This window comes from Chlamydotis macqueenii, chromosome 5 (genome assembly GCF_036417535.1).
Source record: "Chlamydotis macqueenii isolate bChlMac1 chromosome 5, bChlMac1.mat, whole genome shotgun sequence".
NCBI lineage: Eukaryota > Metazoa > Chordata > Aves > Otidiformes > Otididae > Chlamydotis > Chlamydotis macqueenii.
Window position 1 is genome coordinate 20179081 of NC_141560.1, and position 71729 is coordinate 20250809.

Sequence of the window (71729 nt, forward strand, 5' to 3'; positions counted from 1 at the left end):
AGAGGTAGACTGCTAACTCATTCTTTCTCTTCACCTGAATGCAAGAGGCATAGAGGGATATGCAGTTGACGGGAATACTGACTATCATCACAATGCTGTACACAAATGGGAACAAATACTTATCCAGAGTGTGATCATCATGGCACTTAGTAGTGTTGTTCATTGTCCACCCCAATAGTATCTTTGGGCTAATTCCAGCCTGGATGCAATAAAAATCCCTCTGTAGTCTGATGGGTAGTCATCTGTTAGTTCTTCAGGACTTGGTTGGTAAGATTCCAGCCTTCTGTTACTAAAAAGGAAAAATGTCAGCTATAGCAACATTTTGGGTTGGTTTGTCTGTTTGTTTGTTTGTTTGTTTTTTTTAAATGGGCTTCTTGGCAGCTGTCTTTTTTTTTTAGAAGAAAAACTGTGTTTCTAGGAGATCAAAGGTTTCAAACACTCCTGGAGTTAGGAGTGCATAGGAAGAGGAATCCTCTAAGGATCCTCTAAGGTGGTCAAGGTCAGTCAGATGCAAGCTTCTATAGCAGAAGCAGGATGAGTAGTTAAGACACTTCTAGAGGGTCAGGGTCCTGCAGTCCCAGGCCCCTCTTGTGGGAGAGTTGAAGGAGATCAGAAAGTGCACCACAAATAGCAGAAGTCCACTTCTTTTATTCTGGTGAGAAGAACAGGGTTTTGGCCACACAAATATGGCAGATTTCCTATCCCAAATAACCTTCTCCTCTCTAAGTCAATGGAGAAACATGGATAGAAAGACAGAGACTGTCTAGGTCCTGCTAGATGTTGGGATCTGCTCAGAAGAGGAGAATGTGGTATGTCTCCCTGCACAGTTCCAAGATCTCCCAAGAACTTGCCACCAACTGTGATATTCCAGGAAAGCTTACTGCATGTCCCAGGAACCCTCATGTGAAACCTGGCAGGCTACTGGGTTCCTGCATGCACAGGAAAATCTGACAGGGCATCACTTAGACTCATGTGAGGTGGAGACTCTCTGAGCGCAATTTTTCATTTACACTTCTTTCCTCTAAGAACTGCAGTTGCCATGCATGAGTTTATAAAACTATTAGCAACTAAGCTTATCTCAGCACTATGAGGGCTGTGGGTGTTGACAGCTTCAACATGAAAATACCAATAAAACAGAAGCCTTGACTAAAGCAGTGGGGCTGGAGGAGTTGCATGCGTAATCCTTAGAAGCACTTAGAAGAGCTGACCTTTAAATAAGAAAGGGTGTACAACCATAGCTATCAGCTGGTACTCACTGATTATATGATACCTCTGACACTCGGTAATTCTCTTCTCCAAAGATCTAATTGTTAAGTTAAGGAAATACAAGAACGGGGAATATTTGTTGTGGTCCAGTTCTACTACGAAATATACTAACTGCTTCAGAGACTGCTTGTGATAACTCACCTGCGGTTTGAGCTTAGACTGCCAGCAGAGGAGGTAAAGAGGTTGCAGAATGAGCAGGCTGCAAGATAGCACCGTCTACAACTGTTCCCACATAGGAAAGAGCTCAAACTGAAGACTTAGGTGCAGGGATTTTCCCATGTGGTAGACAAATTCATTCTGCCTTTTATGGGTCTTAGAGGGGGGGTGTGTGTGTAGGTTTACGGGTTTATCAGAGAAACCCAAGTAGGTTGATTCTATCTGTTGAGGGGTTATTACATGGACCTCTTTTCCACTAAAAAAAAAAAAAAAAATCATGCATTTTCAGGGAAAAAAAAAAAAGGAGCAATGACAAAACTAGTCAGAAAGCACATATTTAATTTTACCATCCATGGCTTTATTTGATCAAGTTGACTAAGTTTTCACGGTTAAAGCTAAATTAATTCACAGGCTTGAAAGACAAAGAAAATCCTTGAGAAGGACTTGGCAAATTGGTCCATTGAGCAGCTTTACTTACATGATGACTAATTTTAAAAAAAATAAATGTCTACATTTAAGACAAACATAAGTTGTCTGCTTTTCAGTGTGGTTTAATGAAACCACAAGGTAAATAGGGCATTGTAAGCTTACCAGTATAGATAAGTATCATGAATTAAAGATCTAGCTCTAGAAATTGGTTTTGCTGACCCACTTCTCACCAAAAGCAAAGCAAACATATGCAGACTGACCAGATGAGTAAAAGATAAAATACTTACCTCTTCTTCTAGTCACATTTTAGCATCTCTTTTCCTATGACATGTCTAACAGGGAAATGTGCCCTTTCAGAAGCACGTGTGTGATGTAGCAAGTGTACAAGGCAGTGTTTACTAGCCACGTGACTGAGAAACTGGAATTCCTTCTCCCTCCCCCACAAACTCTTTCTCCATTGTTCGTCGACTTGTTATATTACAGACTTATCATCCTTACAAGCTGCCAACTTGTTTCCATGTTACTCACAACAGCTCCTCTCATAGTTAGCTTTATGATCTCTTTCAGATCTACTCACAGGCTAACATGCCAATTTCTTCATACCACCCACCATTTTTTCTTCAGCTTTCTCTTTTTAGCTCATTGTTTCTAAAAGTTTTGCTCTGTTGATCTCATTGATCATAAGGTAAAACACTTGTCCTTATTTTGCACTTGTTTGAATAAACCGCACACCCTTTGGGGCAAGACCTTGCTTTGCTCTTCTGCCATCTGCCGTAAAGAATTAATATCTTAAGAAAAACATTGGCTAATGGCAGGCCGGGACACTGAAGATGGGACTCAAAGAAGAGAGTCAGACCACATGAAATTTGCCATCTCTGCAATTTTTTTCTGTCCTTCATGTTCACAGGTCACTGTACCCCAAGGTTTTCTTTTATTTTTAAGCAGTATCATTGATAGTTTCTGTGAACAAAGCCCTGGAGGCTGTCTAAAACTCCCCAAGTAATCCATCTCCCAGCTTTGATGACACATTGATGCTACTTATACGAGGACACACTTTTAATGAGAATAATAACAAGAAGTGTGTCTATCTGGCATGTATTAATGACCTATACTGAAGTGTGTCAAAGAGCCAGCAAATTAAGTATACCACAATGTATGCTGCGATTTCTTGCAGAGAAACATAAAAGCAGAAAACACTATTTTGCCTTGATTACAACACATTTCACTACTGTTACTTTGGCCCTTATCGCAGGGGAAGTTGTCCGTATCATACTTCCTTGCTTATGTTTTTCTGATAATTAGGGCTATGTAATGTAAAATTATTTGTCTTACCTGAATGTATGATCTGAAGCACTCTCAGGTTTTCTCTCAGTTACTAAGCGTACCTGCTGCTTTTGCCCAGGAGGGTGGTATTGGCTTACAGCTATCCTAAAATACAATGTTTGATAATTTTCCCCACTGATTGTTAATTTTTTTTTCTAAAAATCTACCAATGAATTTCTGTTTAATGATACAGTCTAATGGTTGGACTTTCATGGTCCAGACCCACTGTGAGTAATTCTGTAGACTTGTGACCTATTTTATAGACTTGTTTTGGTATCTGATGTGTTTCAAATGAAAAAAAAAATTCTCAACAGTTATTTTTTCTTTTAGCCACATTATTCAATGATTATCATTATCCCTGCCTCTTTGTCATTTTGCTACAGAAAACCTGCTGTACAAGAACTCTAAAAAAAAGTCAGTCAGATGTAAAATTTAGAGAAATGGACTAGCAAATGCTACACTTCAAGAAATGTATGCAAACAAGCCTGTAAAGGAACCCTGAGAAAGTTTTTGGAGAAAAGTATTCCTTACATATTGTATTTGCATATGCATTCCTATAGCATCTTTCTCAGATTCAAAGAAAGCTTTATGTGGTCTCTCCAGTTATGATGCTTTCAAAGCAACAAAGTAAGTATACAGTTATACATTCATAAGCACAAATACAAAATGATATTCCAAAATCTTATCCATAAACAACTTTCTAAGGGAAGAATGGAAGGGTCTTTTTTACTTTTCAGATAAATGAATTTCGCTATAGTTCAGGAAATTAGGAAAGATGAAGAAGACTGAAAGAGTTTTGTGTTATTAACAGAAAAGTTTAGTCACTAATTAAAAAAACTCCTTCCATTAGCTAATAAACACCAGTTTAATTTTGGAAAAATCTGCAACTGATACATTTCACCCTTTATTTCAAATTCAAGTTTATAAAAGTGCAAGTTGCTGTAAGCAATATTCATGATAATGTGCTAAGTTTTTGCAAGTTTCAGGGGAAGAAAACAATCTGTATGAAGTAGAGCAGCAGCTGCTGTACTGGTGTTTTTGCATATCAGCCATAAGATGGAAGGACAGATGGTTTTCTTGATTTTTTTTTTTTTTCTCTCAAAGCAATTTCAACAAAGCAGATTGCTTTGTATTCTCAAAATAAGTTTTAGTGGCAAGCTGATTTCCTCAAGTACAAGGACCTTCCATAGCTGGATCTTTTTTTTCCTAATGAGCAGATCTCAAAACTTAATTCTGCAAAACTTCACAGTTAAGGAGAGTTGAAATATAGCTTTCAGTAACATAAACATTTTTGCTTAAAATGAACAGCATTTTTCCTTGTACAACACTAAATTTCACTCACAGGTCTCCGTCAGATTCTGTAGATACTTAAACACATCTAAAAGAGCTCATTCTTTTTAACTTTGAGATACACTTTATGAGCTGTTTTCCAGAGCATAAAAATTCTGTTAACGTGAGCAAATAGAAAAAAAAACGTTTTGTTTTTTAGGATGTAGGCAAGTATTATTTTGCTATATCTTTATATCTTACAGAAAGATGCTGTACAAAATATTTTCATGTACATGATAGCTAGTATTATAAGAAGATACTTTTAGCACAGCTTATTTTTCTGCTAAGTTTTAAACATTGCATATATTCATATAAATAGCGCAGAGTACCTTGCTAGTACCATAAAATAGTGAAGAACAATAATAGAAGAGGTATTAGAACCCCTTGTGAGACTTTTTTTTGCAGTGAAGACAGGACAACTCAGAATCCTGAAAACTCACCCCCAGATACTGTTCTTCTCCATCCTGTCTCTCCTAAGCATCCCCCTCTCCTAAGCAACAGGTATTTTGATCATGGCAATACCATTACAACAATAAATCAAGCTGGTACGTCTTTCCTAATTTAATCTTTTGATGTCATTTGCCCTTTTGTCTCATGTTTCACTTGTGCTGGGACTGAAATGTTCCTTCTCCCAAAGCAATCCTTTCCAACCCCTTCTTTTTGTTGTATGAGGTCAGCATCACACTAAAGCAGAGCCAGGTTGAAATGTGTATCAGAACATAAGTTGTGTATATGACTTCTCGATTTTGAACACTTACCTAGGCAGCCATGTGTCCCCACGTAGCAGTTTCACTGCGATGCCATTGGCAGCGTAACCTCAGAAGCGTCTGCTTCTGAGAAGAACTGCTTCATCAGATAAAGCAACAGGAAGCTGCTCTTGAATACACCAACGAGGCAACAGCTCACACATCTCTCTTTTTTTTTTTTGCCTCTTTTCTTTTTCTTTTTTTTTTTTCCATATCTTGTTAATCTCAACTTATCTATGGGAAAAAAGGGGAAAGTAGTTACGTAGAAGTATGCTCAAAGGACAGTACCAACCTTAGTAAATCTAGGAGTAAGTTTGTAAGAGTTTTACTGAAAATATTGACTAATCACATGAGTGGACTATCCTACAAACCTCTTATCTAGGACACAATACATTCTGCAAAGAAACCACTCCACAGAAATAAAATACTGTGGAGTGTATATGCACTTATTTATCCTTACTTGTATATGTTCAAAACACGGGGGTTTGTTTTGACTGAAGGACTTGGCACTTGCCTTTCTCAACAAATTTATCACAGCACCAAATAAGAACCCACCTAAGAAGAGCCCATGAAAATACATTACAGTGACTTTAGGAGTCTGTGAAAAAGGAATTAATTATTTTCAGAATTTGTATTACTTTTTTTTTTTTTTGCCTACTGATGGGAAGAAGTTTGTGAAAAGCTCTAACAAAGGACAACAGAATTTTATGCACTGCAACAGGTTGCATATTTATACATTTTTATACAAACTGAATCCGAGGTTGGATGGGGCTTTCACAGGAGTGATTCTTTTAATAGACAATTCTATTCAATTAGACAGGTGGAAAATTGTTATATGAGCAGTTTCTCTTTTCCTTCTGTGATTAGAATAATTTACCATGCGCTCTGATTTTTTTTTTCTTAAATTCTGTTTGAAAAGATATAATTCTGTTTCTAAGAAATCAGGTACAATTTCACTTTAAATGTACATCTGTTGGCTAACACAAAAATTGCCCTGTTTGATGATTCAGATGCTAAGGAGAAATGAAACAGATGAGCACATTTTAAAGGTCTAAAATAGGACATAGCGACTTCCGTGAGAGAAATACCAGGCAGCTCTATAATATTTAACCACTGGATGCAGAGATTTGGTTCCTTCTTTTTTTCCAGCCAGAGCATAACTTTTTCATCCACAGTTTTCTACTGATGCACTTGATATATGAAGCCTAAATAATCAAATCATTCTATACCGGTGGTCATTACTGAAACGGTACCATAGCCACCTCCAGTCTGGTAAAAGGAAAGCTTTCTGGCAACTTGGGTGGAAGACAGGTTAGATTAATATCTAAAATAAATTTCAGTCAAACCTTTATTTTCACAAAAATAAAAGCCATTTGACAAAGACCTATCACTTTTATCACTTATATAGTTATATCACTTTTCACTTGCCTTTTCCTACCATGGTGCCTACTAGGAAAACTGTCTTGTGGGTTGGTTCTGCTGTTCTGTTAAGGACTTCTATACTTCACTGAAGAAAAAGCAGTTCTTACAATTAGTAGAAATAGAGAAACATTTCTACAGTTTTTTTTTTACTGTAGCAATTGATACTGGGACTGAAGCATCAAAGGAAGCAAGAGCGTAGAGAATGCATTTAAATCATTCTGGAAATAAAGCTATATGCAAAAAGCAACTCTTGACTAAGTCAGTTTGGAAAAATTTAATTTCTGATGGAAGTAGCAGAGTTTTCCATTTTTTTTTTTTTTAGATCTGGGCATACACAGTATCTCAAATCAGTCATTTCAGAACAACAGATGGGGTTTTTTTAGGGTTATCTGAGACTAAAGTACTATCAAGAAACAACAATTGAAATAGAAAAGCATTAATGTTGGCAAATTATCTTACCTACAAAAGAAGCAATGAATATTTTGTTTAAGTCTTCAATAATTTTATTGGTTATATTTGGGTTTACAAAGGGTCCAGATCACATGTCCTTGGGTCATGAACAAAGTTTTAAAGAAAAGAACAGGTAAAAAGCAAGACTGAGATTCTTAATGTAGAATAAAAGTCCTCAGAGTCCCACTAAAATATCCTCTTCTTTCTACCAAAACAGATTCTAAGAATGTTTTTCTATACCAGCTGAAAACGGGAGGCCATAAGCACATCATAGGATGGAAATACAAGTTTTGAAAGCAGAGACTTTTAGGCTCCTATAGGTGAATTCCACAGCTGAAGCCTTTTACCTCTAATAAATTGATGCATTAATTTAAGAAATTATAAAAATTAACCAGTTAATAATTCATGATGGTTTTGCAAACCTTCCAGGTGTGCAAAGCTCTACAGTCTGCTGGAACAAATATGAATTAGGACTATGAGTGTAATTCTACCTGTCACTGACTCACTGTAGCCTTGAGGAAGTCACTTTGTCCTTCCAGATGTAATAACGACATCGAATTGCTCATTTGGGTGTGAGCAGGTTCATTAGTTAATGCTTGATATTGCTGTAAAGTGCAAAATGTTTTGTGAGTGTTTGGTATTGTTATTAAAAAAGAAATAAACAGGAAACATCAGTCAGGTAATGTCATCACTGAGACATTAGATCCCTCAATGACATGGGCAAGAGAGGCAGTGGCTTGAATAACAGCATTCTTTATGGAAAGAAATGTGCAAAACCTGAGCTTTTCCATAGCTGTAACACATTGCCTGTATGATGTCAGCCACTCCATCTCCCGGTGCCTCATTCCTCCTTAAGCACATGGTGCATCACCTCTGTCAAACACTGAAGCCAGTGAACAGACAGTTCCTCTTTAAAGACTTTTATAAGATAATCAAGCTGATCGCCAACCTCCTGATTACTTTTCCTCTGAGCTGAATGCTTTCATGACCTGAAGTCCGAAGAAACACCCTGGCTATCCTCACAGAAACTTCTAACATGTGGCACAGCACCATGTCAGCTGACTGGCAGTGTGCTCCAAGAAGGCTATGAAATAGAAAGGTTTCTTCAGCCCTGCTAGTAATGGAAGTCAAAACCCACTTTCAGAATCCCTCTCTGGGTCCTGCTGATGCGTGTGCAAATCTAACTGGGGCCAACTGGGATTCTGGGGAAAGACCGGGAGGCTGCTAGCACCCTTCTTCGGGTAGGGCCTCCCCAGGCCTGGCCCCCTGCCCCAGGGCCGCTCCCTGCTACACTATCTGCTCCTGTGCAAGTGATCAAAGGTCTTTCTCACAAGGTGCTGGAGTTTTCTCCTCCAAAGAGCCGATTTTTGCCTACTTCACGAGGAACTTGGTGACAGCCTGAGAGCGGGGCAAAACCAGGAAACCAGCCGCAGCGTGCTGGTGAGGGCTGGAAATGAGAGATTCTCTGGGACACACCATTTCACTCCCAGGAAAACTGACGTGCCTTGCCAAACACCCCCAAAAAGGGTCAGTTCGGTGTAGCTCTCACAACCCGGCTACTCATGCTGCACTAAGCACAACTTCCCTGCGTGTTGGCAAACAAACCCCGGCCACCCGCAATGCCCACACCCCGCCTCGCCTCACAGCCACTCAGCTTTCCCACACCCAAGATGGCTCCACAATGGCTTCGCTCGGTGTTTAGTGCCCAATTCCAGCATGGCGGTACGCTTCCCACCAGCCGGAACTTGCCTCGCCCTTTCTCAAAATGGCAACCACCAACTTCATCCCGGGGGGGGGGTTTGCCCGTAAGTGCTGAAAATCTTCCTCTCCCTTCGCCTTTCCCTTTAGCAAAATGGCGGCGAAGGGCGCTCACGCCCCGCCTCCCCCGGTGATTGCCAGCTTGTGCTGTCACATGATGCGCGGAGCCGGGTAGTGGGGAGTTGCTGCAGGGACGGGGCGGCGCGACCGGGACGCTGTCGGCGGAGCGGAGCGGGTGCAATGGGGTGCGCGGCTCTGCTGTGGGGCTGGCTTCTGCTTGGCTGCAGCTGGGGCCCGGGGCTCCCCGGGGTCCGTGCCGCTCCGCTCACGACGGCCTCCTACGTGCTGGACGATGCCGGCGGGCTGGGCAGGCAGTTCGACGGGATCGGGGCTGTCAGCGGCGGCGGGGTGAGCGGCGCCGGCGGGCTCCCTCCGGTGCTAACGCCGTCCTCGGGGCGGCGGTTGCAATGGGCGCTTGGGCAGGGGCTTCCGTCAGCGGAGGTGTTTGGTGGCTTCGGTGGAGGCCGTCGAGGCTTCGGCGGAGCCTGGGCCAGGGCATGTCTCTGAGGAGGGCTATGAGGGGCTGGGGGGGCTCTGAGGGGAGCCGTGAGGGCTGGGAGAGGGGAGAACGCTGAGAGGAACCGAGAGGGCGAGGGGACGTGGGAGCCGTGGGGGCCCTGAGGGGAGCCGAGCGGGCAGCGGTCCTGGCTGCGAGGGGAGCTGGAGCCGGGCCCTGCCCTGTGCCTGTCCCCCGGCCAGCTGCGCGGTGGCTGGGTCTCATCAGGCTGCTTGGGGTGCTGAGGGCCAGCCGCCTCCTCGGTGCCCTTGGAGGAGAGCTACGCCAGGGTGGGTTTTTTTTTTTGGTTGGTTTTTTTTTGTTTTGTTTTGTTTTTTTTTTCCCTCTATTGTTGTTAGAGAGTTTTGCTAGCTGTTTGTCTCTTGAGTTTTGAAATGTTGGATGAGCAGTGGTGGCTTTGCTGTGGTCCAGCCAGCAGAGCCGTGAGACCCTGTGAGTTCTTGCCCGCTCTTGGACCTGCTGAGTTGCTTTCCTTGCTCTTTTGCCTGTGTTCCCTGTGAGCTCCCTCTGCCTTTGGTGTATGATGAGCCAAGGCAGGGAGATTCAAGTAGAAACAGAGAAATGGTGCTGGGAGGGAGCTGCATTTTGCTTGCGATAAGTCTGTGAGATCTCTTTGTTTCTCTGTTCTCTGGACTGTCTTTGCAGTAAATTGCAGGTGACCAGAGTACAAGGCAGTTGCAATCTACGAAACCAGAAATTCACGACTGAAGGTTAGAAAAGGGTTTTTGTAGGGTCTTAGCTGAGTTTCTGGTGCTGTAATTATTTTTGTAGGTTTATTGACTACGTGAAAGTCCTAGACTGACAAACTGGGATGGACTTGTTTTGTTTTCATATTTCCATGTTTTCTTTCCACTTTAGGCTACATCTAGACTCCTGGTGAACTACCAAGAACCTTACCGTTCCCAGATTTTAGATTATCTGTTCAAGGTAAAGTTGGTTTCACTGCTATAGTAATGTCTAATTTCATGCAGAATTTCTTATTGTGTAATGTTGGAACTCCTGTAGTATATTCAGTACTACTTGAAATTAGACAAAATCCCATCTTGTAAAGCATCTACTTTAATGTTGATTTTTATCAGAATCTTCATTTTTAGCTGTTGTTTTTGACAACTAGGACGTTGTTCAGGAGCCCGTTTCTTCAAATTATTATGAAAATGCCTTTTATGTTTTTACAATGTGTTTTAAAATTGTATTTTCAACATATTTTGATAATCCATATGGACTTAATGAGGATTAAATCGTTTTTTTTTTTGTGGCTAAAATGAGGGGTTTAGCTGTTCATAGCGATTGCAGGAGGGTCTTTGAGACAATTTTGATTTTTTTTGTTTGTTTTTTTTTGTTTGTTTGTTTGTTTTTGTTTTGGAGTACGGATAGATTCACATAATGTGAAAATGACTATGCAGACAGCATCATTTCAATAGCGTATCTATTCCAAACTGGTCTCAAATGTAAGTGCAGTCACCCTAGAAGGTGTGTGAATGTTATTGGTTTGTAAGCTGCTTTAGTTAGCAAGTGTAACCTGTGGAGTTACTCAACTTGATATATGGTAAGATTATTGCACTGGACAGTAATAACTTGTTTTGCTTTTGGCACTGTAAGTTACTCTGCTGGAAGAGGATGTCATGTCACTTTCAAGTAGTGTAATACAGGTGGCTGGAAGGGAATAATTTACTGTGTAGTTTAAGGAATTGTTTTTAAAGGGTAGAGTAACGCGTAATGTGTGACTAGAAGATCAAAACCTATCTTTTTTGGAAACCAAAGCTGTGTGTTACAAATATGAGTTTTCTGAGGGAATCAGTAGGCATGTGGTAAAAGAAAACCTAGCTGAGAAGTCAAGAATTTCAAAGAATTTTTGACATGTTCTTTCATCATAAGCTGTCATGAGATACCTGGGCGAGGTATACCTTGCCTCATTCTCCTTGTTTTTTGATGTCAGTCAGTTTCATGATGGGGATGGGAGAGCAGATGTGTTAGAAGTTTAAAATCAGAGATATCAGGAAGAGAAATGGTAAATTTGGAATATTTACTTCTTATTTAAAAACAAATTAAAAATTCCAAAACTTGTAAGCCAAGCAAACTATTGTCTATGCAGCATATTTTTTTTTTTTTTGATCAAACTGCATTCTCACATCTTAAAACTTTTTTTTTTTCTGTTGCTAAAATTATGCTTGGGGAATTCCATGGAAGAGGCCAGCTCATTAGTGGTTATTAAAATAATGATTAGTTGTAACTTGTGGCTTGAGCAACTCTTAAGCCACTAATGGCTGGAAGAACATACTAGCAGAAGGGTCACCTGTATGACCTTGAATTTTATATTCTGCTCCACCAGTCAGATGCCAGGGAAAGAGGATAGTGGATTTAGGTAGCCATTTGTTTTGCAATGTGGTGGTTTTTTTTTTCCTCTCTTGCCTTTCCAGCTGTAGTTAGCAGATTATTTCTGACTGTGATGGTTTAGCCAAAACCAGGACACTGACCCATAGGTATGTTCTTTCACCTGAGCAGTGCAACCCTTTACACCAAATAATAAATTATTTACAGAAATATTAACTTCAATAATTTGGTTTTTAAAAGAAAACAAATTTGACTTCTAATAACATTAAAAATACCCTTGTGTTCCTCATATAGACCATATTCTACTTTAAGAGCACTTCAATATTTTCTTAACCGTAACAAGTTTAAAATCTGCACGACTGGGGAGAAGTGTCGTTAATAGTGCAAGAGTTAGTGAAACCCACTGAACTGTTTCTCTTGCTTGATTTCCTTTTGAAGCAGATTTTGCATAAGCTCTCATTGCATTTGTAATAGATGTTTTAAAAAAAAAAAAAGTATTGAAGTTTCGGCATCCTCAAAATGATACACTTATTTATTTCATTCCTCTTGTTAACAGCAGGATTCTGCTTTTCTGTCTCATTTTTTTTCTAGCCAAATTTTGGTGCTTCTTTACATATCCTCAAAGTAGAGATTGGAGGTGATGGACAGTCAACAGGTATGGGTTTGTGAGCAGGGTTTAACTTCTTGTTGCAGTGATGCCGTAAGTAACACGTCCAGCGCATGTCACTTTAGCTGAAGCATGGAGATGCATTCTGTAATTGTGCGGAAGTTGCCGAAAAGCATAAGCAATGTCTGCTAACTTGTAGAAGAGAAATTTAGATTAACATTCTAGAGACTGTTCTCACTGTCATATAGTTAATAAGTTGCATTCTAGGGCGAATGAGGTTTTTTTTCCCACCCAAGATTAAGGAAGTTCTAGTAGCTTTCGAAATTGCAGAACATTTATCAAACACTAGTTTTGCAACACAAACTGTAAAATATGTAGGACTAGGTAGTTTATGTCTTAGAAGCGTGAAAATGCGAAGACGGCTGGTCAGAAGCAATTATGTTTCTTTGGTTTAATGAGCTGCTACGTTTTACTGGAGTGGCATTGTCTTACAGTAGGCACTGTTTTATTTTGCCTAGCCACAGTTGCAAATGAAAATGTCTTGGTGTAATTTGCCTAGCTGACTATATTTACATATAGGAGAAACTGTTTAGTAACTGCTTGTGATTGGAAGCTGAGAAGCAGTAACTAGACAACAGTTTGTATCTTTTTTTTTTTTTTTGCTTCTTTCCCCCCCAGAGGTAAGTCCTGCCAACGACAAGAATAGACTTAGAGCAGACTCACTTAACAAATACAAAGCATAGTGTCTGTCTCTGTGGCATTTTATATATATTTTTTTAAACTGCCTGTCTTTGTGTAATTAGATATTATTTTTCATACTTAAGAAAAATTTACATGGTGAAGAGTTATATATTGGCTTTAAGAGCTCCATATTTGGTCGATAAATTGCTGATTAGAGGAGAATGGAGTCGTCTGCATGCGTGCACAGACCTTCTCTTCAAACACTTGCTGCTGGCTAAGGAAAGTGTTATACTTGTGTGATGACTTCCCAGATTTTAGGAGGAGAACAATAAGATGCATATTTCTTATTGTACTAGACTGCAGCTCTTATCCTAACCTCAGAGGTGTGATCAGGAATCTAAGTTTGGAATTTAATTGTTGTTCTAAGCCTCTGACTTCCAAATAGTGAAGTGTTAGTAAGGTAAAAAAAAAAAAAATTGTATTTTCTGTAATGAAATGTCCAGTTTCAGCAGGCTTCATTAAAAAAAAAGTCACATCAGAAGAGCTTTCTGGAACAATTAGGCCTATAGTTTAGGGTAGGTGATTGTTATAGTTGTGCGCACAAGTTATTAATTTACTTCTGCGTGTAATGACTTCCCATGCAATGTTCATTCTTTCGCCTCTTTCTAGTTTTCGCCCCCTTCAAGTTTTCACCCCTTTCTAGGGGTGGTGGATGCCCCATCCCTGGAAACATTCCAGGCCAGGTTGGACGGGGCTCTGAGCAACCTGATCTTGCTCAGAGGTTGAAGATGTCCCTGGTCCTTGCAGGGGAGTTGGACTAGATGACCTTTAAAGGTCCCTTCCAACCCAAACTGTTCTATGATTCTGGTTTGTTTACCTTTGCCTGAGGGAATTCAGTGCATCGCCTTCAATTCCAAAAACTTCCTACGGTAACAGAACACTGTGGAAGTTATCTAGATCTTTCACTATAAAAATAATTAAAAAATAAATGTTTCTGTCACTAAAAAACTTCCTGGCAGTTCCCTTATTTTCTCTCCCTAGACTTGTTGTACACAGAAGAAACAAATGATAACCTTCTTCTGTTTGCTTTTTGGTTTAGATATAGCCTACTTCTATGAATGTGGTTTCCCCCACTCCTTCATTTAATGCTGTAGCTTTCCTAGTGGTTGCTGGGACCAAGATTGTTATATATTGAATATAGGTTCAGTATTATCATAGCTAGGGATAGAAAATGCCCAATAGCTAATCACATTCTGATGTTAAAAGCAGGCATAGTCCCTTAAAAATAAAAAAAAATACTGAATATATGTTAAGCTAATATGCTAAGAAAAATGGGTGGCAAGTTTTGCATGTTCCCTCCCACTTCTCATTTTGCTTTGAAATACATAACAAAGAATGTGTGAACCACATTGGGGATATGTGCTTGGGTACTATGGAACTGAGCAATACAGAAAACTCTATAATGTGTAACAGCTTATGACACAGAAGATAATTGTGAGCTATCTGTCTCTTTCCTTCCTAGATGGTACTGAACCCTCCCATATGCACTATGAAAATGATGAGAACTACTTCCGGGGCTATGAATGGTGGCTGATGAAAGAAGCTAAGAAGAGGAACCCCAAAATTAAACTGATCGGTAAATTGCTTCAAGCTTTAGAATTTAAATGCTTTCCCCCTCCTCTTAACTAAACAAGCTATGCAGTCTCTCACTCCGCCCACCCTCCAAGGGAATGGGGGAAAGATAATAAAACAAAAAGGCTCGAGTTTTGAGATAAGGACAGGGAGAGGTCATTGAAGTTACCAGTATGGGCAAAACAGACTCGACTTTGGGAAAACTATTTATTTGTTACAAATGAAACCAAAAGCAGGATAATGAAAGAGAGAAAAATAACAACTTCCCCTCTACCCCTCCCTCTTGTTGGGTTTAACTTAATTTCAACCATTTTTATCTTCTTCCCCTTGCTCCCCAAGCGGCACAGAGGGGAATAGGGAATGCGGGTTATGGTCGGTTCATCACATGTTGCTTTCTATCACTCCTTCCTCTGAGTTGGGCCCAAATGGCCACCCAGTGGGAGGCCAGAGGGTGAGGGCTGCAAGGCCCACAAGGCTCGTGCCTCCCTCTCTCTGTCCCCACTTCTGCTTCTTCACTTCTTCCTTTCCCCCCCCCCCCCCCCCTTAAATATGTTATCACTGAACATTCTGTCACCAGTGGGCTTGGTGGGTCCACCCTAGACCTGTCAGAGTCCACTGGACAAAAAGGAAACTTCTAGCAGCTTCTTGCAGAAGCTGCCACTGTAGCCCCCCACTAAACAAAAACAACACACCCTTAATTAGCATATTAATTTTAGTAGACAGGTGTTTTGATGTTGCAGTAGACAAAGTAATGTTTGATAAGCTTGCCGTGATGCAGCACTTAAACTTACTGTGTTTTACTTTATTACAGTGGCACAACATTCTTATGTTGTGCTACTGTAACAAGTAGCATAACAGGAATGTATGTAACAGGTAGCATAGGAGAAGAAATGACTCTAATCATTTGCTTGTATGAAGTAACAATGCGTAAGACTGTATCACAGCAATGAATGTAAATGATTTATCATGAGAGCTGAATTTCTTAATAATAGAGTAAAAAAATTGGGAGGGATAAAGTAAAATTACAGGAAGTATAGATCTGTAAATCTTACATGCACTCAATTCAATTATATGTTCTTGTTACAAATCCATCACGCCCTCCCCACTGTAGTTATGGTCTTCCAATTTGTCTTATGTATGTAGTTGAGTTGTAAGGGGACTTTCACGTCTCCCTGTTTTGATTGTGAGTTGTGTGTGTGCTGTGACAGTACAAATGTGGAACCCTACATTTTAATTTAAACACTTTACAAAATGTATTTCACATGAAACAAGGGAAGAAATCTATCAGTTGAAAAGTATCTAATCCCTTCTCTGCCAGGGACCAGGCTTTGCTGTATCCAGCCACAAGGCATGACTTGGTGCAGGATTTGCTGGTCAGGTTCTATTAGACAGGCACTGTGACAATAAGTAAGCTTACCATCTATGACTAATCGTGATTATTAATAGCCTCCCTCTTCTCTCAGATGAAGCTCTCAACACAGGAAGGGGAGTTTGCCTTTGAATTAGCCTATGGTGTCTTATACAAAGTCAGCTGAAAACTCAACAAGATCTGGTTATGTTAATTTGTTGTCCTTATTTAGTACAAGATCCAGTAAACAGCTGAGACTCAGAAATACTTTTTCATAATCCTAATCTTTCTTCCTCTGTTCTGATCAGATCATCACTTCTGAAATGTATATTCAAGAGAGTAACAATTTTTGGTGTTCAGTATTGATCCTTTATCTGAACTTTGTGATTTTTTGTTCTAAAACCTTTAGAATTAGAGCTAATACCACACAACTGAAAGATTGTATGTAGTCAGTTGTTCTCCAGTAATGAAGGCTTTCTAGCTTAAAAAAAACCAAAACAGCTGTTTATATGCTTAATCACAATTTATATTAGAGAGTACTCTCCAGTTAAGTAAGTTATGTTCCATTGTCTTCACGGGAACTATGTGAATTTGAAGTGAATATCTACTCCTTTGTTTTGGGTTGAACAAATTACAGCTTGCTGAGTAATTGAGTAATTGGCTTATTGAGTAATGTAGACCAGCCACTTATCTTATTCATGTATTTTTCTTCTCTCTTTCCAGGATTACCTTGGACATTTCCAGCATGGATAGGGAAGGGTGAAAACTGGCCATATGACTATCCAGATGTCACTGCTTACTATATTGTTTCTTGGATATTAGGAGCTAAACAATATCATGATTTGGACATTGACTATGTTGGGGTTAGTAAAGCAAAATCTCTTGTGTATTTTATCTATCTTCATTCCTAAGATCTTGGTCTTGTGTCTTGTGTCTTTCTTTTGATTACTGGAGGAGGGGGATGGGAACAGAAATTGTTTTGTAATTGCAGTTTTGGCTTTTTCTGTTGGAAAGGGAAAGGCAGAAGTTATCTTAGTATACAGTCTTTCTGCAATAATGGCCATTAAAGCAGAACCAGTGTACAATGGCTAATCTCCTGCCTTCCCAGTTCTAGAACAAAGTTACCAGAGAATTTAATAATTCTGAAATCTGTTTGAGTCTTGGGCTTGTCATTTTCTGCCTTATTTGTTCTGCTTGGATTTCAGGAGTTACTAGCTAACAAAAAGCATTAGTTATGACAGAGTTTGTGAAAGTCAGGTAACACAACTTCTTGGTATAAAATATGATTGCTGTTTTGTGCAAGGACGAAACAACTTCTTCCATTTTTACTTGCACTATTTATATTAGATAAAGGTGCATGTGTTACAGTCCATTATAACTACTGTGTTTTGTTACAGTGCGATATATTGAAGTAGTGAATGAATGCCTGAGAAAAATGTCATAATTTTGAGATGAGACAAGCAGACAATCTGGAAAAACACTTTTCAAGTTCATTATTTGACTGAGATTCAACTTTTTTTTTTTTCTTCTTCTGATTAAGGAAATGTGTGGCTAGGATTCCTCTAAAATCAGTCCTATACTTACTGAAACACTTAACAGTCCAAAAGAAGTGTTTTGATATGAGAGAGTTGTTTAACTGCAGAAAAGCTGAAAATCACTTCAGCAGTCCAGAGCAATGCTTCTGAAACTATGGTTTCCATCCCTCAAAGGAAGTCTGACCTTTCTGCTGTAATGTGGGAAGATATATCTCCTCTGGAATGCATCTCTGTTGATGTTGCTGACTAATTTTTCAGCTGTGTTGGTCTTACACTTTGGGTAACATAGTGATGCTACAGCAGTGCACTTTGGGGGGATAAGGAGAACAACTGCTGTAAATTTTCACGTTGCTATGCTCTTAGAGTAGAAGGTAAGTTCTGCACTTCATGTATTTGAGTAAGGTTTGGCTTCTGTGTTGTTGCTTCACAGTGACTGGTCTTCTGAATTCTGTACTTCTAAGAAAAGAGAATTTCTGCTTCTACAGGCAATGTGGTGACATTGCATGTTGTCTGATTTCTTTGTGGGTATAATCTGAAATACAGGAAAGCAGTGAGGTCTGTGAAGGCTCAGAAACCATCAGAACAATTTTAATGTTGTTCTGATTCTACAGTGTTAGCCTTTACTGCTATTTTGATTTATAGCATGTGTTTGATATATCATTATTTGTTTTATGATGAAATGAGCCTTTCAGTAAGTAACTCTTTGTCTCATTTCTGAAGTCACATATTAGCACTTATGGAAGGATACAGAAATGTCAACATCAAATGGATATATCCCACCTGGACATAACTGCTTGGGTAATTGTGGTTGGGTAATCTATGCCTCCTGTGGGATACTTTCACCTGTGCTGGTGAATGTGGTTAGAAAAAAAGAAAGCAAGAAGGTTTCTGACTATGCATTTTACTGTCCAGGGTATTTGGTAGAAAGGAAGATGGGCATTCCTGCTTTTGAATTTTGAGCTATGCTTAGCTTAAACACTCTTTCCATAAAAGTTGGAAAATCCAGAGCAACAGAAATGAGATCATTTTACACCTGTTTACTTAAGCTATGCTGGATCTCTCTTGTGTTCAAGTATGGATACAGTCCTGTGCAAATTAGAAAGAACTGTAAGTGTGATTGAGTAACCTCCTGAAACTGTAGGCAAGTATGTAACTTATTCTGACTCTCTTATGTGGATGTATGGCAACAGGGCCCATTCATTAGGTCCACACCTTGAAGCCACAATGTGTTTCTCGATGATTTCTAACAAACTGTAGACCGATTGGTAGTAATGTCATGTGTAACACTGCTGCCATTGTAGAGCTCAAGCAGCTCTAGTGTTCTTTTCCAAGAAGGCAATAAGTAGACCTTAGAGACAGATAAAAAGGCAATATTTTGAACTTTCATGCAGAATGTTCCTCTGAAAAGCTGATAAGAAAACCAACCAGAGCACTTTCCTCTAGCAAACTGAAGCCATAGAGTTCCTTAATGGGCTGTGTGATCTTACATATACATAAATAAAATTTTTCATTATGTGTTGACATATCCTGATATTTCTAAGTGGCTTTTTACTTTTCCTTTATAGATATGGAATGAAAGGGCATTTAGTAGCAAATATATTAAGGTATGTATTTTTTTCATATTTCTCTAATGTGGAATGTTAATTATCCTTGTTATCATATGTAAATAATTAGCTTTTCTGAATTTGCCTAGAAAAGGGACCTTAATCCCACAGCTACTTCACTTCCTGAACTCTCTTTATTGTAGCTGCAGGCATGGAATGCTAACAGGGTCAGATCTCTTGTGTGTCTGAAAATGTTATTTTGAACTGCAAGCGTGTCAGTGTATGCTAAATGTTTAATACCTCTACATTTTAACGAAAGCTCCAGTTGATGTTACTGAAATCATACAAAGTCATCATCTTTGTACTGACTTGGATGTAGTTATAAGTCCATGCAAATACACTGAAGTGTGACACAACAAGGTATCTTGCCACCTATGTCAAGGTGTCTTGTTTCTTTGGACGTGTTAAATAACAAAACTCTGGTGGATGTGTTGATACTGCAACTTTTGCTAGGGAAACTACTTAAATCCCTGTCTGAATTTGTTCAGTGAGCGTACTTAGAATCCTCTTAGAATATCGCATCTCAATGTGCGTTCAACACAAACCATAGCCTAACTTTTTATTAAGTTAGGAAATGAGTTCATAGGATGCCCTCTCTATTACAAAAACCCCTCAGGAACTGGAAGTTTTCTGTTCTATTTAGCCTCAGCCAATGTGGTTTCCAGGCTTTTCTTTTTCAAAGTGAAAAGTGGTTCACTAATCAGTTAAAGGCTAATGGAGAAATAAACTAAGGGTACCAGTAGTCTCCTAAAGGATAATCCTAATCATAGGTAGGTTATGCAGATAGGGGAGGAGGGAGAAAAGCACGTGTGTGTGGACTTAAAGTAGAAATCTCTAGTTGTTTAGTATGTATGTTATAGAAGCAAAATCAAACAACTGAAAACGCTTGTTTACAGACTGGAAAAAAACAATGCAAGTAAGATGGAAGATAAATAGTGAGTTGGTGTGGTTTTTTTTTGTTTTTTGTTTTTTTTTTTTTCTTGGAGCTGCAGGATTTATTTCTTCACTGACTAAATGTTATGTTGCTTGGAATGCCTATTTTCCTATATTACTGATTGGCTCTTTTTTAAAAACTGACTTTCTGGCTTTCTGTATATCTTGTAAGAAATGCAGTGTTCTGTTTGTTTGTTGTGTGTGGTTTTTTTGTTTTTTTTGTTTTTTTTTTTTTTTTTTTTTTTTTGTCATGTTGCCTGGGGGCCTCTTTATCTGTTTGTCTTGGCTTCCTAGTGTGCAGAGAAAGAATATGGAGAACAAATTGTTGAGTGTAGGTGGGGCATTCTACTTGTTATCTTCTTAAATGCTGTTGAATTGGAACTAAGCTTTTGGTTTCTAAAGCTAAATGTTTAGTTTAAAATTCGATCTTAAAATCGCAGAAATAGTTGCTGAAAAGTGTCAGCCTTCCCTCCACTGTATGTTAATTGATATAAGGCTTTTTATTTAACACCTATTTTACCATTCATTCTCTTACACTCTGCAGTGTCATGTGGCATCTATTCTCTAACCAGCACAATAGTTCTATTAGCAGTCTGCCATTTCGAAAAAGGTCTCTTTACTGAAGTGTGCTGTTGCACACCAAACATTTTCTGTAATGTCTGACAAATACATGACATAGATAAGCTCTTAGTTATCTTGCTAAGTTTTTACTTGTAAGAAGTCATTTTAGTTACTTCATCCACTAAGACACTAGTTATGCTTCCTATTAAATAGAAAAAAAATGAATAAAGAAATTAAGATTCTATTGCTTATAAATTCTTATTCAAGAAGATTGTATTCTTCCAATTACATTTTAAAATACTATCATCTTAAACCCTAAAATTTAAGGAGTATCTGTATATAAACATTAATACTGGGCAAGGGGGAACCATTCTGCATATGTTATTATGGAGTGTCTGCAGTTCTGTGTCCTTGGTACTTACTGTTCAACATGGAAGTTCTGCAGCCTTTCTAGTCATTTTGGCTTCTGAACTGTCTCTATGGTTAGGGAGTTTTTCCAAATGTCTAGCTAGCTAGAAAGCTTTAAATTGCAAGGACCTTACTGTGAGTATTTCTACCGTTATGAGTTTTTCTTCTGGTAATTTTTATGCTTCAAAGTCTTCAAGTAGCTGAACAGAACTTCTTTGCTACTTTTCTTCTTCTTAGTAAGTTTTGTGTCCTTTGAATCTAGGCTTTCATTGTCACCAACACTTGGACTTTGCTTTGAGTCCTCATTTGACTACATGTCAAAATAGAAGCGCTCCCTATACTCCTTCAAATTGCAGGAGGTCTATTACAGGAAATCGTTTAAGGATTCATGCCTACTCATCTTGAAATAGTTGGAAGAATCTTTCTTATGCATCATGCATACAGCACATAGTACACAATTTCTTTATATCCAAGATTGAAAAAAAGAATTTTAGACTGTGGACTGATGTCCTTTTTCAGATGCAGCTGTATGTGGAAGCTGCTGAAAAGACTTTATAATTTTTTTTTTTTAATTGAGTGTTCAGATAAAACATGCTTGTATCATACCAACCCTGTGTAAGCCTTGTTCATTCTTAACTGTTAGATTTGTGTGTATTTTGTCTAAGAAGTTCCACAGACAGATGTGAAACATTTGTTGTCTTTGACAGTGAAATAGTAAGGAGAGGCTGGAAAGAAAGAATAAGACTTGGTGTGTTTGAATTAAAAGTTGACTGTCCTCAGTTTTGTTATAAATATGCAATTCCAGTTTTATGCACTATGTTCTTGAAAATTAGTGAGACATATGAGAGCCAAGTAGTGGGTAAGGTTAAATATCAGGCACTTACACCATCAATTTTTTTTTTTTCTTGTTCAGTAAAATAGCCTGTGAAAATAATGCTTAGGTGCTCTTTACTGTAGAAAGACATATGTTTGGTAAAGATTTATATTCTTGTAGAGAACTGCATGGTTACAAGGTCTTTTCTGTTTTAAAACTTCAATCACTGTTTTCCCAATATGCTTTTTTGGGATCAGGTTAACTTCTACGTCTGATCACTTGTGGAGGTATGTCCACTTCCACATTCCAGCCAGTCGTAGTTTTTAGATCAACTTAATGTGACTGACTTTATCATAAATCCATTACTCCTATGTAATGAATTACATGCATGCAATGGATTGGAGTCAGTGTTTTGAGAGTGTTAGAGTGGAGTACATGTATGCACATGGGGTATCAAAAGTAATCCAAGTAATGACAAGCCTATTTTTGTGTAATGGCTATCTGAATGTCCTAGATAAACCTTCAGTGTTAAAAATACTTCCATTAACTTTGTCTTAATTGTCATTATGGCTTTCCTTTGGGAAGTGAGAACTTTTCTTATCCATCTTGTTTTGAAGACAAATGCTTCCACCGACGACTCCTAGAGTTCTTAAATTGTATTCAGTCTTAAAGTTCATGTTGCCTGGTTGATGAAGGCTGTACTTTAAGTGGTGTTATCTGTTATTAAGGTACTTCGACAATCTTTGGACAGACTGGGTCTAAGGAACGTTGGCATCATCGCTGCAGATGGAAATTGGAATATTTCAAAGGAGATGATAGTTGATCCCTATCTTAATGATGCTATTGAGGTAGTTGGGTAAGTGTGGGAGAAGGGAGCGTTTTTACACATTGCTTATTGCTTCATTTCTGTAAGTCTTCATCTCCATTTTGATAAGTCATATATTCTTATTTCATACTTCCTAGCCATTCCCAGTTTTATCATAATGTACAGTGGTGAGTGATTACTCTTTCATGTCTTCCTCTCTTCTTCCAGTTCAGTACATGTGTAAGGTAATCTTGCCACTCTTGCATAATTTCTTTCAGGTGTTCTTTTAGGAGCTATGTTTTATGCTTCTTATCGTAGGACTAGCAAATGTCAGGAGACTTCTAGCTAATCTGCACGTGCATCTTCAAAGTCAGAAGAACCTTAGGACTGAATTCTTGGTCTACAATTAATTTTAATTTCAGGTGAACTTGAACTTTCACACTAGACCTTATCACCCTGAGACTTTCCATGCTTGCAGCATTCCCTATTACACATCCTTTGCTTGAGATTTTTGTGGTCATGTCCTAAAGCTAGGAGTTTGTTTGTTGCTTATATCTGAGAACAAATAATATTAGAAGTGCACACACAGACAGTAAATTAGAAGTAAAAACAAGCATTGGAAGCTTGTTTTCTAACAATCTCAATTGTAGCAGCTGGGAATGCCCACTGTTGTAGTTGTAGCAAATGGCAACTTTATTGTTTGCCTGTACTCTTGCTCCATGATACGCTTTCTTACTACCTCGCTTCCATAAGCTTGTTTGATACTTTTTCTGCTAATATTACTTTCTTGGTAATCTCTGATTTCTCAAAACTGTAAATAGATTTTTAAAAATAATGTCAAGTTCCCAGTGGAAATGACCTATGTGTGTATAAATTGTTCACTTGTGTTGCACTTGTTGACTTGCTTACCTCTGTTACTAACCTCACTGTGATAAGAACATGCTTGTGGTCACTAGTGTACCATTTATTCTCATCTGTGTGTAAGGGAGTATGATATGCTTATAATTGTTTAACCTAATTTATCGTTCAAAGATCAGTTAAGCAGGGATTTTATAAAGAAACTGATTTAATTTGTGTCGAGCTTGTAGACCTGGAGACCTGGAAGTGGCTGCCTGAGAAATACCAATAGTAATGCCAGCATTGACTAACTCATTTGGTTTAAAAATTTCTAACTTTCTTATATTAGGCAAGACTTCAACCTCAGCAAGTTATAGTGTGTTAGGAAATGGTTTAGCTACAATTGCCATGCCAATGAAACTTGCAGAATTAATGCACTGAGCATGTATGGCTCTTATTTCTTTAAGAGCTTGACAGAATCAAGGCTAGGTGTACTTGGTTTTGTTTTTAGCCTTTAGGACCACAGACACATTTCAGATGTTCTTTAAGACAGAAGTTCTTTTTGTCAGGTTTTTCTTGAATTTATGGATTTTTCCCTTGCTCCCCCACCCCTGCTGATAACAAAAAAAAGAAGAGTTAGGAGAATGTTTCCTGTGCAGTGATGTTGTTATCTATAAAGAAATAAAGGTTAGTACAGAAGGAGAACACCATGTTTCTCAGCCAATGCTGACTTAAAGGCACCAACTGTCAAACAGGGTTCCTGCTGACCTAGAAAAAGATAATAGTATTTCGATGTTTGTCCTTCAAGTGCTCAAGTTGAGAGAGTTGCTTAAAGTACACTCTATCTGTATGTCTCTTAGATAACCATGTCTAGTTGTTTGCAAAATCTGCTAGTCAATCTGTTTTCCTAAATAGTCTTACATTGTTTTGTCAGAAATCTTTTCATGTACACTGTTCTGTAATCTCTTTTCAAGTATAACTCTCTCTGTGACTTCTTCTTATTTTGGAATAGAAACCTGGGATTAAATATATATTGTTTTATTTAGAAATTGTCAAGATAATTGAAATTGTTACTTTGGCATCCATCCACAAAAAGTAACTGACCTGTTCCTTTCTTTGTGTTTCCTTTACTTTTCTTTTTTCCTTTTTTTTTTTTTTTTTTCTTTTTCGCATCAGGTAATTTTTACCTGGATAGCATTTTATCCCTACCTAAAATACCATTTGCAATCTGAAGCATATGTAAGGTAGATTTAAGGTAAAGTTTTTATGTATGGTTTTTTCCCCTCTATTTGCTGTCTACTGGCTTGTGATTTGAAAGATGGAGGACTTCCTATTTTCTCATTAGAACGAAGGCTACCAAGCTGTTATCGTTCAGTGTGTTTCAGTTTCATTGGTTGAAAGAGTGGTCTTCCTGAACATATTGCTTGCCATCATTTCATATCAATGAGTTGCAGCACTTGCCATTGAAAAAAGGAATTTTGTTAGAAGAAAAACCTTTGTCTGCTACTAAATCAAATTGCTTACCCAGTATTCATAAAGTGACTTTTTTTTTTAAGTCTTATTTCTGGGGATGTTATCTGTAATTAGGTAGAATTATTGACTAACTTGATTTGCACAGGACTGCTGGAGGTCATCTTGTTGAACTTTCCTGCATCAAGCAGATGCAATTAGATCATGGTGCTGAGGCTTGTTCAGCTTTAATATCTTCCCAATCGCTTTGGGCAACTTATTCCGTGTATTTGACCATACTCGTACTCTTCTATTTTATTATTTTATTTTCTTTTAAATTCTTATACCTAACTGAATTTTTCATCATTCCACAGCATGTACTGTTGCAAAGGATTATTCTGTCCCAGATACAGGACTTCATGTTTGTATCTGTTGAACTTGAGATTCCTGTCAGCCTGATTTTCTTTCCAGTCCATTAGTTCCCTCTAAATAACGGCCCTCCTTTTCAGCATGTAACTGTTGTTGTGGGTTAGCTCCCGTAGGCAGCTCAGCCCCACACAGCCACTTGTTCACTCCCCCCACAATGGGATGGGAGGCAGAATCAGAAGGGTAAAAGTGAGAACTCGTGGGTTCAGATAAAGACAGCTTAATAGGGAAAGCAAAAGCTGTGTGTGCAAGCAAAGAAGAATGTGAACTTCCTGAGTTTTATTAAAGACATCAAACAACTATTGGTTCCAATACCAGCCTATGGAGACATTGCTAGCAATCTGCAGCCTGGTTGGACTTTTCTATCCACCTTGCTAGAGTCAAGGTATATGACATCCACTGATTTTACCTTGCCTGCACAAGTAGTCGTCTTGTAGAAAGCAATTGTGTTTGTCAGGCATGATTTGCCTGTGGTAAATCCATGCGGCTGTTCCCAGTCATCCTCCTGGCCTTCTTGTGCTTGGAAATGGCTTCTAGGAAGACTTGCTCTGGAACCTTCCCAGAGACTGTGGCTAAATTGATGGGCCTGTAGTTTCTCAGATGCTCCTCCTTGAAGGTGGACATCAAAACTGTTTTTCTCTAGTCATCAGGAACCTTCCCTAATAACTAAATATTTTAGCCTTTGTGTGTATGTTAAGTCTGCAAAGCAAATACTGCCTTATTCTAATGCAAGATGTAACAGGAAAATACAATGCAGAAGTAGTACTAACATTGTGTTCAGACAAAGTTCTTAAGGCTTGGAGGCAGGAAATCTTCACATTTCATGCTGTTGTCAGACTGCACATAAGCTAGTTCAGGTTCTGATCTGTGGGGAAAAAAAAAATCCTGCAGCACTGTTTCCTGCAGATAGTGTTACTTGTTAGAGAAGGTAATATATGGTAGAAATATACAGAATGATTTGAAGGTAGTTAGGCATTTGATGTTTCCTGAATTTACAAGTACAGCAAATGCTGTTTAGGGGACCTCTGGACTTGAAACTACATTGTTAGACTCGGTCTTATGTAACATTTTAGATTTCATTGACTTTCAAGGCCTTAAGATGTCTCTAGCGAAGTGTACAGTGGCTGCAATGCAGTTGAGTGTACATGTGTGTGGGGTTTTTCTTGTTTCTTGTGTTAGTTGTGTTTAAGAACAGCTGATCTCATTTGTGTTGCTTCACTGTTAAACTGAAATAGTTGATTAGTAGGAGGAGTAGGGGGAATTAACTCCTTTTCTTAATTAAATGTTTACTGTGCTTTCATAAGATTTATAAATTATAATTCAGTTGACCTTGCCCTGTATGTGGTCCTTGTAGCCTACCCTCAGCACTGTAACATCTAAGCTGATTTGCAAATAGAGTATTTTGCATTAGATGTGATAAACTTTATCTTTAATATTCTCTGCAATTTTGTGTATGTCAGAAGAGAACTACATGTTTTTAGTTTTTCCTTTTGTCCTGTACTTTGGTGTTTGGCAAGGCAGAGGAGGAAGATGTCCTTCTTTGTAGGTACTTTGTGCTTCACAATCATTTTGTTGGTGTAACAGTTGTTCTCCAAGTTCTAAAAACAAGAATTGGAACGTGATTTGGTTTTCAAATATGTTCAAATAATGCTGAAGAAGATAGCTTTCTCAATATAAAGTTTTGACAATTTAAAAAACTTTTTTTTTTTTTTTACTTATCCCTTCTCTCTGTTCTTTGCTCTCCTTTTTTTTTCAAAGCTGTTGAGATACACATTGGATAAACATGGTCTGCAGCAGGTGAGGATCATAGCCAGCGATAGACTGTGGGACCCCATTTCCTTTGTCTTGCTGCTTGACTCTGAGCTCCACGAAGTGGTCGATGTGATTGGGTAGGGGGTTCTCTCTTTTTTTCTTTCTTGGTGGTTTGTATGTAGTTTGTCTTAATCTTGGTTACTTATAACCAGCACAGACAAAGCTTTACCTCTCTACATTCTTACGTGCAGTGAAAGGATTGATACTATAATCTTTGTTACTAACCCACATCAAATCACACAAGCTGTTGTTCTGGTGACAGCCTCCACTCTTTAATTGAATAATGAGTCTCCTATCATGTGGAAGATTCCTATTGGCTGTGGTTGCAGTTTTGATGAATGGAAGGTTTTTTGGACAATCCTGTTTATTCTGAGGCTTGTTTGGGTTCCTGTGTTTGTTACGCAAAAAATGCTTTAGCTTTACAGCTTTGTGTACAGCCTTGTATTACTGACTTCCACTAGTCTGTTACAGAAATGGATGTGATCCAGAAACGAATTGGGACTAGAATTCTTTTTTTTTAGTTACAATAATGCATTGATTCTTAGTTCCTATTTTGTTTTGGTGGGAAGGTTATGTTTGGAAAGCATGCAACCAGCTGACCTATTCTAGTTCTGGGTTGCATCGTGTGGTGTACTATTTTGTGAAAGTAGTAGACTAAATTTGAGATTTATTACTGACTTGGCTGCTGAATGGAAATGTGTGTAAGACTTTCTCATTAACTTTTCTTTTTACAGTAGCTCTAAATTTTAATTATTAGGTTCCATAAACTTACCTGACCCAATCACATGCCTCCAATGTGGCAGTTCTTGCTTCAACTTGAGCCTTTTTCATTCATCTTTATGTATCTGACCCATAGAAGTTATAGAGATGAAGGTTTTTCCTGCAAATACAGATAAGCAGTCAGTGCCTCCTTAAATCGATTTCTACCCCCGTTCTGAACAACAAAAAGTATCCTGACAGTTTTTTGCAAGTGGAGTCTTGGATCATATGTTGCTCAGCAAGTGAAAGCAATTACGAAGTGAAGTCAGTCTGACCAGATGCAAATCTGCTGTAATTACCATGATCTGAACATAGTTAGCATGCTTCCTCTCCGTTTTTTGTTGACTACAAGTACACACCCAGAATCGGTTCCTGAAGCTCAGCTGGTTTTGGCAGTGTAAGTTTTGTGTCCCTACTCCGATTCAGTCTTAACAGGGAGATGAAGTACTCTTATGTAATGGATAGTCAGTTGGCTACTGAACATTTAGTGGTGCACATATCATCATGGTATCTTTTAAAAAAAAATGTTGGCTTTCTTTTGTCATTTGAAACCATGAAAAGTATTTCAGATAGCCAGAATTTTACATGAATGTGCATAAAATAAATTTTGGATTTGGTAACGTAATTTGTGATCTGTGAGGTCTCCATCAGACAAGCTGAATGGGGGATTAGTTAAAGCTACTGCTTCTGTTTTATTTTGCACTATTTGCATCCAGACTCCATCTGCAGGTTATTGTAATGTCTAGAAATTAAACAAAGCCCTGAAAACACACTGTAAAACTATTAATAGATGTCCACTCATGTAACAGTGACCCAGATCACCAAAACTCTTTATGATGTGACATTTCCAAACAGCTTTTCAGAGCTATTATAGTTGCATCAATTTTACCAGTGAAATTAAATATAATGAATTGTAAACAAATATTACTCCTACTTGAATACATTTAAATTAAGTTGTAGCTCTCAAACAATGCTTTTCAAGGATGAGCTTGCAAATTCCATGGCTACTCATAGGTTTGCTTTAGATGTGCTACTTGTTTGTACACAGTTGCAACATAGTTAAACGATTTAAATTTTTGCATGTTGTACAGTTAGAGACTGAGCTATTCTGACTCTCCATGTTGAAAACTTCTCTCCTCTCTTCTTACTGTTAATTGAAAGAAAATAGGAAGTGTTTAGAAAGTTTCCATGAGTTAGGAGTATCAGCTTTCACCTAGTATAAATTTAGGTGACAACTCAGTCTGTTTGGTTAGAAGCATCCATGTTCTTAACCAGATCTGTTCTAAACATACATTTAGCTGAATGTAAATGTCATGGAAAACCAAACCTTTTAAAGAAATTTGTTAGACCTGATTGTGCCCAACCATCTGCTGATTCCAGAGAGATTAAAAGAGAGGAGGCAACAATGAAAATACTTTTTTAGTAAATGACTGTGGTTTGAAGAATGCAAACACTGATAGTAATAGATATTGGTAAATTATTTTCTTGCAGTGATAAGAGGTTAAACTTATGTATCACTCATGTAATTCTGTCCTTACTATTCCTTTAATTACCTTTTCTCCACTGAGATCCGTTCTTTTCCCGCCTCTCATGATATACATCACTTTTGCCTCTCTCTTTGCAATGGTCTTCTGTTATAGTATGTCTGACTCAGCTGTTTTGAGCACGGAATCCAAAATCCCACTGCTTTTGCTGAAGCATCACATGATGCATGTACTCTACTCCAGTTCATCTTTTAAGGCAGAAAGAAGGGTAGATGTTTCGGAATCTGCATTTTTTTTCCTGAAACATCAATCAGAATACTCAAATCTCTCCAAATGGTAGTGGTCCTTGAGCGGACCAATTATTTCCTGACAGTAACTGAAGTGTAGTTGCTCCTTTGTAGCAGTTCTCACTTCCATTGAAATAAAGAGATTGTTTTCACTGCTGAAGGAGCAGAGCATGCTGTTCTGGACACAGCTAATCTCCTGTCCTTCTCTGTACACCTTGTGATCGTTGTTGAGGCTGTAGAGTGGCACAAGACTTCTAAAAGAAGGCTGTAGCATGATCTAGTGTTTTCCCTAAATATAGATCACAGAGTTCAACAAATCAGCACATACTGGATATGAAAGTCTTCACTGTAATCGGATAGCAATTGTTTATTTTGTGCATTTGGGTGGGTCTCTTTCAAGTATACACTCTATGGTGCTATTCAAAGGTGTTTTGTTTTTTTTTTTTTTTTAAACAGGGTTTACTTATTTTAAAAAATAAGTTAGTTTTCCTATGGAATAGGAGTTACAGGCTCCTTACTCGTGTCCTGTTTTTTAAGGACTGATTTAGATATTAATGAAAGTAAACCAAAACCCCTTGGTTAACAGCAGTTAACCCCATGCGCCCTTTTTTTTTCTTGTCAGGTACAATTTGTATTTGTCGGGGATGTTGACTCCTAATATTTAAGAAACAGTTCTTCAGGATATGGAATGTAGAAAGACAAATTATTCCTTCTTTGTTCTTTGTCTTGTCTATGCAAGCTACACTTTATGCTATTACAAAAACCTCTGTTTGATATTAAGGTAATACTTGTGTTTCCAAGCCAAAGGGGAAATATACAGTAATCTGTACAGTAGAGAAGGATGTAACTAAAATCTCTATCTGTTACCTTATAACTAGTGAAGCTATCTTTGAAGGACTACAACACTAGTAAATGGTCCACTGTCCAATAGGGGTAAAATAATGAAATAAACTCAATGGGTAGCCTTGAAAAACTGATATTTCTTGTATCCCTGTCACAAATTTATCAACTTGTCAGGTTTCAGGCTAATAGCAAGAGGAACATTTATGCCTTCCTTCCCAGTGCTGATAGTTTAATTTCGGTGTATGTATTTAGGGTGTTCAGTGAGTGTGTTAAGTAAGGGGAAAATCATGACCCTATTTACTGCAAGTGATTTGAAAGGTTTTATTTCAGTTAGACTAATTTAGCACAGTGAATCGATGTTGTGATTGACTATAATTAGTAGTCTTCATTTGTGAGAAAACATCTCTTTTCATACTAAGGAAGATCTTAGAAAAATAGCTTTCATCATTTGTTTCAACTAATTTCAGTTTATACCTCCGTAACTTTTGTAGTCCAACTAGCATGCCTTTTTGAAACCTGAGTTTATTAAAAAAATGTGCAAAATTAGCCAAGTTCATATTTAGGTTCTAAGACATTCATTCAGTCAGTTAAGTTCTTAGAATAATGCCTAGTATAGTATCTTACTGTTGATTTTATAATTATTTATGTTTTTGTTTAAGATAGTACAAGGTAGCATATATTTTTCTCTATTTAGCACGCTACAGTTATGAAAATCTTCAAGCCCAATTTCAGGATAAATCTTTACTTTAGCAAGCTACAGCAATTGCGTTAAATATTTAAAACTAGGTTTACTTGTATGCTGGCATGTATCAGAAGATACTGTATTGCATCAGTAGAAGATTATAAGCTACAGAATATTATACTTCTCTGTCATTCCATTTTTTTTCTAGTCCATTAGTATTATTCTAAAGAAAGTTTGTTTTTCATTTTGAGTTAGAAGGATGTGAATCATTGCTGCTGTATGTACTTCCAGGCTTTGATTTTTCTTTTTGTGCTAAGTGCTCTTTCTTTTAAAAATATTATGTAGGGCTCACTATCCTGGAACAAAAACAGTGCCAGATGCCTTATTAACTAAGAAGAAACTGTGGTCTTCAGAAGATTACAGTACTTTCAACGATGAAGTAGGTGCAGGCTGCTGGGCTCGGATCTTGAACCAAAACTACGTGAATGGAAACATGACCTCGTAAGTGTTGTGCACTGTTGCTCGCTTTCACGACTTCTTATGTAAGAATTGTTTGAAGTACTGTGTAACACATCCATCTGCTCTGGTAGTTTTTATATACTTTCATTTTGGAACAATAAAGAGAAATATTTTGTCTGAAATGCTTGAAATGGAGCACAGTACAACACACTTAAATACTTGTAAAGGGGAGTTTCTTGAGTCGCCTGGTTTCTGTGAATCTTCTATCTCCTTCTCTACAAGCTGAGATTTTCTAACAGAGGAGTATTTCCTACATTAATTCCTTATCATTCTCATTGCCTCTTGACTCTCGTATGCTTTAGTATCTTACTTTGGCGTCTTTCTTTTACCATTGTTTTTCTTTTTTTACAAGCCCTTTGTAATTATATAGGTACTATTTGTTTAGCAACCTGACAGCCAGACCTGTGTATTGTATTTAGAAATTACTGTAGCATACTTCCAAGTCCATATATCCCATATTGAAGTTATCTTGGCTTTTGTATTGAAAACATTCTTCCTATGAAAGGCACCTTATCTTTTTGCTAAACTTGTTTCCTTTGGACTTGAGTTCCCCTACGTTCCTTTTCAAGTTTGAAACTCTGCAGAGCAAGTTTAATGTGAGCAAGTTGAGTTTACAACTCAAGAGTTTTTTATTTTATGAGCACCTTTTTGTAGGATTTCTGGATGCCTACATAGACTGATAAATCTGTGGCAGTGACTTGATATGCAATAGCAGAACAGCGTACCAGCTTTTGTTTTCTACATAACTGCTTTATTAAGCAGTATTTCCATATTTGTGGTGCAGAAGTCTTAAGTTTAAAGTCCTAGCAAAAAATTTTCAGTGAAGACCAAATTGAAAGACCTGAAGTAATTACCCTTGTCAGTATTCTGACAGCTTCTTGAAAGTGCAACAACTCCTGGAGGATGGCTGGTTAGAGTTGTTTTCTGTTCTTTATTTATTTGTATAGCAGAAGGATTTTTTTTTTTTTTTTTTTAGTGGTACTTAACGGCTCCCCCAAACCCCTCCCTCCAAAAATCCTATCACCCACAACAACCAACCAAAAAAAAAAAAACAAACCAGCACCCCAACAAAAAGCTGTAAACCTTGATAATTTAATGTTTTTCCCCCTCAAAACAGGATAAAAATACAAATGCATTTGTTCACATTTCCTTTGATGTGCAACTTTTTATGGTGATACAGCTGGAGAATGTATCATCGGTTTTAAGTTCTCAATGCTGGAAGTTTTTGTTGTTTTGTTTTTCTCTTCTCCTTCTTCTACTGGAAGGTTTTCTTGTTTGTTTTCTTTTGTTTTGTTTTTTCTTGCCTTAAACTTATTTTCATTGTATGCTAGAGAAAAAAAGAGGAATAAATTCTTGTACTAAATTCATGTAATACTGTCCATATGAATGGAGCAGACAAACCTGTTTTTCTTCCAGAACCATTGCATGGAACTTGGTGGCTAGTTATTATGAAGAGTTGCCCTTTGGTCGGTGTGGATTAATGACAGCTCAAGAGCCATGGAGTGGCCACTACAAAGTAGAAGCTCCTATCTGGATTACAGGTAAAAGTTTGCAGTTAAAAGTTTGGTGATCATACACAGAGCATAACTGTAATTTCCGAGGCCTTTAGTGTTCTTATATATTTTTTGGTACCAAATTAAAGTAGTTTTGTAGAAAGTTTTGTGACTACTTTAAAAAAGGAGAAGAAAAAAGAAGTTCCTTTCATAGAAAGCAGAAAGATCTAATAGCAAAGGAAATCTTAATATTTGACCTTTAGATACAGTAGAAATGAATAAACTACTGCCTTTTATAGCTGTTCCTATTAAAATATTTTGATCTGAAGTGCCCATAAAAGTTAGTGTGCTTTCCTAGTTCCTTTCTGTTTTATTTTTTTTATTCTTAATAGACATTTCATACCTCTCAATTTGAAAAAATGGAACAAAGAACCTCTGTATTCTTGAGATTCTTGGATTGTGTTAGTCAGCATTTTCTTGTGCTTGGGGAAAGTGGAGTAAGTTCACCTAATGTCTCTGGGCACACGGATTCACTGGCTACTCTGTAGTCCTCCTGTAATATTTTACTGTCTTTGTCACAGTTCAATAGAGCAGGTAGCATAAGCAATGCCATAAAGTAGGAACAAGGCAAATACCTTCATCTTTATTCTTCTGCTAGGTATCTGTATATGTAAAAGCATTTAAAAAAATGACCATACTGTTATATGAACAGTTCAGAACAACTGAGCAGTTGTTCCTGTTTCCGTGTTGCTCAGGATTTCCATGATCTAGGTCATATTCTTAATTGGTAGTCTCTTATATGCTGAAAACCTTACTTGTGTAAGTTATTCCTCGTGGAGATGTCCATCTATGCTTTCTCTGGCTCAACCTTTTACTTAAAGAAAAAAAAAAAAAGGAGGAAAAGAAGGCAGGAGAAAGGGGCATTTGGGAAAATCTGTGCATATTCATATCACATGTACCTGATTGATCTATATAGTTGGGTAATAGGTTTTTTTTTCCTGTCTAAATAATCGCTATCATTTTAACTGTTTCATCCGCAACAGAGCTGATAATTTTAATTGTGCCATAGTATAATTCTTTAATCTTTCTTCTTGTGTAGGTAGAATTTGTTTTCAAGGTTCCATTACTTTCTTCCCAAAATCAAGTTTTTGTTGTGTAAGCGTGTATGAGAGAGAAATTGAATTCAAACTACAAATGGTATTAATTTTTGTTAAGACTTAGTTATTTTCTTCTGATTTTTGTTCTGTTTTGTCTCAGCACACACAACACAATTTACTCAGCCGGGCTGGACATACTTGCAAGTGGATGGACACTTAGAAGGAGGTGGCAGTTTTGTAGCTCTGACAGATGGCTTAGGAAACCTTACGATCATCATTGAAACTATGGTATGTGCATCAGCAACTCCAATGAACTGGAAAAGATAAAGGAAATGTTTCGTTGTGAAGAACTTCTTTTGATTTATGTAGTTCAGTTTTTGTGTATCTTTTTTTGATGGTTGTAGCTTTGTTAGAAGTCCTTTTTCTATCAACTTGGAATAGCTAGCTGATTCTTCATAGAGGTCAATGTATATGTTATTTTTATATCTGAAAGTAGCTTTAATTTGATGGCGCACAGTGAGAGGAAAAAAATTATGCTTTTTTAAGGCAATATTAAAAATAAGATTATTAAGCTAATTACAGTTATCATTAAGATAACAGTGAAGTAGAGTTGAAAATTGTTCCTATATTGCTTTTAAAATTTCGATTTATGCTGTATGTTTTTGGTGAATGTTTCCATGTGATGCATTCCAGTAATGTACGTTCCTTTTGTTACACTTTTTTTTTCTTCAGTCTCATAATCACTCTCAATGTATCAGGCCTCCACTGCCTCATTTCAGTGTGACACCTCAGAGAGCAACTTTCCACCTCAAAGGGTCATTTGTAAGTAGACCTTGAATACATTTGTTCAGTCCTGTAAAATGAATTGCTATCCATAATCAAATACATGTAAGACAATATCACAGGCTACCAAGAAATTGGAGTTCTTTAGCTCCAATCCTAGAGGCTGTTACACACCTGGCAAAGTTGTAAGCATTCTAGTTCTGCTTTTATGATGAGATGCAGTGTCATAACTGAATTGGTAGGATTACTACCTCCCACTCCAATCATCTGTGTATTGGAGAAGAAATTCCCTAGAACAGAAATGTGATTGAATTTTTCTTTAGGATTTATTCCAAGGCTGGGTGCTCTGACATGCTGACATAGTTTGACGGGCAGGCATGACCATGACCTCTTCTAGTTGTCAGCCCCTGTCCAGGGGATTAACTGCAGTTGATGGTATACTGTAGGTTATGTTGTTCCATCCTGTGAAGAGATACTCTGAGAATCTCCCAGATGTGTGTATGTTTTTTTTTTATAATTTATTTAATCTCACTAACCTGAATTTCCCTCTGAAATGTGAAGAATAATTTCACAGTGTAAACTGGAGTGATTCCTTATCAGAAGCTGAAAGTGTTTACTTATTTGGAGTTTGATTTTTTTGGTGGCATTAGTTTCCTTTCATTTAGGAGGAGATGGGCTGGACAATACTTTTGGTAATTACATTATTTGCTTAGGAAATGTAGTGGAGCATCACTTCTGATATACAGCTGCCCTTGGGGGAAGTCGCAGACGCCTTGTCCAAACCAAACTCCAGGTTACTTGCTTTGTTGTTCATCTAGGTAAATAAAAAAAAAAAAAAAATCCTAAGGATTGGCTATGATTAAGATCTGTAACTAATGTAGTTGATATGCTATAGCATCGCAGAAGTGTGGAGATCTGTAAGTGAAGCACTTTGCTCAAAAATTATCAAAGAACCAGCAACTAAACTAAAGGTATCATTAAAGCAAAATTAGTAGACCATTTTGGCCTGATTGCTCCTAGCTAGTGTCAAAGGGATACTGTGTTGGTAACAGAGAAGCTAAAGATTGCATGTGTGATTGCAATGCTTTCTGTCTTTACAAGCAATACTACTGCATGTTAAGACAATGACTTATTGACGTGTAATCTATACAAAGATAAGCCATATGTAATGGCTAGCTGAATAGAGTGGTGGCCTCTAATGTGATCGATAGCTCTAACAAATTATACACTCTTAGAGGACTGATATTTCTCAAGGTAAATATTCAAGGTTGGATTTTTTTTTTGTGGTGTGGTTTGTTTTTGTGGGGTTTTTTTTTTTTTTAATTATTATTATTGTGTTTCATTGTAGTATATGGTGGAAACCCTTCAAATGTGGCATTCTAGACTTGGTTTTGAATCTGGAAACTCTAGCCTTTTCCAGCAACTCCATCCTCTAAAGGTAAGTCAATTGGTTTTAATTGCAGTCTCTGCAGTCACAAGTGTTTCTTCCCCCTTTGCTGGAACTCCTGGACTTTCATGCCTAAACTGCATAAGTAGGGCATGTTTTATTAGCTCAGTTTGACTACAGTTTTACAAGCTATATACAAGCTTACCTGGAGGTAATGAAGAGTTCGGGTGGAAAGGGGTTTTCAGAATAGCTTGGAGATATTAAATGCTGAGGCAAGAAGACAGGGTTTCTGTCCTAAATCAGAACTTTAGAGGATCTCCTTTAATTCAGGAACTTGGGTATTTTGTTTAGTTGTTTGATTTTTGCAGCTTGAGCTTTCTTTAATTCCAGGTGTTGAAGGGAAGTTTTTCTTTAGATCTAAAAGAGGATGAAGTCTACACTTTAACCACACTAAAGACAGGACAGAAATGTCGTTGCCCAGAGCCTCCACCACCTCAGCCCTTCCCTTCAAATTACAAAGATGATTTCAATATTCGTAAGTCAGAATTTTCTTATCCAAAAACTGAATTAGCATAGAGATATAGTCTTACTGTAGAAAGGCAATGTTATGTGAGTCCTCTAATGTAAGTGACATGAAGTAGTCTGTGTGTTTTATTTGTGTTTATCTATACCTTCTTCTCCAACAACTTACACCTGTATACTTAACTTGCAATGAGATGTATTTAATTCTGTATCTTAACTGGGTGGTCACTAACAGTTTTAAAACTGTTGATGCAAATGATGTAGCTCATAACTATAGTGAATTAGTCTTTGGAAGGAAGATAGACAAGAAGGTAATTCACTTTGTTCATATGTTTGCAAAAACTGGGGTCTGCTAAAAAAAAAACCCAAAACTAAAATCACCTCCCAACTCCCAAAACGGTAGTTTTGGAGACTGTGTGATAGACTAAGTCAAAATTCTGGAGAATATTTTTTGGAGGAAATTTCTGAAAACAAGAGTACACAGAAGAAAAGTAATGTTTTAGTGTTGATATGTATTTTATTTTCTGAACAGGTAATCCACCTTTCAGTGAAGCCCCGAATTTTGCAGATCAGACAGGTGTATTTGAATACTTCATAAATGCTTCTGACCCAGGAGATCATGTGTTCACGCTCCGCCAGGTGGTGGTTCAGCGACCCATCACTTGGGCTTCCGATGCAGACCAGACCATCAGTCTCATAGGAAATTTTAAGTGGTATGTAAGTACTATTGTCTAGTGACATCTGGGGAAATGTCCTCCTTCCCAGTGTGAGTTGTGATCAGTTAATCTGTCTCAAGCGTTATTTCTCTTGGACAGAGGGCTTTTGCCCTCTCTAGACTCTCTGTAAACATGTAGAAAGGATGATTTAAAGGGTCTTCCAAAAGTCATTGAGCCCTGCTGAGGGCTGTTGCTACTCTTAAGAGAGAACTGTGTCTTTGTGTAAATGAATCTTAAAAACATCCAAGGATGGGGAGTCCACCACATCTCTAGCTAACTTGCCCACTACTACACTGACTTGAAAATTTTTTTCCTAATATCCTGCTGGGCATATTTGTTCAAGCCAGTTTTTTTGAATAATGAATCTGGGTTGGTGTACTAGAAAGACTAAGTCAAAATCCTAATTCAAAGTGTGCACTGAGTTTCAAGATGTTTTCAAATCGGATCAAAAAATGTAATCAGTCTAAATTACTTAATTAAGGGTTGTCTTGCTTGATCGTTAGTGATGTGATCAATCTCATATCAATGAAATAGTCGGGGGATTAATTCAGTTACATTTGTTGCAGACTGCCATCTTCTGAGCAGTTCCTAGAATTGTGTGGATTTGATTCAACTACTACTTAAAACAATTTTATTTCTGCGTAAACCTAACTGAGATTTACTGATTTGATAAGAGTCTGGTTATGACCGCAATTCTTTCTAGGAGCTATAATGATGGTGATTTGGAATCAAGCAGTGTATTTTAGCATAATGTTTGTTTTAAAATTAAAAAGCATTGGGAAAGAGCCTGTTAACTGATTGGTCTAGTAATAGTAAGTAATAATAAACATCATGCTTAAAACTTTTTATTCTATTTGGAAGTCTAACTTAAATTCTTTTGATATGTTCTTTAAAATAGCTGTTCTGTCAAGTTTTTCCACTTTGACTGGATCATTGATCCCCAAGTGGTTTTTCAGAACAAGCTTCACACTTCTAATTTCTGACCTGGACAAATGATTGAATCTTGTGGCTGGAGGTTATTCTTCACTTACCTGATGTATTCTTCTGCAGCCTTCTGTTTAAACAAAGTTTCATATTTCCCTATAATCAACTTTATTTCATTAAATAGATCATATTCAGTGATCCCTGTAACAGCTGCACGGGATGTATTCTTAAATTACTGTACTGAGATTTCTACAAACTTCCTATTTCATTTTACTTCCATTTCTTTCTGAATTTTCATCTTGTTTTCAGAACCAAGCTTGTTTCCTTGAATATTCAGCTGATTATTCAAGTTTTACTGAACTGTAACCTTTCATAATGATAGTCTTCAATTTCAGGCCTTCTGATTTGTTTGCTTTATCCTCAATTTAAAGCTCATCTTGTCCTAGGTAGGTGTATTCAACCATTAGAGCATGCTATTGAAATACTGAACCAATCTTGCACTGAATTTCTCTGTGGAATAATATTTGACTTCAGTCATCAAGGGCAAATTATGATGATTAAATGTCAGGATTATTTAGTTGGTTTTAGTTTGGATTTTAATCTTGTGTTTGTGAAAGCTTTTTGTTTCTGCTCCTGAATTTGTTACTGTTTTGCTCTGATGGTTTTATTTAACTTAGCTGTAACCTGAAAATATTTAACTCGTTCTACATTGCTTCCAATCTCTTTACAACGGCTTAAGCAAAATGTGGAGGTTTCTTGTTTAATACATAGGGAGGCAAGAAAAAAAATCTTCTGTGTATAGTGAATATGTGTCCAAGAATCTGGTACTTCTGATAGCATTACATTAGAATGAAATCTCAGGTAATTCTTACTATTATGTGAGATGGGGAGAGGAGTTTTTAAAATAAGTGGTTTTTATGATTTAGTTATCAGCTGAGCTGATGTCATGTCATAGAGAATCTTTTCACATTTTGTAAATAATTATAGATAATTAAAAACTTCTTAAATATGTGACCTTGTGGCTGTATCCATATTACAATTCCTTTCAGATATGGGATGTAGCTTTTAAATTTGTACATTAATAGAGGTAAAGAATGCCTTTTGTTGTTAAGAGGCTTGTAGCACAGCTTCGGGATGAGGAAAGTTGTCTAAATTTTCTATGTGCCGTTTGATTGTTCTGGTATTCTTTTGCTTTATTCTACTTTACAGCTGTCGTCATATGTATAATACAGTGCTTTACTCTTGAGCTGAAGTATCATCTTAGGAAAATAAAATAATTTCAACCTATTTGAACATTTTGTTTAAAAAAAATGAATTAGCTTTTGGACAAGATGTTTGGATTACTTAAGACTTGGCCTGTATTAAAAGTCCTAGAGGAATGAAGATCAGAATTTAGCAGATGTATGCTATGACCTTGAATCTTGGATTTGATTTAGTTATCTAAGAGCAACTCTTCATTTTGTAGATCTGTTTTTCTGTGGAGATGCAAACATTCTGTTTGGTGTGTTTGGGGTTTTTAAAAAATAATTAATTGGAAGTTGCTGACAATACACTTATTGGTATTGACTTCTGAGAAGAATTGCTCTTCCTAAGAAAATCTGTGGATTCACAAGTGGTAAACAACCAGTCTAGACAAGTCCTGTGCATCTCGCGCCTGCAGGTCACAATTAGAATTGATAACTCTTTCCTCAGAAAGGTTGCTGTACTCCACAGGGAATACTCTTCCACCTACTGACTGCTCAAAAATATCTATTCCTTGCTTGTTAAAACACTTAACTTCTCTTATAGGGTAAACATGACAGTCACTTGTGATATCTACATAGAAAAACAACGTGATGGGGGCGTGTTTATTGCAGGAAGAGTTGACAATGGTGGCATATATGTTCGACGTACTACAGGAGTTTTCTTCTGGGTTTTTGCAGATGGCACCTACAAAGTCACTGGTGACCTAGGTAAGCAGCTCTCTGCTGAAGTGGATGCTGACATATGGACATGTCATTTTGATAGCCTTGATAAAAATGACTAACAGTCAGATTTTGCAATTCAGTTGTCATCACTATGAATTTAACCCATTGTGCTCTAATGATGACCACATTTGGTATGTGAAGAGAGCATCTGAAGGCTACTGGCCAGTCCGCTTCTCAGTCTCAGCTTTCTGGATTTTTTTTTTTTTTTTTCTAAGGACAAAACCTATTTTACACTAGCAAATATAAATTAATTTGCTTTTCATAAATACTCTGATACAATATTAATTACAGAAAGGTTTGATCTGTGTTCTTTTACTACACCTAAAAAGAAAATCCTGCTTGAAATGCAGTGACCTGTCTTGTAGAGCAGCATACATCTGGCTTAGGTGATGATGGTAAGTGGCCTCCTGTTTCCATAAATTATGCATTCTACTGTTAGTCTAGCTCAGTGGAGTGAGAACATGTTCTGCTTGTGATGCTAACATTCATATGTGTTCATCTATAGAGCACTTGACAGGCATGTGAAAGAGTGTTTGTCACAATACTTCAATAACTAAAAGTTCTTTTTAATTTGCCTTGAAATAGTGGCAGGTTTTGTTGCTTAAATGCATTTCCTGTAACTTCATGAATATAAATTAAAATTTTCAATAGTTTCTGAGGAGTCAAATGCAACTTCTAGATCTGCAGTGTATCTGATATGAAGGCAGCCTATAATGACGCCTTTCACACTGTACTGGATACTAAAAAAAGAAAGCTTTACGTTAGCTTCTCTTAATGTACCAGTGCTCCCTGGGGAAACTTCACAATGTCTAACTCCATGTCGTAGCTCAGCCCCGGTCGGGACCAGACTACACAGTTTCTCTCTTACTCCCCCCACCCTCCGAGAGAACAGGGGGAGATGATATAAGAAAAACGGCTCGAGGTTTGAGATATGGACAGGGAGAAAATCCTTAAAGTTACCGTTACGGGCAAAACAGACTCGACTTGGGGAAAAGTATTCATTTATTACTAAAACTAGCAGGAGAATGAGACAGGGAAGAAGATAACGTCCTCCCACCCCTCCCTCTTCCCAGGCTTAACATTATCTCTACTACCTTCCCCCCACCCCGAGCGGCACAGGGGGGAAGAGGGAATGGGGGTTGAGGTCAGTTCATCACGCATTGTTTTACACCGCTGGTTTATAGTCGGGGGAAGAACTCCTTGCATTCCTCCCCTGCTCCATTGTGGGGTCCCTCCCATACATCACAGTCCTTCCTGAAACTGCTCCGGCAGTGGGTCATCTCTTCCACGGGGTGTAGTCGCTCTAGAACGGCTGTCCCAGTGGGCCTTCCACGGGCCACAGCTGCCTTCAGGCCTCCACCTCCCCTGGTGTGGTGTCCTTCACGGGCTGCAGGTGGATCTCTGCTCCTCCATGGGCCTCCAGGGGCTGCAGGGGGACAACCTGCTCCACCATGGTCGTCACCACAGGCTGCAGGGGAATCTTGGCCAGGAGCCGCATTACTCCTCCCCCTCCTTCTGAACTGACCTTGGCGTCTGCAGCCATTCCTCTCACAAGAAAAATTCTTCACAACAGGCTGGCAGACGCCTCTCAGGATCTTTTTACATCTCATTTACATCTCATCTCCTCTCCACTTCTTGCTGCCCAGTGGGAGGCCAGAGGGTGAGACCTACAAGGCTCATGCCTCCCTGTCTCTGCCTCTGCTCAGCTCCTTCACATCTTTTATTTTTTTTTTTTATTTTCCCCTTCTTAAATATGTTATCGCAGAGGCGTTATCAGGGAACATTCTGCTATCAATTGGCTTGGCTTTGGCCAGCAACGGGTCCGCACTAGGCCCGGCCGGGTCCGCTGAACAAAGGGAAGCAACTTCTAGCAGTTTCCTACAGAAGCTGACACTGTAGCTCCCCCTCACTAAACAAAACCAGAACACTCCATAACTTAAGTTTCAGCTGTATATAAAAACATACTCATGTTTGGGATTGACTCCAGTTGTTTTTTTTTCTTTTCTAAATAAGACATAACACCATTACCCAATTAGTTTCTCAAGCTGACAAAAATAAGTTTTTCCTAGATAAAATGAGAGGATTTTGATTAGCCACCTCATTATTTCAGAGTGAGACACTTGTTACACACTATGATAATTTTCTTTTCTATACAGATGTTTTCAGCTTTCTAGAAGGGAACTTGAGTGTTAAATTAAGTTGCAGCTGAAACTGTCTGCTGAATAATTGAAGAATCTACTTGTAGCACTTAATTTTTTTAAGTCTTCTATCCAGGTGTCAGTCACACACAATTTTTACTTAGCTTAAATTTTGACTAGAACTAAACAACGTGATGATGTGGCAACTCAAATCCTCTAATTTAATAAGTTCCAGTAGAGGGAATCCTTATCTTGGGCCAAACTCCCAAGAGTATTGGGGATTTTGGTGGAAAAACACCTACAAAACAGGAGAACGCACAATGTAGAGTCCAGGTTTGCATGTTAAGCCTTCATGCTGCAGTTGAAATTAGTAAAATGTAAATCCTGAACACTTTTGAAAAACAGGTGTTTTTCCTTTTGCTTGGTATTTATCAGTCTCAGCAAAAGAGTGAAGTAACACTTTGCTAACTTTGAGCATGTTTTGCAGCTGGAAAAGAAATATTAATGAAAGGAGTTGCTGGTGTCCGGGATAATGCATGGCACACAATTACTCTCAACATTCAGGTAAGGACACAGGCAAAAAGCTAGAAAACCAGTTATGAACATCCAGTCTTAAATGATTTAGACAAACTATTGCATTAGTTTGCCCTATCTAAAACATAAATACAAACTCTGTTATTTTGAACCCTTACTAAAATACCCTACCAAGTTCTGCTGCCTGTAATTTAAAGAGATCTTGAGAAACTGGAGAGGGTGTAGAAAATGAGTGGAAAGCTGGAAATAGGACTAGAGAAGGAAATATTTTCTTTAATGAGAAGATCGTGACCTGATTTCTTGTTCTGAAGACTGTCAGAAAACTGCTGAACTAGCCTGTTTTACAAATGTGGCTCCCACCAATTCCCTTTGCATGCTAAGGCCTTGTTTGTGGAGCTGGTTAAGGACTGGGGAGTTCAGATGAGCTGCCATCCTTCTTTGCTATACTGAAAAAGCACTCGCGCAGTGTTGCTGTAAAAAATGGGTGACAGTTAATGAGAAGAAGTCTGTCCACATTTTTTGCCTACTGCACCCCTTTTGGCCGTAATCGCTTGGTGAGGAAAGTAGTTCCAAGCTCTACTTTAAATATACCTCTGCACTTAGCTTCATGTGACGTTCATGCAAGTAACTAAAAAGATTTAAGTTCCTCTAGTGAATGCCTAATCCCTTTGCTTCATGTAACCTTTGCGATGGCAACGTGGCCTGAAATGTAGGGAAGCTTGAATCCTATCTGGGGAGATCTTCTACTGAAGCAAACTATCTTTTAAAATTATACACAGAGTCTTTCCATTGTCCTAAAATGTCAGTGAGTATTAAAAGCTGTTTTTTCTTTTGTCATTTCACATTGGGAGACAAAGGGATGCTGGTACCTGAGGCACTCACTGAATGAATGTAGTTTAGTTTTGGCTTTTGTACACTCACGCTTAGGACAGTGAGTGTAAAATGGACCAAAACATCTGTTAACCTGAATGAGGTACTGAAGATGAACATAAATAATTTAAAACACAAAATAGTGGTGGTAATTTTAAAATGATAATGCCAAAAACTTCCATCTGTGCTGTTAAAGTGTTTTGTACCAAATATGCATTTGAAGTAATGACAGAAGTGCTGAACCCTCTTTAAAGAATTCTCGTGCTGACTCCTTTTACCTGTGTCTGTAATTGTCTTTCAGATTAAGAAATGCAAGTAAACTGAAGTACTTTTTTTCTAAATATTGTTCAGTGGAACACTGGCAAGATAAATTGTAACTTTTCCTGAAACCGTTTTTAATTTTAATGGCAACATGATACTTTAAAGTTCTGCTGGCCCCTCTTTCTCTCAGCTTAATGACTAAAATACATCTCTCTTTCCTTTTGACTTTTGCCTAACTCTGTAGAATCTGTGCCAGGTTTATCATATCCACTTAAGACAGTTCTGTTTGAGCAAGCTTGACACAAGTGGAAGAGGAAAAACAGTTTACCTTTCAGATTCTACACTGAGTTTACAAAACTGTGAGTTAGGGGAAGGTGAGCCTTTTCTACATGCACTGCAAAGGAATTAGATCTGTTTCACAGAGCTGATAGGCAGCGGAGGATTCTGTGCAATATTTAGAAGTGCCTCTGCATGAGAAATTTATGAAATGTAGTTGAAAGTTGACTTCACATGTTTCTGCCTTGTCTCTCCTTCCATGTGAGTAATCTCTGGATTTTACAAAGCTAACTTTTTCCTTTTTTTTTTTGACAGGGCACTTCTGCCTCAGGACTGTTAAATGGTTATCCACTCTGGGAGAATGTCACAATTTCTAAACCAAGTAACGGCTGGGCTGCTATTGGAACTCGCTCGTTTGAGTTTGCACAGTTTGACAACTTTCATGTTGAAGCTAGCTGAGGTGGCTTTTGCACTTGGAGAACCCAGTTCTCATATTACTTCGAATAAGAGCCAGTTCAAACTTTGAGGACAACTTAATGCTATGCTGAGATTGATCTGTTGGCAAGGAATCTGAATTCTGTTCTTATTATTTGTTAGAGGTTTACTTGAATAGGTATCAATGTGACTGTAACTTTATCCTCTGGTTGCTATGGGATTTTTGCCCTTCGATTTTCGGGGGTGAATTTTAGTTCAAGGTAATGATGAAAACAAAATTATGGATTTAAATATCTTTTAATAACAATGTCTTAACTTCTCAGCTCACTTTTAGGATAACTTTAGGGGTTAAGAGAAGACAGAGGCATCTCAAGCTATGTTTTTAGCACTCAAATGATTGTGTCCATTCTTTTCATTCTGAAAGAAAGAATTAAATGCCAGTAAGCCTTATGAGCCAGTGGCCCCATACTTTTGTAGTCATTCTCAAATTTCATTTAGATTAAGTACCTAGTTTTTCTATAGTAAAAGAAAAAAAAATGTTTTGTCTGTTTTTCTGCTACAGTCTGAGGCTAGACATTACAGTATTCCAAGTGCATTTGATTACTTCTTCCAAGTTTCATTGCCAGCCTTAAAACAGATCATATTTTCAGTGGAATGGAAATGTGCCTTATGGCTGATCAAGCAGTGCAGGATGTGCCTTACTTCTAAACTACCTCCTCTTTCCAATGAAAGAGTTGAAGTGGATGAAAAGATACCATAACTTGCAGTTCGTTAATGATAGCCTTGTGAGGTTTTTTTGTGTCGTGCAAAGAATAAAAACTTTACATCATGGCTGTTAAGGGCCATCTTCGCCCTTAAGAGGTTGAAATCTATTAATAAAGTAAGTGATAGAAGGTGGATGCAGACAGAATTGTTTAGTACGTCAGGTGGTGGTATTGCCACAAAAGTGTCTGTTTTCCTAGGCATTATGGAGTAAAGTTCAGTGGGAATTTTTGATCCTTGGGAAAGGAGGGATTCTGTTTTGCTGTTGCTTCATTGGTTCTTTTCCAAGTTCCTGTGCTACAAAAAAAAAATAATTGAGAATATAATGAGGTACTCAATGGGATTTTCATCACAGACATTCCAAATTCAGTTAGCTTCTGAATTTCTTTGTTGGTCAGTTTGAATGAAGATGTCTATTGCCATAATGAAACGTGTGTCCTGTGTCAGTCTGCTTTTCATATTCACATCCTCTTTAATTGACAAGCAGGTAGTTCTGCAGACTTGATAGGGCACTAATAGCTGTATGAGGCCATCTGTAGCAGGCAATACCTTATCTTTAGAAAGAGCAGTATACTTTGATTTATAAAGATTGTTATTCTGATCCACTTTATTTTGAAGGCTGATTCCAGTAAGTGTTAACTTTAGTCTTTGAAGTTGTCATCTAATGTAGAGTTAATGTAATATGAATCTTTACTGGAAAATTACTATAAAGTTTATCTTCCAAATTAGCTTTTGGAGAAGAGATCTCATAATTCCATCTCTAATAAGTAAAAATACTTTCTCTTTTAGCTGTTATACTGATGCTGCTATTGATTGGTTATGAGTCATGCACATGTGCAAGTTTCATACATGCTGGTAACCTTCAAAAATGATCCAAACCACTAAACTTTAAAACTCTTGTAGAAGGCTTCCAAATATTAAGTAACTGTCTACTTAACTGGGTGAAAAATGAAAGCCATTTTTCTACTTCAGTTTCATTTGGTGATGGAAGTATGAATGCAAATCTGTTCATTACTTGCTTGATTTCAGAAGGGATGTCACTAGTAACTCCAGATGTGAAGGAATCTCATTTTAGGTCCTCATATTCAAGTAATATGAGTAAGGAGAAGTACTTCTCAGAATAAACTTTTTTTAAGCTGTGATGGGTTTTCCTAGTAGGATACTTCTTGGAGACTTCCTGGTAGCTTGTGTGGTTGCAAGCAATGTTTGTGTAAGAGAGAGGTCAACAATCGTGCAGTTATTCCAAAGGAGCTGTCCTGTTTTTTACCTTTTAATGCACTAGTGTAATAAACTGTACTATATTGTGTACTAAACACAATGTATTTTATCACTGGAAGTGTTGATTTTTTTTCTAATCTTAAATTATAATGTTAGAGGATTAAACTGTTTTGAACAGAGTAAGTGATTTAATGGTGATATAATGTTATTCATCTTTATATGTCTGTAATTCTTCACCCTTCAGCAGGCTGTAATATGTTTGGCAATAACAAGCTGTCAGATCTTTCACTGAGGGGTGAATTTGTTGTTGATTATAAATACTAATCATTCCAAATGGGCAAATAAAACACTTAAAAAGCCTTTATTTGTGTAGAATGCTTCTGTAAATGGGTCTTGGTTTTCTCCAGTAAGAAAGCTGACAGTTTTTCTGTTGTCATTCCTGATAAATATGCTTGGCATTAGCTTAATTGGGTTGGAAGAGTTTTTCTGACACTCTGAATAGACAAAAAGTCCTCATTAACAAACTTCTCAAAATCCATATGTATTAGGACATGTGCTATTGATAAAATGATTTTTTTTAATAGCGTTTGATATACATTTTGCTTATTTCTGTTTTTTTTTGTTTTGTTTGTGGTTTTTGGTTGTTTTTTTTTTTTTTTTGCATTTAGTTAAGGGAATTAAATTATATTTGAGGACCAGTCATGCAAAACTGCTGAGTACTGAGGTCTTGTGAGATTTAGCTGAAAGTCTGTTTCTAGGTATGGAAACAGACAGTGCTGTATGGATGTACTTTTAAAGTTTAAATGAGGCTGCTTTACTTTGAATATACTTTTGAATCTAGCTGCAAATGTGCTTTTTTTCCTAAACTTAAGGGTTCGCCTTCAAAAGGGGAGGGGAGAAATTCTGCAGAGCTAGTCATGTTTTTCAGGCCATCATGCCAGTGCATCTACACGCCCACAAGAACTGGGGCTCTGAGCTTTCCTTGACTAATAGCATGCTGACTTTCACCATCATCTTGGCTGGTCAGAGAGTGCAAAATATTTCTCAAAATCGCAAACATCCAAAGATTGCTTCCACACTAAAATTGACAACACTGAAAGGTGTTACTGCTACACGCCAGCCCTTGCAAGTGCATCTACAGGCCTCTAAACATAGGGGCTCTGGACTTTCCCGCATGACAATCACGCTGACGCTTGGTATCACCTCGGACCAGAGGCCCACAGTAAATAATTCCTAAAAGTAAGGTACGTCAGATGATTCCTGCCACACTACAAATGCCACCACTGAAAGCTCTTGCTGCACCTCGCTGGCATTTGCGTTCTGACATTCCAGTTTTTAGACACAGTGATCATAAATATCTGAGTGCTAGTCGTCCAGGGACGCGCAGAGTCACAATGTTTGTGAGTTTGTAGATGTGCTGACAAGAACTAGTGAGGACCAGCAAAAGCTCCCAGTTCTGGCACTTTTCAGTGGAAGAAAGCATCTCACGTTCGCCGGTTCAGAACTTTTTGTTTTCTAGACAGGAAAAAGAGAAATTATGGCAACTCTGAGTACTAGTCATCCAGAGAAGAGCAGAGGGACAGTGTTTGTGTGTTTGTAGACACGGTGTTTGAGTGAATAAGGGGCAGCAAGAGCTTTCAGTGCTGGCTGGCATTTCTTGTGTTGCAGCAATCGTCTGATGTTGGCAGTTTTAGAGCCTTTTTACCTCTGGGCAGAGTAGATGAGCTTCTTGGAAATTACCTTGGAAATTCTGTTTTCCAGTAGCCAGGTATGTGCTACCACCTACACAAACACTGCATCAATTTCAATTCTGTCCCTTCTCTGCCACCTCACCTTTGAGGTTAGACATGATGAGCAGTTCTTCAGATTTTCAAATTGCTGCAAAACACCAGGACTCCTTTGCTGTAAAATTACAGGAGACTGTTACTTTAGGCTACAGATGATGATTCCTTTTGCAGCCATTTCCTAGTTTCATAGAGTGGTAGAATGGTTTGTGTTGGAAGGGATCTTAAAGACAATCTAGTTTCAACTTCCCTGCCATGGGCGGGGACACCTTGCACTAGACTAGATTGCTCAAAAGCCCCATCCAGCCTTGAACGCTTCCAGGAATGGGGCATCCACAGCTTCTCTGGGCAATATGTTCCTGCACCTCACCACCCTTATAGGGAAGAGTTTCTCTGTTATATCCAATCTAAATCTACCCTCTTCCAGTTTCAAGCCATTACCCTTATCCTATCACTACATGCCCTTGGGAGGAAAAAGAAAAACAAAAACAAACCCCAAAAACCGACCAAACAAAAAACGCCACAAAAACCCAAAAACCTCTCTGTCTTTCTTGTACTCCCCCTTTAGGTACTGGAAGACCGCTATAAGGTCTCCCTGGAGCCTCGTCTTCTCCAGGCTGAACAGCCCCAACTCTCAGCCTGTCCTCACAGGAGAGGTGCTCCAGCCCTCTGATCATCTTCATGGCCCTTGTCTGGACTCACTCCGACTGGTCCACGTCCTTCTTATTTTGGGGGCTCCAGAGCTGGACACAGTACTCCAGTACTGTACTCCAGTACCCCCACTCAGGTGGGGTCTCACCAGAGCAGAGTAGAAGAGCAAGATCTCCTCCCTCGACTTACTGGCCGTGCTTCTTTTGATGTAGCCCGGGATGCAGTTGGCTTTCTGGGCTGCAAGTACACAGTGCTGGGTCATGTTGAGCTTACCAAAAGTAAATTTCTAATTCAGGATTTGATTTGCAGTGTTAGTGGTTTGCTCTTATTGAATCAGTGTCATTGCATGGTGGCAGCAGGTTGGTTGTTTTCACCTAATGTTTTAATTGGCTTAGATGAAATTTCTATCTGTAGTCGATTTTCTGGAGGCATGTGCATATTATGAAAATAACAACCCTAATTACTGTTGTCTCTGATGATTTCAGCAGCATGGACAAAGAAGGACAGTGCTTGGAGACATTATTATACCCACTTAGATATTTTGGAGTTTTTTGGGTTTGTTTTTAGGGGTGGCGGGAGAAAGTTGTTAAAAAGTCTCCTAATTTTAAAAGACTTGTAGCAGAATCTTGAGGCAGCTATTTTAAAGTTTTGAGCTTATTATACTTTCTTACTTGATGAGAAGAAATATCATATGCTAATTAATGTCAGGGCTTGCTGAAACAGAGAAATAAAAAGCAAATGATTATCCATTTTCTTAACAAAGATATCTTAGGGAAGGGTTAAATGCTTTCTGTGTGTGGCTGGAATGTTAGCAGTCATCCTGCCCGTGTTGGTGATACATGAAAAGTTAGCAGGAGCAAGTTCCTCTTGCCACTAGATATGTTCTTTCCATTTATGCTTACGCGTCACTGAAACAATAAAGGTGTTGTTTCTAGAACCTGTATTTTTAAAAAAGCCCAAAACGCCTACTAGCAACTGAGCAGAGGAAGATGTGTGGTGCAGCAGCGTTGCCAAGCTTTCACTGTGTGCCAAGATACTTCTGTGTGGTTTCATGGTGGTTAAGACAAACAACTGTAAACAGTATTTTTCCCCCGAAGGAATTATGTTTGGATAAGGTTAAAAACAGATACAGAACCAAAACATCAATTTCATCAGAGGGCTCCAAGTAACGTTGCAATTAGTGTGTTAAGCCTGTCATTTACTTTTGAGCACCCTGGGCTAAACCAAGATGTATCTCTGGGAAGTGGAGACAAAAGTAACGTGAAACTATTTGTTAGTGTTGACGTTTAAGTGCCTTTTCTGTTTGTATGGAGTGTACCTGACTGAGTTAAAACCTCACTCAGAGCAGAAGAACAGTCACTTTGTTTTTACTGTGCTCGTGGATGCATTTCAAAATGCAGAACTGTAATAGAGGATGGCTCAGTACAGTACTAACTCGAGGGTCTGCAGGAGGAAACAGAACCTAGTACGCTAGGCTAATGTTGTGCAGCTGTGGTCTGGGAACCCTTGGTGGTCTAAGACAGAGATGATAACACCAAAATGACTGTTTAAAAAAAAAAAAAGGCAACCTAATCAAACAACAACAAAACTCCAAAACAAGCTCTGTGCACATGTACCCAAATAATACGGGGAAAAGCAAAGAACAGTCCAGGCTTAGCTTGGCTTCCTTTGTTCAGTTCCAGCTGGGAAACACAATCATCTTTCTTGCTGTTTTCCATGAACAATAAATTCAAATGCTTTAGAGAATACAAGACTTCATTATTGCTAAAAAGAAAATGTTGTTTAGCTAATTATAGTCACTGCCATTTTCCAAGCAGCCTAGGTTTAGAAAAGGTTAGAAAACATGACAACAGATTATGTGGCTGAAAAGTGGTGTGCCTGTGATGTACGAATCGGTCCTGCTACTGGTTGCAGGTTTCTTTTCTGCTAGTGAGCAGCAGAGCTGTAAGAAAAAGGAAAATGTTTCTATGCTACTGCCACTCTCCTAAGGTTTTGTGAGGCTTCAGGTACATCAGCCAATCTGAGATTGCAGAAGAGAGGCTCTGTAGCCTCTTAGCTTGATTGTACAGAGTTAACAGAGTCATTTGAGAGGGCACGTGACAATGACAAACAGCAAATCCTATTAAGGATGTCTGTATTCCCTTCTGATGTGATTACTCTTGTAGTGGGAGCAACAAATGGTAGCGTTTGCCAGGAAGAGATCAGACTGGTTTTGTGTTGAGCTTAGTTGCATGCTAATGTCTCGGTGCAGAGATCTATAAAGCTGTGTTGGGATGCACAGTATCTCTGGCATAAGCTGCCTATTTCCTATTCCATCTAAGATTGCTGCTTAGTAGTTAATCTTCAATTTTTTTCTCACTGTTCAGTTGACATTTTATCCTAAAAAAAAATGTTTTGCCAGCATTATAGGAAATCCGCTCTGCAGCAGGGCAAGTCTGTACCAGAAGGAAGAGGCTGAGAAGATTTTGTTGACCATTCAACCCCTCTACTTGCTAAATAATTTTTTTTTTTCCTGTGATACATTTTTGGGGCCTGCCTTAGTTGAGCACTGAGACAAAAGGATGAAAGAGCTTTCACTTCCCTTTTGTAGGTGGCTATTGATTTTAAAACAAACAGCATCATTACTTTTGTTTATGATCTGTGTAAGAGTTAGAGGGAGATAGTTCAGCTTTTCTTCCCAATTCATGATAAAAGCAAGGTTGATACTGCAGAATGTATATAGAATGAGCTGTAGTATTTACTTGTAGAGTGGCTTGAGTTCTCTGCGAAACACCTGTGATTCTACTTTGAGAGGCAGAATGCTTTGATTAGAGGAGTGCTTTCATATAGATACATCGACCATGAATACCCACTTCCCAAGCCAAAGGGAGTTTCTGTTATTGTGTTACTGAATCCATGTTGGAGACTTCTTTCAAATGCCATAATGAGGAAGATGTAAATATTTTTTTTCTTAATGATAGCTCTAGTAGATCGCTGCAACAAAAATCCCACCGTCCCCAAGTGTAAATATATTCTTTATGTCTGTTGGTTTCATTCTCCTTCCCTGTTTGCACTTTAAAGTGGTGAATACTCAGACATTGTTGCCCTTCCCACTCAAGTATTTGGCCAGGTAAAAATGCAATAATCTTCATCTTTTTAGCTCTTAGTATTAGAGCAAATTATTTTTTTTTTCTTGTGTTGAGTCTGAATGTTGTTACTTCACTGGATTTTCCCATGTAGTCTACAGTTAATGAAATGGAATAGGTTTTCACTGGAACCTGATTTTTGTAATAAATAGATTTCATATAAACCAGGTTCTGTAAAGAGGCATCAACAGGACTCTATAGGCAACAAAACTTTCTTCTGGTGTTTTAGCTGCCAAGCCACAAGTCATCTTACCTGTATTTTTCCTTCCGTACCTCTATCACCCCACACACTCTGCGGTGCCATATAGGGTTGCTACCAGGGTAGCATCCTCAATGGTAGTATTAAGGAGCGAAGATGAGTTCCTTTCTTGTGTGTTACATGGTGAATTTGGAATGGTAGATGCCAATCTTCTGTACCTTCTTTGCAGAACCCAGCCTCCTAGAAGTTAGGCAGGTTTTTGATCACTTTTCTTATACAATCAGGCATCGGAGTTTTAACATTCTGAAAGATTTTCTTTCTTTCCTTTTGGACCATGTTTCTATTTATTATTGCTCCTTTTACCAGCAAAATGTTCGCATTTGTCTTCCCCTCCCTGCCAAAAAGCCTGACACAGAAAGGGTGCTGGCTTGCTTTTATTACATCAAAACCTGATTACAGCAATTCTGTATTTAGCGGCTTCCCATATGAGCTTATACTGCATCCTCAAATGCCTTTGAAGACTTCTGGTGGACATAGTTATCCATACTAGGTCATTTCAGGGGCAGTTTCTCTGGAAAAAGTTGCTAACTTCCACTGAAGTTATGTGCTGATTGTAAGTGTGGTGATAATTATTTTCTGCCCTGTGCGGTTTTAGCCTTGCATTGTCAAACTGAATTGTCTTTTTCTGCCTGTGCCTACTGGTTTCAAAAGACTGTGGACCACATCCCACTTCTTTAATCCTGCAAGATGCTCAGTACTGTGTAAATATTACCAGTGCCCTCTACTGCAGATAAGAGAAATGCGTGTTGTGTGCTGTACATTTCTTGTGATCTGGAGAGTCTCTGTTAAGGTTTATCTCTGTTGGTGACAGTGCTCTGAAAGCAGAATACAATGAATTTACCTATGAAACTGTATTGACTTTTAAAAATGTACTGTTCTGTTTTTACGTGATTATGGAGCACTGTGTGCAGTCCTGGATTTTTTCATAACATTTTAATTCACTAACAGAGCTTTCAGTGAGAGGTGAATGAAGATTTGGAATGCATCACCTAAAGGATAGAAAACTGCAGCTGTTCTTCAAAGCGCTTATGCAACCCAGAATGAATATGAGCAGTCTGAAGATTTAAACAAGTGGTGGATGTCATAGTATGGTATTTGTACCTAACTAACATGGTGTCCTGGGTTCACTCTGTGCCTCAGTTTCCTCATCAGAAAATGGATGCAACACAGGGATGTAGTGGCACTTAGCAGTCTTGCTTGATAGATCTGAAGTAGAGCTGCTGCTTTAACTTCCTTTCTACAAAGACTAAAAGTGTTAAGAAGGAAAAGCACTGATTAAAAGCTCAGTGTTACCTCCTATTGAAAGCGTAAGTGGGAAAATTACAGTGCTCTGAGAACAAGCCACTGCAGACATGCTTCTGCTCAGCAACTGACAGCTCAATGTTAGTGATGGTGGGGAACTGGGAGTGGTGACTTTGTTTCCTTTTGAATCTGCCACTAAACATGCTGCCTTTTTTGTTATTCCTGTCAGAGAGCTACAGTGCAAAGGACAATGATGATCTCTACCTGTAATGGTAGCCACACTATGGGTGTGAATCTTTTTACAGAGTTTAGAAGGGACTCCCTTGACTCCGTGTACCAGCAGTACATTGGTGCCCTGTGGTTTCTCTGTCCAACAGTCTCACAGTAGGGAAAAAACCAGGTTAAAGTGATGCAATCAGTGAGCTGAAACAGGCACATCACCAACCGCTGCCACTGCCCGCAAGGAAATCTTCCGGAGAAGGTAAGGCAGCGTGCTGCGCTTCAGAGATGCCTTTCTGGTGGAACCAGTACAATGGAGCTGAGCAGGATAGGCTGGAAACAGCCTTTTTTTTTTGTATAGGAACACCTAGTAGAGCGATGTAAAGTTTACATAGTGTCTTGCTGGAGTTCTATCAGTCCCTGTGTACTTAGCATGACTTAAACAAGGCAGGAAGAGTTGAGTTAATGCATCTATAAAAAGACTGAACCCAAAATATGCCCTTAGAAATGGTAGTCTCCAGGTTCTCTCTCTTCTTTTCATTGAAAGACACGATGTAAGTCATACCTAGCAAAAGAGCAGAATGGTGCAGGAGGAAAACAAGGCCAAGTTCAGTTGTGGTATCTGCAGTCACCTTTTCTCAATGTCGTATTCCTGAAGCTAATGAACACTGTTCACGTTATTGCTTAACTGTAGCTGCTGCTTCTCTGGAGACCTAATTCTCTGTGAAAAGTCTCTCAATCTTAACCAAAACCAGATAGACAGCAAGGCTATTCCGGTTCACTGAATGTGACTGACATGGTGTTTGAAACCACCACTCAGCCTAGTCAGGCAGGAGGGGGTAGCTCATACTTCAGTCTCCAAAAAAAAAAAAAACCCCAAACCAAACCTCATTACAGCAAGTCTGATCTGTACTCAGAAAAAAATCTATAGTGGTATCACAAAGATTGGTTTCCGAATGAAAAATTGAGGTTTGACATGAACCTTAGGACTTTTTGTCTTTGGTGACAAGTTTGTAAAAAAAGAGGACCTTGCAGTATGTGCTGGAGGCACTAGATGGCAGTGGAAGTATGCCTGAGAAAATAGCTCTCTCTGGGTTTCGGGCCAGCCTCTCTGAGCCACGAAAAAAACAAGGAATGAAGGCAGCTTTACTTGGGAAGAAAGATAAGGTTGAGACTACGGACAACCTGTTTCTGTGCACAAACCCCAAGGCTTCCCTTACAAGGACTACTAATTTGTCTTTTAATAATTTTGCATCTGCTTTAAGCAGATTAACCTTTAAAAAGCCAAATAATTTCTAAAGCACCTCTTACCTACAGTGGTTTGTCTGGGTCAAAGCCATTAAAACAAGAAAAAGCCCCAAACATCCAGTTGCTGCCAGTGGCATAGCTTTTGTGTCAGTCTCAGTAATCTTGTGTGTTCAAGCTATAGAAGCATCTGCAATGATTATTTTTAGTGCACAATGAGTTTGCTCCTCACTGATAATTGTGCTGCTATGGCCTATATCCTAAAAGGCTTTTACACACCACAGCCCCGATACTGGGAGGTCTCCCTACAAGCACGGACACGTGTGCTGTTGCATGCAGCAATCCGTGCTCACTGAGACTCTGTACTGGAGAGCTGTGCACCTGCAGACGTGATCACAGGATGAAACCCCAGACGAGATATGACAGCGAATGAGAAAGGTATATAGGAGCTTTTTACAGTGTACAACTGCAAGATTGTTATTTCCCATCACTTTGAGGTTTCCTGAGGTGTGAGGCTCATATTTTCTGCTTTAAGTTTAAAATATCAAATCGATAGCTTGGGCGGCTGCAAAGGACAGAGGCACTTTGTGCGAAAGAAGCAGCATGTTTGCACTGGTAGAGGAATTGTCATCCAGCTTACCCTTGAACAAGGCAGCTCTTTGCTCAGAGGTCTGGAGACAAGGAAAGGCAGCAGCCCTGTAAACGCATGTGAAGAGAGGACACAAAGAGCACGTCAGAAACTGAAACTGGCTGACTTTGGAGTGACTGAGAAACTTATAAAAACAAAAGGGTCAACAGTGTGAAAGCAGAAAGGGAGGATGGGTCTGGCCATTATCAAGGGTCTCAGAACAGCATAATCAGAAACACGGGAGTGGTAAATGAGCAGTGATTACCAGGAGAGCAATTCACTCCCTCATGCTAGGTTTTCAAAAGCTTTATGTGCCATAGGTTAATAGCCAGCTATTTGCTTTCACTCTGGATTAAGCCCCAGACTTCCTGAGCTGATGTCCTTCCCTGTCCCTCGTAGGCCACCGATGTCAGGCAGCTCAATGCTGGGCATAAGCATGGGCCACCTCAGCTCAGCCTCTCCGGTAAGACCTCGCTGAAGGAAATCCTTAGTTCTGGGTTCACGTTTTGTTTTTTTTTTTTTTTTCCCTATGCCCTTTGCGTTGTCCCAGAAAGGACCTACCCAGATGTATGTAGGGATAGGGAAGCAGAAGGACTTTGTGGAATTAAAAAAAAAAAGATAACAAGATCCTGACATGAAAACATATTGCTATGTCTTGTCTCCTGAAAAGCAAAGTGAGAAATGTTTCCGATTTTGGTGGAGATTATAGCAATAGCCAGAGGATGTGTGAAACTGAAGTGGAGACTGTTCTTCTTTAGTACTGCTTTTATGTAAGGCATCCATGAGGTTTGTTTTTCTAAAGGGTGGATATGTCATTTGTGTGGTGGGGAGAAAGAACAAGGCAGGGAACTTGGTGCTTATTTGTCTTAAGTGGCTCTTATGACTGGCATTTCATATGAGTTTCTGCAGAGGAGGAAGATAATGTTTTCTGTGGGAGTGTTGTGCCCCTCTGTCTAATGAAAGGGAACATCATCTTTGAAGAACTACAGAAATTTCGCTTAATGGTTTATAACCTTAATACTGTCTGTGTACTTTTTGTCCATTTTCTTGGTGAAATTCCTCTGAGTGTTGTTGATTATCTTTACAGGTCCTTAGGTGCTCTGTGCTGTATGGGTCACAGCTCTTTTCCTTGTAGTTTGCTCTGACAGAACGTGATCTTCAGAAACATCTCAGGTTTTCATTTTACTTTTGCTTGCTATAACTTTAGTTTTTGTGCAAAAGTGAGACAGAAACCTCTCCATGAGGTACTAAGGTCAGATGGGATCATTAAACCTTGATAAGTTTTCCCTTTCACCGATGGCACTTTGAAGGCAAATTGCTTACAAAAAAATGTGCTTGGATAAGCAAAGGATATACAGGAAAGTGGAAGAGAGAGCCAAGATATTGTATGGCCTGTAGAGGAAAGTGGCTATTTACAAGTATCTTTGGAGCAGGTGAGTTATATGGCCCTGTCTTGGCCAGGATGACTGTGTTTTGTGTAGTCAGCACAGGGATGCAGCTTGCCAGCCCGTTAGCAGTGTTTTGAGTAATTTTGAAATGTTCCTTGTGGATTATTTAGTGAGTGAGTTTACTTAAGACAGAGCCTTTAGCTTCTGAGAGAGAACGAAGCGCCAGGATGAGCTGCTGTTGTCAATCTGCGCTTGTCAGTGGCTGGCAAGAGCTCCTGTTCCTGGCTTCCCCATCCATAATGACAAACCACCTGTTTGGCCCCAGTGCTGCAGCGCTGGTGGGCACTTGGGCTGCTTCATGCTGTAACACATATCACTGAGCAGTAAAGTTAATAAGAAGGAGTTCTAGTAACAGAGCTGAGCTACAATCTGATGCCTCAGAGAGCCGTACGTAATACTCTGCAGAGCACAGACTTCTGAGAGCTGTAACGTGGAAAATGCCCCATCAAATGGAGGGCTTGCACCAGCTTCCAGACCAAGGGAGTAAGGCAGGGTATCTGGGAATGGCTGGCTGAGGAGCAACCTTCTGTTAGTTATAAGATATTTTAAGTGAGGGAATGGACCTAACTCCCAGAGGAGGTGAAGATATGGAACCTGATGACCTTCAGCTGGAGCTGTGGGTAGCTGTCCCTTCTGCAGATCAGATCTGTGAAGATTTCTGGTTAGGCTTAATTCATGCAGTCTGTCCTTAGAACTCACTTGGTGAAAAGTCAGGGAGGCTACTCAGATGATTAACTGAGTTTAGGAGGCAGGATTTCACCTTCAGACCAAGAGGACGGAATGCCACTGTCTAATCTGCTAGTGGCTTTTAGTACTGCTGCTGCTCCTGTAAAGTGATAGGCCAAACACAGAAGTGTTGTCAGCCCATTGGTAGTTCTAATACTGAAGAAAAGAAACTCTTGTGTACCTGAAATTGGGATGTTTGTGAATTACTGAAGAAATACTCAGTCCAGATACCAGACCTGGAGTCAAGGTTTTGCAGAGTCCTTTGCCACCGGTGTGAATTTCTTGTGTTTGGGATTCCCTGTCTGTAAAATGCTGTGCCAGTGACATTATTCTATTTTTCCAGCCTTGAAATATATTAATAGAAATGCTATCACAAAAGAAAAATATGATTATAACTCAGACAACAAATAAAATAATTACAGATCTTGCCTTTTAAAATTATCTTTTTTTCCCTTCTGGAAATAATATCTTACGTTATAGGCAGTCACCATCATGTAACAGGATTTACCCTGGAGAACTGGAATACTAAAACTTGGACTGTAGTTAGGTGATGGCAATGCAACAACTGAGAAATGGAAGATCAGTTGCTATGCAGACAAATACGCTTTAAGCAGAGCTCTGGACGCTGGGACTTGCTTCAGGCAGAGAATTGTGGCCAAGACCTAAGAGGCATTCATCTGTTGTGTGAAGTATGCCTAAATATTTAACTTCATTTGGATGATTGCAATGATAAAGCTGCTTTTTTTTTTTTTTCTTTTTCTTTTTTTTTTTTTTATTCACCTTTTTATAACTGTCATGGGAAAATGGAATTTCCATCCTGTGGCAAAAGATGTCTTTGGTATGGGAACAAATTAATCTTGGAAAATTCTGGGGAAAAATTCCACTTGGAGAGAACAGTGACAACATGGTTCTGATTTCTTCCTAGCTTTTGTCAAGGCAAACAGATCTCTGCCAAAAAATGAGGAGGCTGAGGAAATCAGAATCAGCTTCTCACAAATAAATGATGGTGTTTAACAAGTACCTGATGGAGCAGCAAATGGATAGCAATGTGTTCCTTGTGATGTTTTCAAAATTACTTCAGCAAGAGCAGAGAAAGACCCACCAATGGACAACTTTATGTACTGGGTTTGCATGGCAAGGTTTTTGTAGTGGGGGAGCTACAGAGGTGGCTTCTGTGAGAAGCTGCCAGAAGTTTCTGCTATGCCTGATAGAGCCAATGCTGGCCGGCTCCAGGATGAACCTGCTGCTGTCCAAGGCTGAGTCCATCAGCGGTGGTGGTAGTGCCTACGTGACAAAACGTTTAAGAAGGGGGTAAAACTGCTGCACAACAGCAACTGCAGCTGGAGAGAGGAGTGAGAATATGTGAGAGAAACAACTCTGCAGACACCAAGGTCAGTGAAGAAGGAGGGGGAGGAGGAGGTGCTCCAGGTGCCGGAGCAGACGTGCGATGAACTGACCACAGCCCCCATTACCCGTCCCCCTGTGCTGCTGGCGGGGAGGAGGTAGGGAAAATTGGGAGTAAAGTTCAGCCTGGAAGAAGGGAAGGGATGAGAGGAAGGTGTTTTAAGATTTGGTTTTATTTCTTATTATGTGACTCTGATTTGATTGATAATAAATTAAATTCATTTCCCCAAGTTGAGTCTGTTTTGCCTGTGACAGTAATTGGTGAATGATGTCTCCCTGCCCTTATCTCCACTCATGAGCATTTGTTATATTTTCTCTCCCCTGCCCAGTTGAGGAGGGGGAGTAATAGAGCAGTTTTGGTGGGCTACTGCCATCCAGACAGGGTCAACCACACTTTCAAAGCTGTCTCATTGCTGCAGCATCCTCTTAAGCATAATGCAAAGTACCTGTCACCTATGTCTGTGGTTGGAATGGGAGAGGAAAAGACAAAAAAGCAGTGATATTTTTTGTCACGGTCGTAAGAAAAGCAAATATATTATTTGAAGTGAAATTGTAGCTTCAGTGATCTCTCTCTTTGGGCTTCTGTTAATGGCATACAGATCAGGATTTTAACTCTAGGGGAATTCATATTGAGAAGCCACACAATATATAAATTATAGTCACAAAAAAATGTGCAAAAGTGAGATAAGAGGTCTAATAACTTTCCTGAATTTGTTGCTTGAGGAACATAAGAACTTAAAAAAAAAAAAGCATTTTTCAGTATGGTCCTTTCTTGAATCCTTTTGATGCACCTGGTACGTCTCCTTGTCTTGGATTCAACCAAAATCACCAAAACAAGTGACTTCAAGTTTGGCTTTGGTGCTTCCTATGTGTGTTTCATGTCTTATAGTGGATATGGACAGCCCTTCCTAATGCTGATTTTAAAAGGATATATCACCGTTCCAGAGCAGAACAGGATTTTTCAGATAGAGGAAAGAGTTCACAATTCAGAGCAACATGCAGACTGTCAGCCAGGTTGTTGGTAGGTTTGGATTTGGCACAAAAAGATTCAGATCCTTGTTCTCCCTGATTTAGTCCTGGAAATTAAACTGGCAATCTGTTTTTTCCCTAATGTTGAGGTTGTTTGCTATTTTGAGGGGATATGTAAGGATTCACTCTGGGCTCAGTCTCATCTTATGGTGGTTTACAATTGCTGTCAGATGAGTTATGGTATTTGAGCTGAGCCGTTGTAAAAACATATGTACGTTCTTAGCTTGCAACAAATTTTAGTAATTTAATGGTGCTTAAGACAGCTCTAGCATAGAGAAGACACCCTATTAAAAACAGTAAATCAAGCTCAGCAAGCATGATAGCTGAATTGGAGTTTGAGCTATTCCATTGTCTTTACATTTTTCTTCTTTCCTGATATATACACACACAGACATATAAACTATTTGCATTTATAGTTTTGCAATTCAGTGTCTTGCTTGCAGCCACAATATATTTTAAGGAAACAGCACAAGTGTTGAGATCTTCACAAAGTTGGACCAGCTATCACCAATAATGCTAGTTTTGCTTCATGAAATCCTCCTCAGCGCATTCCTTCTTGTCCAAACTGAGTATCTTCAGAAACCACACTTTGAAGCATCTTGTAGAAAGGCTACCTGAATAATGACAAAATCTGTTTCCCATTTACCACTGTATGATGGGGGGGGGGGGGGGGGGAGGGAGGGCGGGGGGAGAAGTAGTAGGAGGGGAAAGGCTTTTTCCTGGTTCTACACTGAATTATTCCAGTAGTATCCATATCCTAATAGAATGGACAAGGGAGAAATCTCAGCAAAGGCACTATGATGTGAAAAGGCATCTCAAACTGTGCTCAACCCTGGATTCTAGTTTATTTTTGTGGAATAGGAATGTTAAACACCAATCCTAGTTCATTCTGACAGTTGAGGTTTAACTGATGGGCTCTCTGCATAAGAGATTGGTACCCATCTTATCTCTGGCCTCAGAACATGCTCAGTAGCTGCTTCCTCTCCTCCCACCTTCAACTTGTTTTATTCTCTTCACATCTCAGACTACAGGTACACAAAGTCCTTCCATATCTTGCCTTTCAACTATGCAAGGCAACACTGCTTAAAATTCCAGAGACCTATCTTTCTTATTCCATGAGCCCCTGGGAAGTCAATAAATGTCAAAGAAATGCTGGGTTATTTATGTATTTATTAGGTATATGCTACACTTCTGAGAAGGCCTTGTGGCATTGGTCATCACGTCCTTAGAAAACATAACAGAGGGTAACAGCACTGTAAATATATCAAAAGAATTTTGTCATTTCCCCCAGTACGATAAATCTGTATTGTTCTTGAGCCATTATTGTGTTGAAAAAGCACTTTCCCCTTCATCATTTCCTTTGCCAAATGACTTGCTCAGTGCTGTGGGGTTTTTTTTGTGCTTTTTTGAAGGATCCGTAAGCAAATGTTTAGTGTAAGAAGGAACTGGGCTGGTCTTAGACTTTCCATATTTCACACTATTTTTTTTCCTCTGAATCAGTTCCAAGTTGTGAGTGCTCTCTCATAACATATGCAAACAGAAGAATCTCATCAGGATGATGCTTAAGCCCTTCGGTAGGATTCAAGTAAAGATTTATGGCTATAGTATTGGTGATAGTGTCTTTCCAGCTGCACAGTGGGTGCTCTGTAAAGAATTTCACTCCCCGCTGGTGCTGTTTGACCAAGCATACTCTGTCACTCAGCTTCGGCTAGTTACGGGTAGGGTCAGCACCATCTACCCCATTGCGCTTGAATCAAATGGTGCAGACAGCAGCTTTCTCTTGAACCTGAATCTCCCACCCATGGATGTGACAAGCACTTTTATCACGCCCTGCTGTGATCTCTCTGGAAGTCACACAGCTTCAAGAGCCTTTGAAATAGAAATTATTTGTAGGGACTAGAGAACTCAGCCCTGTTGTCAGTGGGGTCCTAGGAATTCCCCTCTCGCCCTCCTGCCCCTGCCATCCCCACAACTTCTGTGTGCCCCTTGTTTTGACTGTGGGCTCTATTTTACAGTTCAGCAGAATTTGGCTTTTGGGTTGTCTTTCAATTCACATGGGCAAGACTAACTAACACTTTCTCTGTTAGTGCTGTATGTTACAGTCTAGCCTGGTGAATGAAATGGAAAGACAGAAGCTGTAGCTCTCATGCACTAAGATTTCAGATCTGTGTGACAAGGCAAGGGCTGTGCAGAAACAGAAATCTGTGGTACGCGTAAAATAAAAAGCCACCGTCCATAGCTTTGCAACAAACAGAAAGATACGTCATGCATAGCATGCTTGTGCTAGACTTGAGAAGATAGGCCAAGGACACTGTTTACTAATTCTTTTCCTTTAATGAAAAGGTAATATGTGATGGGAGACTGCTTTCTAAGTCTTATTCATATTCAGTAAACATCCTGATGTGTGGCCTATCATCCATAAAGTGACAAAAGGTTGTGCTGATGCCTGGAATCAAACCAGCAGCTCATGAGCATTCAAATACTTCAAATATGTTATGCTCAGACTACTGAGGCATGTCTTCTGAAATCCCACGTCTGCTGCGGTGTGATAGTTAAAGCTGGTAAACTGGTAATGCTCATTTAATTAATTCTAATCACGTCTCTTTATGACTAATCTGTCAGTAGGCCTTGTTTTCTCTATGCATTTGTCCATCAATCTGTTTACGTGAACAGCTTTCGCTCTGTTATTTACAAATTATTCTGACTGTGTTGTTCTTTTCAAAAGTCGTGACAGACAAGTGGACAAGAGGTTGGTTTTGATCAGATAATCAATGACCAGATCATTTATGGCTAATCAGAAGTAAATCAAAGGCCTTTCAAAATGGTTCCATGGACATTACTGGCCATTGGCATTTGTGGCGGCATGCTTATCCTCCACAATCACTTATGTGCACAAATACATCACTCATGGCTACTTGTTAAAGTAATAGGAAAAACTGACATCATGCTAGAAGTGAACAAATATCCACTGATGCTTTATTGTTGTTCCGTATTATTTTTAAGGCTTCTGGACGTGAGTTGATTGCTTTTCAGGCCAGACAGGGATGTAAGGACAGATTGCCCAGATAATTCTGCAATAAGACATAGCGTAAGTGATGTCTAGGGCAGCAAGGAAGAGAACTGTAAAGGAGAATAAAGGTTACCACTAAGATATGAGATTCAAATAAGTCCACAACTTGATGGCTTACTCACTTGCATGTAAACACATTCACCTAAGTGTGCATAAAGTCTTGTTACTTTTTTAATGCGTAGTTTAGGACTAAGCCCAAAAATTCTAAGGTCAATTATTTGTATTTTTCATTACTGTAGATAATAAATAAAATGGCTGCCAATGTCATTTGGGTATCATTTTACTGAATATGAAGGTGGAGTGCTATAGGATCTGCAAGGGAGTGATAATTTTTGCCAACACAGGTCTGCAGTCAACTGGGAAAGGAGTTTATTACTGACAGAATATTTATTATGCTGGCTGTAAGTTTATTAAGCACTATACTGCGTAATTTCTGTCAGCATATTGTATCATTTTCTGAGCCATATAATGATATTGCTTTGAACTTCTACAGTGCCTTCCATTTCTTTAGCTTCCTAAAAAGTTATACCCATGTTAATTGCCGTGGCGCCTCAGAGAGGCAAAGAAATATTCTCTTCCTCTTGGGATAATCAGTATTACTTTTAGTAGTGAAAGTGAAGTGAAATGAAAAGCTCAAAATCAGGCTGAAAGTGTATCAGAGCTGGGCTTAAAAAGGGAGGAACATCTTGTATTTTAGCTGTTAGCCTGACAGGTCTCAAAGCAGCTGGTCTTGGGCACAGACTTCCTGCACGACAGTTAGTAAATCCCTTTTACCTCAGTTGTGCAGATGTGACTGTATTTCCTGCTCCTAGTCTTTGTCTTGGCTTTTGTAAGAACCGGTTCTTTGGGGCAGTATGCTTTCTGGATTGTGCTTTGCTCAGGGAAGGTGGATGGATTCTTTGGACCACTATATTAATTACTAAAAAAACCCTCCCAAAATAACAATGTATATTTACAGGAGTGTAATTTTTCCCTAGACAGTGATAATAAGGCTTTCCCTGTATAGTACAGCACAACCATAGTGTCTCTTGTGACAGCTGATGGAGTTAGCTGAGAGTGGAACCAAGTGTCTTTGATTATCTCAGTGTATGCCCAGAGCACCAGCACTCGGGGACCCTGAGCTCATCAGTCTTTATAAGCTGGCCAGAACTTGGACAGGAAACCTCTGAGGGAAACCAAGGATGAGAGAAGCCAAGGATGAAGGAAATTCAGGATGTTGTAGGCCACTGAGCTGGAGATTTCTCTCACTGGCCCATGCATCAGCCAAAGGTACACAGTGATGTTAGGATGTGCGGTGCCTCCTCAGTAACTGTCTTTTAGATGCAGAATGAGATAAGGCCTGATTATTTGTATGACTTAATTAGGCAGTGTCAGGCTTTTCAACAGTAAGGCTGCAAGCCCTGTAACCTGTAATAATGTACACTGTGCTCTGCCTACCTGCATTGGTTCTTGATTACTGGTGCACTCTCTTCTTCTGCATCGCTGTCCCTCCGTGGTGTGGCTGTGTTTCAGCGATAGGTGTGGTGAGCAGGACCTATTTCATACAGAGTACTGGGATTACAGCTGTGATATGCACTAACTGCTTTGTGATGCTTTGTTCAGAAAGAGAAATAACCCACCCACTTCAGGATGAAACAATCATCTCACTTGCTCTTCATGGTGGAGCAGGTGACTCAGCAGAGAGGAAAAAAAAAAATGTCCCCTTCTGCATCTCTCTTATCCGGTTGCCATAGCAGCTGCAAGCAAGGTTTTTGCAAAAGAGGACTAGGTCTTTCCAGCCCAGCGCAGTAGATCTGTTAGTCACTGTCTTGACTCTCCTGCATGAGTGCCCCAGCTCCCTGCTTGGGATGCACAAATACAGCCGAGGGCTCTCAGCCTCCTTGCCTGCCTCTCCCAAGTAAGCACTTCTGCTGCCTGCAGAGCTTTCTACTCCTGCTACAGAGACAAGAAATAAAAGAGGATTAGTGTTAGGCTTCTGTTTACCACAAGATTCTTTAAACCACTGCCCTCCTGTAGAAATAAATACCAGAAAACATGTATGCCTTTCTTCCTTCATCTAAACCCCTTCAGCCATTATAATGGGCTTAAAGCTGTAAATATGTCAGTGGGACTGGTTCTATGCAGGCACAAATTGCTCTAAGCAGGTCAGCAGATAACCATCTCATAAGAGGGCCACTGATACCCTTGTGTCTATTATTGAGTCAGAACTTTAAGTGTGACCTGCAGAATCAGATTTCTCCTCTTTTTCATGTCTTTGTCTGAGGGAAGAAACAATTCAAAAGGTTTTTATCAAGAAAAAAAACAATCCCTACATTTCTTTCCCACGTCTGTCAATGCTGGGAATGTTAAGATTAAGTTTTCTGATTTGGCTGGAGATTTCCTTGGAGGGCTAAGGAAGGGATAAGGAGAGCTCAAACAGTCCTAGAACAGTCCTAACCGAAGAGGTCAGGTCTGGTTATCTAATGAAGTGTTCTTCATTGTCAGGATTTTGAATTCCAAGACACTTTCTCAAGAGTGTTGTTGTACCTCCTTTTACATGAACGGAGCAGCCAGCAGCTGCTGTTCTGCTCTGTGATATCAGAGTGATAGGGAAATCCTAAGTGCCTTGGAAAATTAAGTCAAATTTGATTAATGAGTTATTTGTAGGATTAATTGAAAGGATAGGTTGAGCATCCGCAACTCGAATGAACTTGAGGAAGAGTTTTAGGGTGAACAGCACCTCAGAATCAGTCCATATTAAGCTGTAGCAACGATATTGCATCAGACTGATGCCTTGCTCTTTTGTCTTCTTTAACCTGCCCATTCTGTTTTTATTCTAAAGAGGAGTATTGCAAAACCTGCATGAAAATAATTCTTTACTTTTGATAAGTCTTGTAAAAGCAGTGCATGTATTTAATATTACCACAGAAGAGAGAGGAAAAAGGCAGTGGGAGCTGGTGTTTACCCATCAAAACAAAGAACAGAAGCAAATCCCAGTGAGAGTTATTTCGATTAATAGTCCTGTTTTTTACAGAAAGCAGAGTTCACCAGCCTAGCAAAGGCAGAAATACTCTTGGCAGATCACTGGTGGAATAAGTAAGTGGAGCAGATTGAACTGAGCCTTGAGGATGAAACACCTACACTGATGAGAAATACGTTAAGTAATGCTCTGCTTTTCAATTATGTTAGAGCTGTAGGTGCTGAAACGTGCTCATTAGCTGAGGCTATAAAATGTCACATTTATTGTGTCATTATTCTTTCAAATATTTGCCTGATGGGCTTGTGAGATGTTTAGCTCTCACTGCTTGAAATTCCCACTGGTGCTACCAAGGGAAGCTTCGCTGCCTGGTTCTGTACTCAGAAATGTCAAATCCTCACCTGTTAGCTCTCCTTGTATTAAAACAGTGCTCAGCAGTAACCTTTTTTGCCTAGTCCTTGTGAAGAGAAACATCATGTCCTACTCACCCTTCTGCTGACCATCAAAACTGGTCTGACTCTCCAGGTTCATTTCTAGATATCCCTCCAGGTCAGTCTGTCCTAGCCTCTTACTCCTCTCTGAACTCTCCAGCCATCTGAGGCTATTACCTGAGTCAGTTTTTCTCCACAAAATGAGCATCTGGCAACTTGACTTTACTTCTGGGCCTGAACTATTGCTCTGTTAATCAAACAGTAACTCTATTTTACTTACATTTAGTACTTGTCTAAGTGAATCTCCATCAGTCTTCCAGCAGTTTTCTTACTTCAAACCACCTGCGAACTGTCACGTTTTGCTTTGTTAGTCACAGAGTATCAGGACTTCTTGTCCTGGTACTTGAGGAACACAAACAACAGCGAGACTCCTTACTGATCTATGCTTTTCTCTCTTTTACATGTAGGCGTCCTTTCTTTGGTGTCAAAGGGTTGTCTTGGGGGGGGGGTGGGGGTGGGGGTGGGTTACATACCTGATTTGTCTCTTGACATGTAAGGATATGACTGTTGTTGCTTTTTGCAAGCAATTCTTTCAATTTTCCAAGAGTTTTGCACCCAAATGACAACGACAATGTGTTTCCATAACAACTTCCTTGCCGTGTTACCTTCTACAGAGCATAGTTGTGCTATACCTTCAATGTATTTCCAATGCTGTTCAAAGCAGATAATCAGTTTCATAGTCAAGGTGCATTTTCTTCCTGCTGATATTTTCACCTATTGTGGGCTATAGACTAGCTGAATATTATCCTTCTGCCTTTAACTGTTGCCTTCTGTTTGCTTGATAGTAACTGACTGAATTCAGACAACCCCATGAAGTAAGAAACAAAGAGACGTAAGTGTTGCAATGCCTCCTTCATGTGTCACCCGATGCTTTTCCTGGTCTGATCATTATGCAACGTAGTAACAGATAAACGGTCAGAGCTGTTGCATGTGGCTGCTTGCGAATGTAATTTTTCAGCTCATTTTTGGTATATCATGTGGTATAATCATATAATCTGCTGGCAATGTATATTTGCATTTCACTCTGATGATTTAGGGTTATGGGTTTTTTTTTTTTGCCTGTACTTGAGATCACTTTCAGTACTTTTTGCAAAATCTGCTTTGCAGCAATGAAATGTACTTTCTGATTTTATTTTTGAAGTTTGATTTTGACCTTCCCCTTCACTTCTGATATCAGTCATTCTGGCATACGGGCAGCATGAAGGAGGTGGGAGAGTAGGAAAGAAGTAAGTTGGTAGATGATTTGCAACATAGTAAGAATAGAGAATATAGTCCAGTTTATAATATCAACCAAAAACTTAACTTCTCTACAGAGACTAACATGCAGGGCTTCTCTAACCTGTGTGGTTGTACAGGCTCACGGTGAATTACTATTATTGTTACACCTAAGGAGCGGAGGGAAGCACTGGGGAGGAAACACAACATTTCCCTGGCTCCTCTGGATCTCTGCAAATACAAACAACCTTGTAGGGCGGACAGCACACACCAGCAGAGGTGCCCAGAAATGACTGTTTTCATCCTTACAGTGCTTGCAGTGTCTTCATCTCGGAAGCCGTGTTAGTATGCAGGGAAAACCACAGAGCTGGTTTCACTCATCTTGCCTCTCAGCCAGTCACTGCCTTCTGGGAAAGGTTTTGAACAGAGGAGGGGGCAAGAGCCTTCTAAGTTGAAGGCAGGAATTAAATGTATCTTCAGGGACATGTGTATGCCAGGCTTGTGCCACCTTGGCTTCGGACAATGGGTTCCCTTATTTCCAGAGCTGTGAGCACACACACTGGGCTGTGTAGACATCATGTGTTTTAGGGCATTGTTTCTTCTTGTAGGCAGATCTTGTATCATTTGTCTAAAATATGGGTACCGTTGGTCCTGTAGTTCAGGTGGTTGATGCCCCATGCCTGTCAGTGTTTAAGAGGCATTTGGACAATGCCCTTAATTTGCTTTAACTTTTGGTCAGCCCTGAAGCGGTCAGACAGTTGAACTATATGATTGTTGGAGGTCCCTTTCAACTGAAATGTTCTGTTCTGTTCTGTTCTGTTCTCTTCTCTTCTCTTCTCTTTTCTTCTCTTCTACTCCATTCCATTTCTTTCCATTCCATTCCAATTTGGCTCTGAGAGTTCTCACGTCTCTCTGCTTCAGATGAATCATTTTATAGAATAGTTCTAGAAACAAGTCCAGAGAGGTTTATTACATATTGTTATACCTATTGACAGTAGAAACAATTCCCTCCCTTAAAACTTGAAGTCCAAGTAACAAATTCAGTCTTTTTTGATAGCTGTTCTCTTTCCTCGGTTTGATTTGGTCTCCCATCTACTGACTATTACTAGTGTAAATTGTGTGTTTGCAAAAAGATATATGGATGTAATTGAAGAGCAGAGCAATGGGAATAATCAACAGCCTAGAGAAACATGGGTTGTGAGGAAAAAAACAAATGTGTGGCTGCTTGATCTTCTAATATATATAAAAGACTGCTGCAAAGAGGAAGGCAATAATTCATTTTCCATGCCCAGGGCACAAGTAGTTACAGTTTTAAGCTGCAATTCTGCCTCTTTCTGAGCATTCTCCATTGCCTTGTATTTCAATTGACTGATTAGTCACCAATTTGCTGTTCTCATAAAATGTGCTGCAGTCAGATCTCTGCAGTGTGACTTCACCTGTGAACTCTCTGTGACTCTCCAGACAGTGGTGCTGTGGGGCAGCTCTCTGATCTAAATGCAAGTTGGGTAAAAATCTAGTGTAGGTTGGGCAGGGAGCCTGGCAGCAGAGCTGAGGAAGGACCTTGGATCTGCGAATCAGGCTGATAGAGGAGAGGGTCAAATGTGAGACTGGAAATGGCATTCGGGAGTCTCTTACCTCTGAGAACCTGACTTCAGCACCTTCCTCTTTCCTTCTTCATGACCTCACTGATAACCATCATATGGCCTAGCTTGCATGACCCTAATCATGACGTGTGTACCCCTGTTCCACGGTCTGTAATGGGTCAGAAAAGTTGGGCTGTCTGCTCTGATAGTTAGTTATTAAAATGTTATCTGTGACTGAGGGTAACTTTATACTGTTTTTTAATCTGCTGGACATCCTGCTTGGAAGGAGGAGTAATTTTTCAACTGCAGGAAAACCACGAAAAGGAAATCTTTTGTTGCTGTTTGACTGATTTTCACACTGACAAATGGAAACAATCAATGGAAGTTAACAGCTCAGGAACATCTATCTTCACTTTTTCCCATGTGAAAAATTCCCCAGCCTAGAAGGAGATCAACTTTATTGGGAAGTTGAACTAGAATTCAGATGTTTGCACTAATAAGGTGGTCTTTCCCCTTAGACTCCATCACATTTACAGTCTGTCGTGAACGCAGAAGCTGAATATTGCTGTCAGCAAGGCATGTCTACTTCATACAGCTTCCAAGACTTGTAATCAGAGCTGTCTGGATAATACTGATATCAGTTTAAGTCTCTGACAACCTTCTTGGTGTGACAGAATACGTGTTAATTCATGTAGTCGCATCCGCCGTACCTGCAGTCCTAATTTTGAATCTTTTTTTTTTTTTTCCCCTTGAAAAGGTGGAATTAATGTTGAGTGTGTATTTGATGGTCCTGCTTCGGCTACTTCACATTCATCTGGTAACATGCGGCAAAGAAACGTATGGATAAAAGGGAACTAAAGATGTATGATGGCTTCTTTTAGTAATGTCATCCCCTAAAATATAGTACCTTCCACAACAATCATTCCATCTGCTGTTGTATGGTAAATACTCTCTTAGGCTGCATTTCCCTCATAATAGTGACACAGATGCAGGTAGTGCTTCCTTGGCTGAGTTTCTAGCTCCCGTTACATTTCCTCTCCATCCCAGCCCCTGGATCTGTCTCCACATGGCTCACAGTCCTGCATGTCTGGCACTAGTGTGCATCTGCTGCTCTCTCCTTTCCCAGCCAAAGGTTTGGGGGAAGGAGGGTGTCTGTTCTAAATTTTAATTTCTTTTGCTTTATCCTTGATCTAAAAAGGAGGCTGTATTTGTTCAGATGCCAACAGGAACTGCAGACTCTTTTCCAGATGGGGAGGAATACCCAGGCAGATTTTAAAGCATAAGGAGCTAGGCAAGAGTCTTAGCTCCTTTGTCATGCAGTGGGTACTTGAATTTTTGAACTCAGTAACTTTGTTTGATCTTGTCATACTGTTATACAGATGATGCATCTCTCCAGACTGTGATGCCTGTTGTTTTTATGCCAGAAGTAACCAAAAGCTTGGTGCAGCCTGACAGCCC

The 71729-nt window shown here is 39.1% G+C and overlaps 2 protein-coding genes across 4 annotated transcripts in view; one reads left to right on the forward strand and one right to left on the reverse strand.

The window, feature by feature from the left end:
* The window catches only part of GPR65 (G protein-coupled receptor 65), a 3879-nt gene extending 2260 nt beyond the window's left edge, over positions 1–1619 (reverse strand). Inside the window, 2 exon segments of the mRNA XM_086748982.1 lie at positions 1–289; positions 1408–1619. The exon segment at positions 1–289 is cut by the window's left edge and continues 811 nt beyond it. Coding sequence (XP_086605108.1) covers positions 1–163 — 163 coding nt within the window. The 5' untranslated portion in view covers positions 164–289; positions 1408–1619.
* A 7492-nt stretch (positions 1620–9111) lies between these two features.
* On the forward strand, positions 9112–46043 carry GALC (galactosylceramidase). 3 transcript variants are annotated; one of them, XM_086748732.1, is made up of 17 exons: positions 9112–9287; positions 10315–10383; positions 12379–12442; positions 14598–14711; positions 16779–16918; positions 19156–19194; positions 22639–22766; positions 31640–31795; positions 33230–33354; positions 34564–34691; positions 35136–35225; positions 36535–36624; positions 36964–37108; positions 37628–37808; positions 40524–40687; positions 43328–43404; positions 45097–46043. In XM_086748732.1, exons 1-17 carry the CDS (start codon positions 9120–9122, stop codon positions 45238–45240), a joined length of 2022 nt encoding a protein of 673 aa, XP_086604858.1. In that variant the 5' UTR covers positions 9112–9119; the 3' UTR covers positions 45241–46043. The 3 variants fall into 3 exon arrangements, with proteins under 3 accessions (XP_086604858.1, XP_086604856.1, XP_086604859.1); XM_086748730.1 differs by lacking the exon at positions 22639–22766 and adding an exon at positions 27186–27316; XM_086748733.1 differs by lacking the exons at positions 22639–22766; positions 43328–43404; positions 45097–46043 and adding an exon at positions 27186–27316 and having other exon boundaries at positions 37628–37812; positions 40524–40681.
* Positions 46044–71729: the final 25686 nt, after the last annotated feature.

What these genes read in the sequence shown, in the direction of transcription:
- GALC (XM_086748730.1), top strand. Translation starts at nt 9,120, where the DNA reads ATGGGGTGCGCGGCTCTGCTGTGGGGCTGGCTTCTGCTTGGCTGCAGC. An exon ending in GAAGTGGTCGATGTGATTGG is followed by an intron (nt 27,317 to 31,639) that starts GTAGGGGGTTCT and finishes AATATTATGTAG; the next exon opens with GGCTCACTATCCTGGAACAA. An exon ending in GTGAATGGAAACATGACCTC is followed by an intron (nt 31,796 to 33,229) that starts GTAAGTGTTGTG and finishes TTTTTCTTCCAG; the next exon opens with AACCATTGCATGGAACTTGG.